Below are 60,948 nucleotides of genomic sequence, written 5' to 3'. Positions count from 1 at the left end.
AATATGACGTCACAAAGCTCTGCCCCCCCCCCAAAACAATATTTACATTTTGAAAATTAAACATGCTTCAAATCGCTTTAAACTATTGTACTCTGATGTTGTAGGAGTGTTGTTATAACAATTAGTGTTGTCATAACAATTCTATATCTATTTAAAGTTGCGCATTTTGATGTGACGTCAAATTTCTCAACCCCCCTCGTCACACATCGTAACAAATGTCTGACCCCCCCCCTCCCAGGTGCGTGACGTCATTTATGGACGGTCCCTAACGAAGCGGCTTATCGCGTGGATATTTCTAGCAAGCCATGTAATCTAAACCCGCAGACCGGCGTGGTGAAGTATGGTTACGTTGCGCGATGACGTCACAATTACTTACGCGATGATCTAATACGTAATGGTGACGTCAAGAACCGCCGAGGAGAATCCGGCGAAAGACGTCACGGCAGCAGCCGCGGGGCACCTCAGACCCAACGCGGTGACGTCACCGCGCGCGACTTTGTTACGTGATTGCGTCACCGCGCACGACGACCGCCGCGCGAAATCCTTACCCCCCCACCACCACCGTGCACGTGCGTCCGACGCACTGCACGCACTCAACGTGATGACGTCGAGAGCCAACGGCGGCGTGCGTCGTGATGTCATCACACCTACCCGCCCCCCCACCCACCTCGATTCTTATCAGAGTGACGCTGGTGAACCGGGCCATCGCGTTCACTGCAGCGCAGGAATGGCGAGTCGAGGGGACTAACTGAGGAGGAGGAGAGGGGGAAACCCTCAGCAGCGAACGACGCAGACAGCCCGCGAGCGACCGCGACAGCCGCACGAGCGAGCGACCGCGGTCATCGCAAGCTCGTCGCGTTCAGGGTGAGTCGCGCGGGTTTGCGGCCTAGCGCGTGCGGTGGGGAGGGGAGTGCGGCCGGTCCTCGGATAGCGGCGCAGGCCGGGGTCGCGGCGTCCCGGCCGGGCGGTGGACCCGGAACCAGGCGGGGGCGGGGTCCGGTGAACTCGTCCAGTAACGCGGTTGTGTGTCTGTGTTGTCGCTTTTACTCCGTCCCGTGTCGTGACTCCCTCGGTTACGCAGCGTCTCGCTCACGCCGGCCTCTCTCCACCCCTCCTCCCTCTCACACCCCCGTGTGTCACTTTCACACGCGGGCTCCATCCTTGCGTCTCCTTCACCACCATGCGCCTCTTATCTTGCCAATCCACCGTCGTTCACCGTCACACTTTCCCACCCCCGCGTCTCCCACCCCGTGTCCCGCGTCTCCCACCCCCGCGTCTCCCACCCAACCTTAAAGCCGTGCAGGTTTAATCCTCTTGGCTTTGCCTCGATAAGCCTTCTTATCCGACATTACGGGGCCTCGAGGCTAAATTTACCCCCTCCCTGCCCTCCATCTCTCCCCCTCTTTGCGCCTTCTCTGCCTCTCTCCATTCCGAGCTCTCTCACCACCTCCACTCTCTCATTCATTCCCTCCGTCGCTCCATCCCCATTACATTTCCCCTTTCGCTCGCTCTCTTCTCTCCCCACATTTCCCACCCTCACTCTGCCCCAGCGGTGTTCACTGCAAGGCCCGCGGCCCCTGACGGTCTTCAGTGCGGTTCTCGACAATACACACAGAGTGAAAACACCCCCACCCCACCGCTCCTCCCCATCGTGTTGTCTAACCCCAATGGTTTCAGATGTATGGCGACACTCACACACCGATGTCTCTTATCGCCGAAAGTGTTCACTGCCCCCACTGAAAATTAGTGAAGAACACTGGTCTATCCCTCTCCTCCATCTCAATCCATCTCGTGCCGTCACCCACTGCCTCCCCCCCCACTCACTGCTCACAGAGGAACTGAAAGCAGAACCCGGGTCGAACTTTTAAAACTACGTCTTTTTTTAACCAGGTAATACCCCAACTGAGCTATGTAGGTTATTTTTCAGAAGCGAATCGGTCACAAATTATAGCTCAACGCAGTGGCTAAGCACGTGGAAATGTATAGCAGCCAAATGCTCTAAGCCCATGCTTTTAAATGTGCAGGGAAAACCGGAGGACCTGGAGAAAATCCACGTGACCACGGAGGGAGAGAGAGCGACACCTCAAATTCTATATAACAGGCGTCAAAGTCGGGATCAAACCCACGACCTCCTGTATACCAGGCGAGGTGGTTAACATCTCCTAGCCACCGTGATGATGATGAGAGAGAGAGACACGCAAACTCCAAATATACAGCAGGCTCCAGCAACCAAGGCTTTGTCTCTAAACCCCCAGTCAACCAGCGCTCAGTGGGAAGTCCCTCACTCTCCTCTGCCGCTGACCCTCTGGTCTGGAAATCCCTTACCCACTGTGGGTGCTATCGACTTTCCTAGTCTACTCTGCCCGTGACTGGCCACTTCGCTCACCTATAGATAAAGATCCCCCGTATAGCCTTGAACAGGCAGTGAGGGCAAGTTGCTGTTAGCGATCAGCACCGACGAAGGCCGGCACGGCACACGAGGGGGTGGGTGGCCAGCACCACGCCCGGTCGCATTTGTCTTTCCAGTGGCGATGTACTCATTTGTATGTATGTATATTGAACTTCTTTCGCATCGTACTTAGCCAACCGTGCTAATCGGAGGTGTGGCTGACTCGACCTTGGGGGAGGCCCAGGACCGGATCAGATAATTATAATCGTCACTGGTGTTTGGCCGTGAGCGGGAATCGAATTCGGGGTCGCAGTGCGCGACACCGCTTGTGTCACGTAGAGACCCACAGACAGGGACGTGCGGTCAGGGGAGGCGGGGGAGGCAGAGCCTCACCTGTCATACTCCAATGAAAATAGCCGTTACGAAAAAAAATAATCAAATAAAATAAATATTAAGATTTTTCCACCGATCGGTGTTATAAATGTCATTTCTGTACGATTCCAGTCATTTTCAGAGTCAAAATCGCCAAATTTGCGGAGCTCCGCTGCAAATACAGGAAGAGACGAGAGGTGAGGCAGCGACAAGCTCAGCCTCCCCTCTGATTGCGCAACCCCTCAGTAACTGGATGGAGCGTAGGCAATAAGCGCGTGCCTGTTACTATCTCAGTGTGTCACCAATGTAATGTTTGTAGACCCCTTCATTTCATGTCCTCGCCGTCCATACTCCAGGTAACTTGTTTCACGTAAGTGTATAAAGATATTTAGGCTCGCTGGTCTCGTCATGAAACTGCAATGAAAAAGCACCAGGGGAGGCGGCTATCACATCTGCCTCACTGAGGGGGCGTGTCTAACACGCCCCCCTCAGTGAGAACACGCCCCCCTCAGCGAGAACACGCCTCGCTTAGTGTGTAAATCTGGCTCTGATACCAGCCAGTGCCTCCCCAGCCATTGACCTCACCGCACGTCACTGGTATATAAAACATGCCAGATAGTTACCAGTTCAGCACGCCGGTTTTGTTGGAGAGTAAACGCACTCCAGGCGACCCCCATACCTCCGACCTAATTGGTTCCTGGACAGACGGTCGCGTTCGATCTTAGTCGAACCCTTATTTCCCATCGGCGCAATGTTAAACTTTGGGGTTCTGTTCCTGGAAACCCATTTACACACCATACAAATACCATAATTGACCACGAAAATAACCCGAACAAACACTGAACGTAACGTTTACAAACATTTGTTAGGTAAAAACAAACGCATTTGAAAATTCTTCAGCACTTTTCTGCACGTGCATCGCATTTCCTCTTCTCAGACGCGGCAGCGATAGGCGAAAACAAATCTACAAGTGAAGCGCTTTGCGCTAGAGAAAGTTGCGTTCGTTCCCGGCAATGCTGCAGCCTGTCGGCCGATGCTGTAACATACGCATACGGCGGAAGATCAAAGCTGAGTGTGCGTGCATGATTACGCGCAGATTACCGTCGCTCACCGACTCGGGGGTCGTAGATACAAGTTTTGGTCGATACTGTGGGAGGTCTTATTTATTTGCTGTAAGAAAGGTCGGAAAAGCGGGGGGGGGGGGTTTCAAGTCGAGCCGTCCTAAGTCACCTGCACAACGTTTACAATTCGAGCACCGTGACATTTGGCCCGGTAACTCCAGCAGCAGCAGCGGCAACAACCGGCATCATCAGGCAACAGCCAGAATTGTGGAGAAATCCTCCCCCTGAGAGGGATGAATGTGACGTCGTCACCTGTGAGCCAATGTGACGTCGTCACCTGTGAGCCAATCAGGTCCGAAGACCAGTGGGCCGTTGGCGTTATTGTAATTCATAGAAATTCTTAAGGGATATCGTTTATTGGTTGGGTTATTGGCCGTTAACAAACATTATGTATGTCCATTCTGCCGTTTTTTGAGTCCAAAAGAACGCACGCAATACCTGTTTTTTTTAAATTTTTGCGTAAAGTTTGTTTTGATTTGAAGCTTTCACGACTGCAGGAATCCACACTCTTTGCTTCTTTCGGTAAAGTCACGTGGGCAAAAAAAATAAAATCACGTTTCGAAATATGTTTCTTCCGCCTGAGGACGACCGGCTTGTGTTGCGATCGAAACGTCGTCATTTATTTTATTTTATACCCACGTGACTTTACCGAAAGGACCAAAGAGTATAAAGTTTGTTTTGCCCCTCCCCCCCTCCGCACCTCCGATTAGCACGGCTGGCTACGTACGGTGCGAAAGAAGTTCAACACATACATACAAAACACGCCTTGTAATGTCGTTCGTACTAGTATTTCCTGTTTAGCCCTGACACGTGTCGCCTGTGCCGTACCCTTTTGAGTGCCGACTCACCAGTACTCGATGTTGGGTCGGGGATTTGCAGGTGCGGTTTGTATTCGCAGACACGTGCTAGTGTACGCACACAATTGGGGAGCGTTGTGTGCGTGTCTGTATATGTTGAACTTCTTTCGCGCCGTACGTAGCCAACCGTGCTGATTGGAGGCGCGTGGGTGGGGGGGGCCGGGAACAACAAACGATAACACAACAAGCTGTTCTCAGGAAAAGGGGTTTGTCAATCGAGATCAGTGGTTCTTATGCACTCGGCCCCTGGAGGTGCGAGATGCCCTTCCTGGGGAGGGGCGAGACACGGCCAGATTGTTTTGGGAGGTCAGTTAAATCGTCACAACACAAATTGAGCACGCGCACGTTGCGCGTTACGGCTTGCTCTGTTTCAACAAACCCTCTGTGTTTATTCACATTACGTACGTGTTAACGATTGATAACCAAAGGGGTGTAAGGCTGCACTAAAGGCTAAGAAGGACCACAGCTGTAGATCATTTAAAAGTTACGCAGCTCCCAGTGGCTTCCCGATATCGGAAGGAAGAACGTTCCAGACGGCCGCCGAATCGCCATCTGAAAGTGCGCGCGATGCAAGTGGCCGCCTTTGTCCGCTTGACACGCGAGGAGTTGTATTGTGGTGTATGATGTGCGGTGTGTGGACGCGTTTGTTGGTATGTGCGCATGCGTGGGGGGGGGCGGGGGTCTGTGCTTCCACGTGTGTTACTACGTGTGTTACTGCGTGTGTGCACGCGTGTAGTCTGTGTAACACGTATTAGTATACGTGTGTGCACTCGCGTAGCATGTGCCCACGCGTATATTTCTACGTGTACGCGCGTATAGTACGTGTACTCGTACGTGGTGTTTGCCCAAATAGCTCATTCACTCGGTGCCCCGGTACCATTTCCCGACTGACCTTCAGCCTCTGCTCAGTCGGTGCTCGCGCGTCTTCCTGAATGGGTGCCAGGGCAATTCTTAACTCGTGACGGAGGGCCGGCCAAAGGGTTCACTTTCCTGCGCGTGACTGCATGAAAAGAGAAAACAAAAATGATAATGATCTATAACTGGTTTCCCGCACAGCTGATAATAATAGTAATTTCAACTTCTATCGTGTCGCCCGCTACACGATATTCGCTCGCTCTGGGGGAGCGAAACGACTTGGCGCCACCAATTGCCCAAGTTCTGCGGTCCTATATATATGTTAAGGTGTGTTATTGGCTTTTGAATGAGTGTTTTGAACCATTTTTTATGAACTGTTTAAATTTCACGGAGCTTTGTGGCTCTTTTTCGGAAGCGACCCCGTGCCACAATTGACAGCTCAACGAGAATTGGCTTGTCGCGTGGACGTTTATAGCCACCACATGCTCTTAAAACGCATGTTGATTCTAAAACGTGGAGAGAGACGTGCAACTCCAAATAGACAACAGGCGTCGGGGTCGGGATCGAACCCACGACCTCCTGTATACCAGGCGAGGTAGTTAACATCTCGCCACCGTGTGCGGAAGGAAACCGGATCACCCTGAGAAAACCCCCTTTGCGTGCGAGGGGGAAACGCTGTATCCCATACAGGCGTAACAGGTGGAGTCTACATTTGTGCACCCGCTGCATTCTCCTGTCGAGTCGGGGCGTGCAGCTGCCACGGTGGTGTACGGACAGTGCTTGACTTACGAACACAATTAGTTCCTGAGACCCGTTCGTAAGTCAAACGGTTTTCTCGGTCGGTACACAGTAATCAAGTGTAAGTTTAAATGGCCACACACACACAAACACTCGCTCACAGCGCGAGGCTGACCCGCGGTTCGGTTTGCGTGTGCGAGTTAGCGTTTTAAGTAGGTGTTAAAAAAAACCACAGTAAATATTTAATGGAAGCTAGTTCTTAAGTGCGGGTGTTCGTAAGACGGGTGTTAGCAAGTCGTTTATTTGTAAGTCGGATGTTCGGAAGTGGGGGTGTTCGGAAGTGGGGGTGTTCGGAAGTGGGGGTGTTCGGAAGTGGGGGTGTTCGGAAGTGGGGGTGTTCGGGAGTGGGGGTGTTCGGAAGTGGGGGTGTTCGGAAGTGGGGGGTGTTAGAAAGTGGGGGGGTGTTAGAAAGTGGGGGGTGTTATAAAGTGGGGGTGTTATAAAGTTGGGGTGTTAGAAAGTGGGGGGGTGTTTGTAAGGCAAGGGCTACCTCTATACAGAGGGGCTTGTGGTTCAGTGGGTGGGGTTGTCTAAGAACGGGGAGGGCACTCATTTCAGGAGGGAGCGGGCTGACTGCAATCTCACGACCACGTGTCCCTCATGGGCCTCCCAGAGATTTGCTAACTCTTATGTGTAAGTGTGCTAAATTCTGCATTCGAATGTTTTTGCACGCGAATGTGGCATTGAGTGTGTGAGGGTGGTGAGCGGAAGTCTGGTGGTTACCGTAGTGCACTGCGCTACGAACCCGGCGACCCGAGTTCGATTCCCGCTCAAGGCCCAACACCAGCGACGATCATCTGAACCGGTTATGGGTCTCCCCGAGGTCGATTCGACCTCAAATGAGTTCCTGGTGCGGTGTGTAAACATCGCCACTAGGGAGACAAAGGCGGTCGGGCGTAGTGCTGGCCACCCATTCTCTCATGTGCCATCCCGGCTTGCATAGGTGCTTGCTAAGAGCACTTGCCCCAAAAGTCTGTTACAGGCTATAATGGGAATCTTTGTCTTTGTGTGTGTACGTGTGAGTGTTCGTGTGTGCCTGTGTGCTCGCTAACAGCATAGTGTAGCGGTTAGCGCTACGCTGCGCTATGAATTCGGCGACCCGGGTTTGATCCCCCGCTCACGGCCAACACCAGTGACGATTATCCGAACCGGTCCTGGGCCTCCCCTAGGTCGACTCGGGCTCAAATGAGTACCTGGTGCGGTGTGCCGTAAACATCGCCACTGGGGAGACAAAGGCGGTCGGGCGTGGTGTTGGCCACCCACCCCCTCGTGTGCCGTGCGGCCTTCATAGCTGCTGCTCGCTAACAGCACTTGCCCCAACAGTCTGTTGTTGAAGGCGAATCTTTGTAATTGAGTGCGCACTTCAGTGTGTGTGTGTATGTTAGCGTGTGTCAATGAGTGTGTGTGTGTGTCTTTGTAGTTGACCGCGTACTCTGGAGTGTACGGTACCTAAGTGGGTACTTGAGAGGGCACGTATCTCTGTTTAAATTGGTTTAAATATTTACATGTCCTGGAAAAGTGCTCTTGTCTTCTTGGTTCTTTCGGTGAAGTCACGTATAAGGGACATAATAAAAGATGAATAAAAACATATAAAACATAAAATAATAAAGCATAATTATTATGTTTTTAAATTTTTATTATTTTATTGTTTCCCTTCTACGTGACTTTGCCGAAAGAACCGAGAAGATGAATCCCTGCAGTCACGAAAGCTTTAAATCGAAATTTAAGTGCCCTTGTGTTTGTCAATTAGGCGAGCCGGGGGTGGGTCATTCATGTGAAATGGGACTAAACTTAAACAATTTTTTTTTATTTTACCAGGTAAGGCTCCACTAAGCTGTGTTGTTATGTAGCTCTTTCTCAGAAGTGACCTGGCCACAAATGATCGCTCAGCGAAGTGGCTTATCATCGTGTGGAAATGTATAGCAGGAGCCAAATACTCTAAGAGCGTGATGTTGACTCTTTACGAATGTGGAGGGGAAAACCAGAGGACCCGGAGTAAAATCCACGCCACCACGGGGAGCGAGAGAGAGAGAGACACACTGCAAACTCCAAATATACAGCAGGCATCAGGGTCGGGATCGAACTCGCGACCCTCCTGCATAGCAGGCGATGCAGATAACATCTCGCGGTGTTAACGCCATCCCCGAGGGAGACAAAGGCGGCCAGGCGTGCGTGCGTGTGTGTGTGGTAAGTGGTAGTGTAGCGGTTAGCGTGCTGCGCTTCGAACCCGGCGACCAGAGTTCGATTCTCGGTGGGGGAGAACACGCAAACTCCAAATACACAGCAGCAGGCGTCTGGGTTGGGATTGAACGCACGATGTAGCGGTTAGCGTGCTGCGCTTCGAACCCGGCGACCTGAGTTCGATTCTCGGTGGGGGAGAACACGCAAACTCCAAATACACAGCAGCAGGCGTCTGGGTTGGGATCGAACGCACGACCTCCTGCATACCAGGCGAGGTAGTTAACATCTCCCAGCCACCGTGGTGATGATGATGATGATGAGAGAGACACGCAAACTCCAAATACACAGCAGCAGGCGTCTGGGTTGGGATCGAACGCACGACCTCCTGCATACCAGGCGAGGTAGTTAACATCTCCTAGCCACCGCGACTCATCCTGGTCTCACTCTCGCGTTCTCTCTCACCTGGTTCAAGCACTCGAGACGAGAGTCCACGTGCAGCATCATTCACTTGTTGTTGTTGTTTACTGAACATCAGCTTTGAGATTCAATTGTCGGGAGAACAGATCAAAGGCAAGTATAGTACACGCGGACCAATGCAAAATCTATACAAAATACTGAACACGTTCTTCAATAATACTTGCCATAAAAAAGAAATATATTAATTATTTATGAACTGGCGACGATTCATGCCATGGGCCTTCATAGCCGAGTTATATATAGGGACCACAGGGTTGTCAAAATCAAATATATTTATTAAATCTATGTAAAAATGGGTGACGTTTTAGGCAATGGGCCTTCTTCATAGCCGAGCTATATATAGGGACCACAGGGTTGTCAAAATCAAATATATTTATTAAATCTATGTTAAAACGGGTGACGTTTTAGGCAATGGGCCTTCTTCATAGCCGAGCTATATATAGGGGATCATGGGGTTCGTGGGTGTTGTTGTTGTTGTTTGTTTGTCCACCACTGCCAGCGCAGCGTCGCCTCCCCTAGGTCGACTCGGCCTCAAACGAATACCTGCTGCGATGTAGTAAACATCGTCGCGAGGCAGACGAAGGCCGGGCCGGGCAACGTGCTGGCCACCCCACCCACACCCTCGTGTTGCTGTGCCGGCCTTCACAGGTGCTGCTCGCTAACAGCACTTGCCCCAGCAGTCTGGAATGCTATCCGGGGGATTTTTGCCTTTGTTGGGCGCGTGTGCGTGTGCAGGCTGCGTGCATGGCGGCCCCGCGCGGCGGTCCCCCGGGGGCCGATGGGCGCCAGCGCTCCATGTCCACGTCCGGCGAGAGCCTCTACCTCATGCTGGGCCTGCGCAAGGGTGCCACGCCTGACGACATCAAGAAGGCGTACAGGTACACGGGGACACGCGGCGGGGGGGGGGGGGCGGCGGCGGGGGGGGCGGCACGCGCCGGGGGGGGGGACACGGGGCACCGGGGGGGACGCATGGGGGAAGACGGAGAGATGGGGACACGTTGGGGGACACGTTTGGGGACACGTTTGGGGACACGTTTGGGGACACGTTTGGGGACACGGGTTACACCGGGACACGTTGGGGGACACGTTTGGGGACACGTTTGGGGACACGTTTGGGGACACGTTTGGGGACACGTTGGGGGACACGTTGGGGGACACGTTTGGAGACACGTTTGGGGACACGTTTGGGGACACGTTTGGGGACACGTTTGGGGACACGTTTGGGGACACGGGTTACACCGGGACACGTTGGGGGACACGTTTGGGGACACGTTTGGGGACACGTTTGGGGACACGTTTGGGGACACGTTGGGGGACACGTTTGGGGACACGTTTGGGGACACGTTTGGGGACACGTTTGGGGACACGTTTGGGGACACGTTTGGGGACACGGGTTACACCGGGACACGTTGGGGGACACGTTTGGGGACACGTTTGGGGACACGTTTGGGGACACGTTTGGGGACACGGGTTACACCGGGACACGTTTGGGGACACGTTTGGGGACACGTTTGGGGACACGTTTGGGGACACGGGTTACACCGGGACACGTTGGGGGACACGTTTGGGGACACGTTTGGGGACACGTTTGGGGACACGTTTGGGGACACGTTTGGGGACACGTTTGGGGACACGTTTGGGGACACGGGTTACACCGGGACACGTTGGGGGACACGTTTGGGGACACGTTTGGGGACACGTTTGGGGACACGTTTGGGGACACGTTTGGGGACACGTTTGGGGACACGTTTGGGGACACGGGTTACACCGGGACACGTTGGGGGACACGTTTGGGGACACGTTTGGGGACACGTTTGGGGACACGTTTGGGGACACGTTTGGGGACACGGGTTACACCGGGACACGTTGGGGGACACGTTTGGGGACACGTTTGGGGACACGTTTGGGGACACGTTTGGGGACACGGGTTACACCGGGACACGTTGGGGGACACGTTTGGGGACACGTTTGGGGACACGTTTGGGGACACGTTTGGGGACGCGTTTGGGGACACGTTTGGGGACACGTTTGGGGACGCGTTTGGGGACACGTTTGGCGACACGTTTGGGGACACGTTTGGGGACACGTTTGGGGACACGTTTGGGGACACGTTTGGGGACACGGGTTACACCGGGACACGTTGGGGGACACGTTTGGGGACACGTTTGGGGACACGTTTGGGGACACGTTTGGGGACACGGGTTACACCGGGACACGTTTGGGGACACGTTTGGGGACACGTTTGGGGACACGTTTGGGGACACGGGTTACACCGGGACACGTTGGGGGACACGTTTGGGGACACGTTTGGGGACACGTTTGGGGACACGTTTGGGGACACGTTTGGGGACACGTTTGGGGACACGTTTGGGGACACGTTGGGGGACACGTTTGGGGACACGTTTGGGGACACGTTTGGGGACACGTTTGGGGACACGTTTGGGGACACGTTTGGGGACACGTTTGGGGACACGGGTTACACCGGGACACGTTGGGGGACACGTTTGGGGACACGTTTGGGGACACGTTTGGGGACACGTTTGGGGACACGGGTTACACCGGGACACGTTGGGGGACACGTTTGGGGACACGTTTGGGGACACGTTTGGGGACACGTTTGGGGACACGGGTTACACCGGGACACGTTGGGGGACACGTTTGGGGACACGTTTGGGGACACGTTTGGGGACACGTTTGGGGACGCGTTTGGGGACACGTTTGGGGACACGTTTGGGGACGCGTTTGGGGACACGTTTGGGGACGCGTTTGGGGACACGTTTGGGGACACGTTTGGGGACGCGTTTGGGGACGCGTTTGGGGACGCGTTTGGGGACGCGTTTGGGGACGCGTTTGGGGACGCGTTTGGGGACACGTTTGGGGACACGTTTGGGGACACGTTTGGGGACACGTTTGGGGACACGTTTGGGGACACGTTTGGGGACACGTTTGGGGACACGTTTGGGGACACGTTTGGGGACGCGTTTGGGGACGCGTTTGGGGACGCGTTTGGGGACGCGTTTGGGGACACGTTTGGGGACACGTTTGGGGACACGTTTGGGGACACGTTTGGGGACGCGTGTATCCCCATGTAGCCCAGCCACAGCTGCAACCATCCACCCTGACCGTGCCCCCCCCCTCCCCGCCCGCCTCCGACCTCCGCTGCCCGACCCCCCCCCCCCCCCGCCCGCCCGCCCGCCCGTTTCCAGGAAGCTGGCGCTGAAGTTCCACCCGGACAAGAACCCGGATGACCCAACCGCGTCGGAGAAGTTTCAGGAGATCAACAGCGCCAACAGCATCCTGTCGGACCCCACGAAGAAGAGCGTCTACGATCAATACGGCTCGATGGGCCTCTACATCGCAGAGCAGTTCGGGGAGGAGAACGTGAACACGTACTTCGTGCTCTCCAGCCCCTGGGTCAAGGTGCGGGCACGGGGAGGGGGGTGGGGGAGGGGCGACAAGGGGTGACGGCCTGCTTGACAGGCCCCAGGGTTGTTCGTCGACCATAGTCGCTGCTCAGTGGGTGGCTGTGGTCGAGGTGGCGTGGCGGTGAGCGCCTGGCTGCGCTGCGTTGCGAACCCCCGCGGACCCGGGTTCGATTCCCACTCGCGGCCAACGCCGGTGGCGATTATCTGAAATGGTCCCGAGGGCCTCCCCTAGGTTGACTCGGCCTCGGATGGGTAAGCTGGTGCGGTGTGTGGTAAACATTGCCACTCGGGAGACAAATGTGGCCGGGCGCGCGGTGCTGGTCACCCACCCCCTCTTTTTTGTTTTGGTGAGCGGTTGTTTAGCGTCTGCGGTTTGGCGAGGTTAGACTCGGTGGTGTAAATGGGCCTGAACGCCCCGGAACTCCGTGTTGGGCGCGAACATTTGAACCCTGTGACTGTGTTCCAGAAGGAATCAAGGATTCAGCTTACTTGATTTCTTTATTGGACTCACAGACAGACCCCTAGATTAACAGAGAAACCCTGAGACACGCGCGCAGAGACTGAAGCTCCTCATTGTTGTGTTGTCCTTCCCCCACACCTCCGATCAGCACGGTGGGCTACGTACGATGGTAATGAAGTTCAACATACACACTGCCCATAGACTAACACTACAAATAGACTCAACACTGCCCATAGACTAACACTACTAATAGATTCAACACTGCCCATAGACTAACACTACAAATAGACTCAACACTGCCCATAGACTAACACTACTAATAGAGTCAACACTGCCCATAGACTAACACTACAAATAGACTCAACACTGCCCATAGACTAACACTACTAATAGACTCAACACTGCCCATAGACTAACACTACAAATAGACTCAACACTGCCCATAGACTAACACTACCCATAGACTCAACACTGCCCATAGACTAACACTACAAATAGACTCAACACTGCCCATAGACTAACACTACAAATAGACTCAACACTGCCCATAGACTAACACTACTAATAGACTCAACACTGCCCATAGACTAACACTACTAATAGACTCAACACTGCCCATAGACTAACACTACTAATAGACTCAACACTGCCCATAGACTAACACTACTAATAGACTCAACACTGCCCATAGACTAACACTACTAATAGATTCAACACTGCCCATAGACTCACACTACTAATAGATTCAACACTGCCCATAGACTCACACTACTAATAGATTCAACACTGCCCATAGACTAACACTACTAATAGATTCAACACTGCCCATAGACTAACACTACAAATAGATTCAACACTGCCCATAGACTAACACTACAAATAGATTCAATACTGCCCATAGACTAACACTAGAAATAGACTCAACACTGCCCATGGACTTAACACTGCCCATAGACTCAACACTGCAACTCCGATTAGCACGGTTGGCTGCGTATGGTGCGAAAGAAGTTCAACACACATACAATGAGGGTTCGTATTGGTCAGGCTGAGGTAGTGTGAGGGTTAGGCGCATGGCTCGTGCTAGGGTAAGGTCAGGAATTGGAATCAGTAATGTCATGGCAGGCATGGGGTGCTGCCTGTAGCCCCTGCAGAACTGTAGGCGCTGGCAAGGACTTTGGGAGGCTTTCATCCAGCAGTGGATTGGTCGTGGTTGATGATGACACTTCCTAGACCTAATCATTTGGAATGCTCTCCCCCCCCCCCCCCACGCGTCTTCTCCGCCGCATCTTATGTTCGGTGCTGTAAATGTCCAAATGTTGGGCCCACTTTGTTGAGATAGCATTTGTGGCCAGGTCACTTCTGAATAAGTTAATACCTGAGTGGGCTTTGCCTGGAACGATGTGGGGGTGGTTTAGTTGTGTTTGTTTTCCTTTCTTTCCAATTGTGTTGTTGTTGTTGTTGTGACGTTCTTATCTCGTGCCCCGCTCCAAACACCCGGCTTACACATCTGAAAAAGAGCTTTATAGCTCGTCGGATTCCTCGAGTAGGAATACATATTGTAATTCTGTGACCGCCTCCGTGTTTCTCACCCCTCTGTCTCTCCCCCCCCCCCCCGTCCCCCCGCATCTCCCCCGCGTCTCCCCAGGCCTGCTTCGTGGTGTGTGGGATCCTCACCGCCTGCTACTGCTGCTGCTGCCTGTGCTGCTGCTGCAACTGCTGCTGCGGGCACTGCAAACCGGACCCTCCCCACGAGTTCACGGACGGTGGTGGCGTCCCACCCAGCGACGACCTCGATTCACACGGTACGCACACGCACGTGTACACACGCACGTGTACACGCACTCACGCGCTGGTACGCATGTGTACACGCGCGTACAAGCACACGGTACGCACACGCGCGTACACACACACACGCGTGTACACACACACACGCGTGTACACACACACGCGTACACACACACGCGTACACACACACGCGTACACACACACACGCGTGTACACACACACGTGTGTACACACACACGCGTACACACACACACGCGTACACACACACGCGTACACACACACGTGTATGCACACACGTGCACAAATGTACGTATGCAGATACATGCACAGCAAGTGCCGTTCGCTACTGAGTGAGTGCTGACATGACCACAGTGATTGTACAAGGCAAGGTGCACCATGAGGACACGTGCAGGTGTGGAAAGCTTACTGACAGGAGGTCATGGGACATGGGTTGACTGACTGAGATGACTGGCATGTCCACCAACTGTGCTCCCTACTGTGCCAACTTGCTGCGTTTTAGCCGCCCGGCGCTCCGCTCGTTGTTGTGAGCGTCGTTCCTCCGCCCTCCGTTGTTGCTGGAGGGCGACTGCCTCCAACTCCCCAGTAGCAGCAGCAGAAGCAGCAGCGTCCTTTACGAGCCTCCTCCACAAAGGCCGATCTTGATCCCGCTGGTACCAGTCATCACCAAGTTCACTCAGCTCCACGTCTTCCTGTACCACATCACTCCATCTCTTCTCTAGCCCGTGCCACGCCCATTTAGCCCCCTCTATCCGACCAAACAAGCTGGCTGGGCATGCAGTGGCTGGGCATGCAGTGGCTGGGCATGCAGTGGCTGGGCATGCAAGGACACGCGTCTTTACACACACGTGCACACTTGCATGCAGGTGGTGCAGTTGCATACACATGTACACGTGCTGTCACATTCACGGACGCGCGGGTAAACATCCTTACACACGTGCAAACAAACAACAACAACCGGCGTTCGCGACGAAGCTGCGTTGGCGTCACCACGGCGCTTGTGCCAGGCTAGGTGCACCGTTAGATCGAGGTACCATGATGGGTTGGCTGACTGAGATGGCTGGCAGATGCACCACCTGTGCCCCCCCCTCCTCCTCCTACACTAAAACTGCGTGTTAGCTGCCCGGCGCTCCGTCATTCGTTTTTTTGCGAGCGTTGCTAACTGACTGACGAACAAAAGCAAAGACCCCCCCCTTATAGCCTTCACTTTTGGGGCAAGTGCTGTTAGCGAGTAGCACCTATGAAGGCCGGCACGGCACACGAGGGGGTGGGTGGCCAGCACCACGCCACACCTGACTGACGCATACACAACGGGCAGGCATGGGCATGCAAGTGGATAGGCGTGCAAACCAACACACGGCAACACGTCCACACATACATGTGTACGCACGCAATGCACCACGTGAGAATATGCATCAGTATGGAGGCAATGCAATGAGCTCTAAAGTTCGTATTCACAGGTGTCCACTTGGGTCACGTGGTCAGAATGTTACAACACAAAACGGTGCGGAAGCACTGATTGGAGTGCAAAGTACAGGGAAGGTATACAAATCGCTTAAGAATTTCTATGCACGCATGCATTCACGCACGCACATGGAAACGCATACATGCACAGCGTCCATATCCAGTCGCTGGTGCGGAGAAATTCCAGCCAGATGAGTCTTGAACGTTGCCTTAATTCCGTCTTCCGCGCAGCAGGCACTCCGAATCCGCCCCCACCTTCTATCCGCCCCGTGTATTCTCTCCCTCATCCTCTCCAGAACTTTCCACGACTCTCCACTGATCCCCCCTCTTCGGTTCCCCCCCCCACCCACCGCTCCGCTCTAACGGCCTCCTCCCCCCCCCCCTCGTCTCCGTTTAGTTTTTCCCGTCGACCAAATCCGTTTTGAACGGCTCTCCACGCTCAAATCCGATTGGGCGCGTCGCCCTACGTCCGCTCCTGCCCCGCCCCCCCCCCACCCCTAGCGTTAGCTCCTCGCACCCAATGAGACTCGAGCGTGCTGTTTGAGCTCTCGAGGAGCCGCTGGCAACCCGGTGAGTGTGGATATTCACGTGTCCGCCTGTTCACTTCCGAGACATCCCTTATTGGACACACGCCGGCGTGAGCAGGGCGCATGGAGTGGCTGGCCCTAGAGCTTCGCTGTTTGAGCGTGCGTCCGTGCGCTTGTGTGTGTGTTCGTGTCCGGCCCTGTGTATGTGTACTGCCGTGTGCGCGTGTCTGTGTGTGTACCTGTGTGGGTGCGTGCATGAGTGTGTGTGTGTACCTGGGCCTGTGTGTATACACGTGTCCTGCCGTGTGCGTGCGTGCATGCGTGCGTACCTGTGCGTGCATGGGCTTGCATGATTGTGTGTGTACTACTGTGTGCGCGCGCATAAGGTGTGTACCTTTGTTGGTGCGTGTGTGAGTGGGGGTGTGTACCTATGCCTATATCCTTAACATGCTTGCCTGTGTAAATACGTGTCCATGTGTGGTGTCCCTGTGTGTACATGTGTATTTGCGTGTGTGTGTGTGTGTGCGCGTCTTGTCGATGAGCCTAGCGAGGAGCGGTGGCGCAGCGGTTAGCACGCCCCGCCAATCCGAGTTCAATTCCCACTCGCTGGGATCGTCAGTGACGAAAATCTGAAACTGGTCCCGGGCCACCTCCCCTAGGTCGGCTCGGCCTCAAATGAGTACCTGGTGCCGTGTGTGTGTGTGTGTGTAAAACACATAAAACATTAGCATTGGGGAGACAAAGGCGGCTGGGACGTTGTGCTGGCCACATCACCCACGCATAGGCGTAGCGCCGTGCCAGCCTTCGTAGGTGCTTCTTGCAACGAGCACTGAACCCAAATGTCAGTAAAAAGGCTGTCTCTGTTGTGTGCGTGTGTCCTCCTCAGGAGAGCGGCCGCCTGTAGTCACGCAGCCCGTGTGTTTACCCCCACCACAGTCATCCGCAGGCTCCTAACCGTAGCCAGCAAGTAAGCAGTGTGTGTGAGACTCAGTGAGCTGTGTGTGTGTGAGACTCGGTGAGCTGTGTGTGTGTGAGACTCGGTGAGCTGTGTGTGTGTGACAGTGAACTGTGTGTGTGTGTGAGTGAGACTCAGTGAACTGTGTGTGAGTGAGACTCGGTGAGCTGTGTGTGTGTGACAGTGAACTGTGTGTGTGAGTGAGACTCGGTGAACTGTGTGTGAGTGAGACTCAGTGAACTGTGTGTGTATGAGACTCGGTGAGCAGGGTGTGTGTGAGACTTGGTGAGCAGGGTGTATGTGTGACAGTGAGCTGTGTGTGTGTGACACAGTGAGCAGTGTGTGTGTGAGACTCAGTGAGCTGTGTGTGTGTGAGACTCAGTGAGCTGTGTGTGTGTGAGACTCAGTGAGCTGTGTGTGTGTGAGACTCAGTGAGCTGTGTGTGTGTGAGACTCAGTGAGCTGTGTGTGTGTGACACAGTGAGCAGGGTGTGTGTGTGACACAGTGAGCTGTATGTGTGTGTGTGTGACACAGTGAGCAAGGTGTGTATGTGTGACACAGTGAACTGTGTGTGTGTGTGTGACTCGGTGAGCAGGGTGTGTGTGTGTGTGTGAGGCTCGGTGAGCAGGGTGTGTGTGTGACACAGTGAACTGTGTGTGTGTGACACAGTGAGCTGTGTGTGTGTGTGTGAGACACAGTGAGCTGTGTGTGTGTGACACAGTGAACTGTGTGTGTGTGTGAGACTCGGTGAGCAGGGTGTGTGTGTGTGTGTGAGACTCGGTGAGCTGTGTGTGTGTGTGACACGGTGTTCAGGGTGTGTGTGAGGCTCAGTGAGCTGTGTGTGTGTGTGACACAGTGAGCTGTGTGTGTGTGTGTGTGAGACTCAGTGAGCTGTGTGTGCGTGACACAGTGAGCAGGGTGTGTGTGTGTGTGTGTGACTCGGTCAGCTGTGTGTGTGAGACTCGGTGGGCTGTGTGTGTGTGTGACACAGTGAGCTGTGTGTGTGTGTGCGTGACACAGTGAGCTGTGTGTGAGACTCAGTGAACTGTGTGTGTGTGACACAGTGAGCAGGGTGTGTGTGTGCGTGACACAGTGAGCTGTGTGTGTGTGTGAGACTCGGTGAGCAGGGTGTGTGTGTGTGTGTGACACAGTGAGCTGTGTGTGTGTGTGTGAGACTCGGTGAGCAGGGTGTGTGTGTGTGTGGCACAGTGAGCTGTGTGTGTGTGTGTGAGACTCGGTGAGCTGTGTGTGTGTGTGTGAGACTCGGTGAGCAGGGTGTGTGTGTGTGTGACACAGTGAGCTGTGTGTGTGTGTGTGTGACATAGTGAACTGTGTGTGTGTGTGACACCGACGAAATCACTTAACGACCGGTGCCGTGCAACCAATTACTACTCTTTGGGTCTTCCGGTGAAGTCACGTGGATAGAAAACAATTATAATAACAAAAAATCTCTACGTTTCGATCGCAACACGAGCAATCGTCTTCAGGTGACAAAATACAGCAGGCGAACTGCTGAGGCAGGAGAAATATAGCTGGATCCCCGCTCACGGCCAACTACACCAGCGACGGTTATCTGAACGGGTTCTGGGCCTCTTCAAATGGGTGCCTGGAGCGGTGTGTCAATTTTGTCACTGGGGAGACAAAGGCGGCCGGGCGTGGTGCTGGCCCCCCCATCCCCCCCGAGTGCCGTGCCGGCCTTCATAGGTGTTCGCTAACAGCACTTGCCCCAACAGTCTGTTAAGGCTACACGGGGGGCCTTTGTCTGATGTATCACGTGCATGTGCGTTTATGTTCGTGTACGTGTGTGTGTGTGTGTCCCCGTGTGTGTGTACATGCACACGTGTATGTTGAACTTCTTACGCACCGCACGTAGCCAACAATGCTAATGGAAGGTGCATGCGTTCCTGTGCGTCTCTACACCCATGTGTGTACCGTGTGCACGCATCCGTGTATGTATATGTGTATTTGCATGTACATCCACGTGCCTGTATACCTAGTACCTGTGTACGTCTGTGCAGAAGGTGATGTCGGCGGTGACGATGACACCCTGTGTGTGTGCGCGCGCGTGTGCAGTAGGTGACGATGGTGACGGTGACGGTGGTGGTGGTGGTGGTGATGACGACACGGTACCGATAATCGTGCAGCAACCTCGCCCAGCCACGGAGAGCTCCCAACTCCACACGGACCCCAGCCCTGGCTACAGCTCCATGGCCTCTCCCACCGATAACTGAGCTCGCTACGGATACGGCGACACACCTGCCACGGATACACACATACACACCTGCCACGGATACAAACACACACACACACACACACCACGGATACACACACACCCACCACGGCTACACATACACACTCGCCACGGATACACGTACGCACCCGCCACGGATTCACACACACATGCCAAGGATACACTATACCACCCAGCACGGATTTACACACACACGCCAAGGATAAATGCCCGCCACGGATACACACACAGATTTTGCCATGGCCAACCGAAACCCGGCATTGCTAATTGATTGTGCCAAGGCCAACTGACCCCACCAATGCTGGTCGACCTCAACACAGCTCGCTGATACCACCACGGCTCACCGAATCCCCTGCCCATGGCTCACTGGACCCCGCCACTGTTCACCAAAACCGCCACGGCACACGAACCCACGCTGCGCCACAACAATCCATGGCAAAGTTAATTCACCCTGCCGTGGCTGACTGACCCTTGCACAGCTCACCGAATGGGGAAAACTCACCAGCCCGCAACACCGCCGTTTACCAGTCCCAAAATTATACATCACTGAATTGCCCGCGGCTCGCCAATTCCACCACTGCTCACCGGACTGGCCACAGCTCGCTGGATTGGCCACGGCTCACCGGACCCGCCACAGCTCACCGATCCCACCATAGCTCACCGGAGCAGCCAGCATAACTCACCGGATCCAGCATGTCTGACCGGGCCCGACCACAGCTCTCGGGATCCAGCATGGCTCGCCAAACTCGCCACGGCTCACCGATCCCACCATAGCTCACCGAACCTGCCGTGGCTCACCAATCCCACCATAGCTCACCGATCCCGCCATGTTCACGATCGCCACTGTGGCTCAAAATGTTCAACAACAACAGCCAGTGGAACTTAGAAACAGCCAACCTGGGCCAGCAGACACGGCCAGAAAGGGCTGCCTGACACTCAACAGTAGATAGCATTAGAAAAAGATAGCTAAACCCAGCTACAGCCATGCTAACAAGCAACTACAGGCAAAACTACAAGCAACTACTGCCAACGTACAAGCCGATACAGCCAAACCACAAAATCTGCTACAGCCAAACTACAATCAACTACAAACAAACTTCAGTAATCTATATCCAAACTGCAGGCTGCTTCAACCAATCTACCAGCCAATACAGCCAAACTACAACCAACTACAAACAAACTCCAACAAAATGCAGCTAAATTCCAACAAACAGCCAAGCTACGACCAACTGCTGCCAAACTCCAGCCAAACTCAACAAAGTATTATAAACTGCAGCCAAACTCCAAGCAACCACAGTCAAACTACAAGCCACTATAACAAACCACAGTCAAACTACAGGCCACTATAACAAACCACACACAGTCAAACTACAATCCACTATAACAAACCACACAGTCAAACTACAGGCCACTATAACAAACAGTCAAACTACAAGCCACTATAACAAACTACACAGTCAAACTACAGGCCACTATAACAAACAGTCAAACTACAGGCCACTATAACAAACAGTCAAACTACAAGCCACTATAACAAACCACAGTCAAACTACAGGCCACTATAACAAACCACACACAGTCAAACTACAGGCCACTATAACAAACGACACAGTCAAACTACAGGCCACTATAACAAACTACAGTCAAACTACAATCCACTATAACAAACCACAGTCAAACTACAGGCCACTATAACAAACCACACAGTCAAACTACAGGCCACTATAACAAACTACAGTCAAACTACAAGCCACTATAACAAACCACAGTCAAACTACAAGCCACTATAACAAACCACACAGTCAAACTACAGGCCACTATAACAAACCCCACACAGTCAAACTACAAGCCACTATAACAAACCACAGTCAAACTACAAGCCACTATAACAAACCACAGTCAAACTACAGGCCACTATAACAAACCACACAGTCAAACTACAAGCCACTATAACAAACCACACAGTCAAACTACAGGCCACTATTACAAACCACAAACAGTCAAACTACAGGCCACTATAACAAACCACACAGTCAAACTACAAGCCACTATAACAAACCACACAGTCAAACTACAGGCCACTATAACAAACCACACAGTCAAACTACAAGCCACTATAACAAACCACACAGTCAAACTACAGGCCACTATAACAAACCACAGTCAAACTACAAGCCACTATAACAAACCACAGTCAAACTACAGGCCACTATAACAAACTACAGTCAAACTACAAGCCACTATAACAAACCACACAGTCAAACTACAGGCCACTATAACAAACCACACAGTCAAACTACAGGCCACTATAACAAACCACAGTCAAACTACAGGCCACTATAACAAACCACACAGTCAAACTACAAGCCACTATAACAAACTACACACAGTCAAACTACAAGCCACTATAACAAACCACACACAGTCAAACTACAGGCCACTATAACAAACCACACAGTCAAACTACAAGCCACTATAACAAACTACAGTCAAACTACAAGCCACTATAACAAACCACACAGTCAAACTACAAGCCACTATAACAAACCACACACAGTCAAACTACAGGCCACTATAACAAACGACACAGTCAAACTACAGGCCACTATAACAAACTACAGTCAAACTACAATCCACTATAACAAACCACAGTCAAACTACAGGCCACTATAACAAACCACACAGTCAAACTACAGGCCACTATAACAAACTACAGTCAAACTACAAGCCACTATAACAAACCACAGTCAAACTACAAGCCACTATAACAAACCACACAGTCAAACTACAGGCCACTATAACAAACCCCACACAGTCAAACTACAAGCCACTATAACAAACCACAGTCAAACTACAAGCCACTATAACAAACCACAGTCAAACTACAGGCCACTATAACAAACCACACAGTCAAACTACAAGCCACTATAACAAACCACACAGTCAAACTACAGGCCACTATTACAAACCACAAACAGTCAAACTACAGGCCACTATAACAAACCACACAGTCAAACTACAAGCCACTATAACAAACCACACAGTCAAACTACAGGCCACTATAACAAACCACACAGTCAAACTACAAGCCACTATAACAAACCACACAGTCAAACTACAGGCCACTATAACAAACCACAGTCAAACTACAAGCCACTATAACAAACCACAGTCAAACTACAGGCCACTATAACAAACTACAGTCAAACTACAAGCCACTATAACAAACCACACAGTCAAACTACAGGCCACTATAACAAACCACACAGTCAAACTACAGGCCACTATAACAAACCACAGTCAAACTACAGGCCACTATAACAAACCACACAGTCAAACTACAAGCCACTATAACAAACTACACACAGTCAAACTACAAGCCACTATAACAAACCACACACAGTCAAACTACAGGCCACTATAACAAACCACACAGTCAAACTACAAGCCACTATAACAAACTACAGTCAAACTACAAGCCACTATAACAAACCACACAGTCAAACTACAAGCCACTATAACAAACTACAGTCAAACTACAAGCCACTATAACAAACTACAGTTAAACTACAAGCCACTATAACAAACCACACAGTCAAACTACAAGCCACTATAACAAACTACAGTCAAACTACAGGCCACTATAACAAACTACAGTCAAACTACAAGCCACTTTAACAAACCACACAGTCAAACTACCGGCCACTATAACAAACTACACACAGTCAAACTACAGGCCACTATAACAAACCACAGTCAAACTACAATCCACTATAACAAACTACACAGTCAAACTACAGGCCACTATAACAAACCACACACAGTCAAACTACAAGCCACTATAACAAACTACAGTCAAACTACAGGCCACTATAACAAACCACAGTCAAACTACAGGCCACTATAACAAACCACACAGTCAAACTACAAGCCACTATAACAAACTACACACAGTCAAACTACAAGCCACTATAACAAACCACACAGTCAAACTACAAGCCACTATAACAAACCACACAGTCAAACTACAAGCCACTATAACAAACCACACAGTCAAACTACAAGCCACTATAACAAACCACACAGTCAAACTACAGGCCACTATAACAAACAGTCAAACTACAAGCCACTATAACAAACCACACAGTCAAACTACAATCCACTATAACAAACCACAGTCAAACTACAGGCCACTTTAACAAACCACAGTCAAACTACAATCCACTATAACAAACCACAGTCAAACTACAGGCCACTTTAACAAACCACAGTCAAACTACAAGCCACTATAACAAACCACACAGTCAAACTACAATCCACTATAACAAACCACAGTCATACTACAGGCCACTATAACAAACCACAGTAAAACTACAATCCACTATAACAAACACACAGTCAAACTACAGGCCACTATAACAAACCACACAGTCAAACTACAGGCCACTATAACAAACCACACACAGTCAAACTACAAGCCACTATAACAAACCACAGTCAAACTACATGCCACTATAACAAACCACACAGTCAAACTACAGGCCACTATAACAAACCACACACAGTCAAACTACATGCCACTATAACAAACCACAGTCAAACTACAGGCCACTATAACAAACTACAGTCAAACTACAAGCCACTATAACAAACCACACAGTCAAACTACATGCCACTATAACAAACTACAGTCAAACTACAGGCCACTATAACAAACCACACACAGTCAAACTACAAGCCACTATAACAAACTACAGTCAAACTACAGGCCACTATAACAAACTACAGTCAAACTACAAGCCACTAAAACAAACCACAGTCAAACTACAAGCCACTATAACAAACCACAGTCAAACTACAGGCCACTATAACAAACCACACACAGTCAAACTACAAGCCACTATAACAAACCACACAGTCAAACTACAGGCCACTATAACAAACTACAGTCAAACTACAAGCCACTATAACAAACCACACAGTCAAACTACAAGCCACTTTAACAAACCACACAGTCAAACTACAGGCCACTATAACAAACCACAGTCAAACTACAGGCCACTATAACAAACCACAGTCAAACTACAGGCCACTATAACAAACCACAGTCAAACTACAGGCCACTATAACAAACCACACAGTCAAACTACAAGCCACTATAACAAACTACACACAGTCAAACTACAAGCCACTATAACAAACTACAGTCAAACTACAGGCCACTATAACAAACCACACAGTCAAACTACAAGCCACTATAACAAACCACACAGTCAAACTACAGGCCACTATAACAAACCACACAGTCAAACTACAAGCATCTACAGGCGAACCATAACAAACTACAACCCAACTATAACCAACTACAGCCGCACTACAACAAATTGCAGCCAAACGATTATCGACAGCCGCGGCGGCAGCGGCCGCGCACGGGAGCTGGTCGGTGACGGTGTCGCTAGGCAAGCGGGTCTACACACCCGCGGGGTGCTGGTAGCAGCCCGCGCAGGCAGCTGCTGTGTTTGGGTGAGCTGTCCCCCCGTGACCCCGTGACCCCTGTGATTCTCCCGTGACCCCCGGTGCGTTGGAGAGAGACTGGGGCGGTGGCGCTGGTGCCAGGCGGGGATGATGATGGTGGTGGTGGTGGTTGTTGTGGCTTGCTACGTAATGGTGCCCACTGGGTACTGGTGCTAGATTTGGTGATGCTGCTAGGCTGGGCGATGGTCTCTGTTGGCGAATGGCCCTCGGCTGGCGATGGTCGCGCGACTCTAGCCCGCTCTCCACGTGAGCGCGCACGTGCAGTGCTGCACCATTGCGGTTGTATCTTGGTATTGCGTCGCCGCTACACGTGGCGTCCGCAGCGCTGTTGCCACCGAGCGATGGGGACGAGGAGGAATTTTACAAGAGTCGTTATCGCAGTGGCGGTGGTTGAGGTGTCATTAATAATGAGGTTTACGGGGTCTCGTCTCCTCTGACGTGACGGTAGTAGTAGTAGTGGCGTTCTTCAGGAACACCGCATTATGAAAACATCGCACTTATGATTAATATGTAATACAGGGGGTAAAGCCCAGTCCGCGATAATGCGCGAGATGCGTAACGCAGGCCAAACAAAGACTGAGGGCGCTTGGGCAGCCATTCCGCCGATCCAGCAGCCATCCCGCCGATCCAACAGCCATCCCACCGATCCAGCAGCCATCCCGCCGATCCAGCAGCCATCCCGCCGATCCGGCAGCCATCCCGCCGATCCAGCAGCCATCCCGCCGATCCAGCAGCCATCCCGCCGATCCAGCAGCATCCCGCCAATCCAGCAGCATCCCACCGTCTTGCGCGATGCTGCGCAGGGGCGGCCGTGCGGTGGCTTACTCCTCTCGCGGAGCGGTCGCGTTCACTTGATCGCGTTGAGTCCAATTGGCGTCCGCGCCATGACAAAAGCTGCGTTCCCGAATAACATTCATCATGGCGTTGTATCCAATTCACGTTAGATGAAAACAACGCGCGGCGTTATCGGAGGTGAACGGACCGAATGTGACGGCGGGGTTGTATGGTTGACGGAGGTGGTGGAGGGGGGGGCAGGCTGAATTGACCCCCCTCCCTCCCTCCACCCACCCAACACGCTCTGAAAGTCCCGCGGCACCGGTGTCGATTTATCTGAACCGGTCCTGGGTACTCGCCTCGGTCGACTCGTCCTCGATTGGGTACCTGGTGCGGTGTCTCAACATCGCCACTCGGGGAGACGAAGGCTGCCGGGCGTGGTGTTGGCCACCCTCCCCCCCCCCCCCCTCGTCTGCCGCGCCGGCCTTCGTAGGTGTGCTGCTCACTTAACAGCATGTGCCCCAACAGTCTGTTTAAGGCTATACGGGGGATCTTATGGGACGCTATGCAAGTCCATAGGTCTCGGTGGGTCTCCATGCGACTCTGTGGGTCTCCACGCAAGTCTCTATGCCAGTCCGTTGGACTCAATGCCAGTCTGTGGGTCTCAGAGTCTCTATGCCAGTCTGTTGGACGCAATGCGAGTCTGTGGGTCTCTGCGCCAGTCCGTGGGTCTCTCTGCGAGTCTGTGAGTCTCTGTGCCAGTCCGGTGGTCTCTCTGCGAGTCTGTGAGTCTCTGTGCCAGTCCGGTGGTCTCTCTGCGAGTCTGTGAGTCTCTGTGCCAGTCCGGTGGTCTCTCTGCGAGTCTGTGAGTCTCTGTGCCAGTCCGGTGGTCTCTCTGCGAGTCTGTGAGTCTCTGTGCCAGGCCGTGGGTCTCTATGCCAGTCCGTGGGTCTCTGCGAGTCTCAGAGTCTATGCCAGTCCGTGGGTCTCTATGCAAGTCTGTACAGTTGCAACAGAGTGCGGATAAAAAAAAGTGCCGACTGAAAGCCACCGCATCTCTCAGACGTTGCACAGCAACAGTGGGCAACATTTATTATGTCGAGAGAACCAGCCAAGTCAGGTCTCCGTGTGAGTGTTGGTTTCTGTGTGAGTTTACGGGTCTCTATGCGAGTCTATTGGTCTCTTAACTCTGTGGGGTCTCCGTGTGAGTGTTGGTTTCTGTGTGAGTTTATGGGTCTCTATGCGAGTCTATTGGTCTCTTAACTCTGTGGGGTCTCCGTGTGAGTGTTGGTTTCTGTGTGAGTTTATGGGTCTCTATGCGAGTCTATTGGTCTCTTAACTCTGTGGGGTCTCCGTGTGAGTGTTGGTTTTTGTGTGAGTTTATGGGTCTCTATGCGAGTCTATTGGTCTCTAACTCTGTGGGGTCTCCGTGTGAGTGTTGGTTTTTGTGTGAGTTTATGGGTCTATGCGAGTCTTTTGGTCTCTGAGGTCTCCATGCCAGTCTATTGGTTTGTGTGCGAGTGTATGGGTATGTGTCTCTGTGGAGTCTCGGAGTCTTTTGGTCTCTATCTCTGTGGGGCTCCGTGTGAGTCTGTGGATCTCTATGCGAGTCTGAGTCTCTGTGAGTCTATTGGTCTCTGTGTCTGTGGAGTCTCTGAGTATGTGGGCCTCTCGGAGAGAGGGAGGCAGTCGGCCAGTCATAGGCAGAGCAGAAGAGGGATTTCTCGAGCCTGGAGTTGGACAGGGAGTCGACAGCATGGATGGCTGGGCCGAAGGGAGTTCCAGGCTGTGGGTGCAGCAGAAGAGAATAAGTGACCTCCCCGTGTGAGTAAAGGTTGACTGTGCAAGCAGACCATGAGCCCGGAGCTGATGCCCAGTTGGTCGGCACCACCATAGGTGGTAGAACTTCACCGGTTGCAGTTTCTCTGTGTAGCCAATACGCAGTGAATATCGTGGTGCCCACGTGAAATGAGTGGGGGTTAAAAATAATTAAAATGTATAATGCGCATTCCATCCTAAGATCCCAATGCGCAATGCATGAAAAGCAGGAAACAAAAAAGAGGGAAGGCCACTTTATAGAGATGGGTTTTCAAAGCAGACTTAAATATATCTACCGACTCCGATTGCCCGATGTCAAGTGGAACGGCGTTCCATAGCTTGTGGGTGCCACGCTAACAAAATGTTAACAGTCCACTCGTATTTGCTCTATAAATAATTCTGTGCGACCAAGTTTATTTTACCACCTTAGGTGCTGCGCACCGATGGTTACTGTTTTGGCATGGACTGAGCGTTTGAAGCGCTCCACTCAACTGGCAACGCAGAACTCGCGGTGGAAATTCCACATTGCCATGTCGGGCTTCGTGACGGACTCTTTACAACGCAACCATTGAGTTCCCTTACTGGCGTTTGCATCTTAGACATCCTGGAGAGGTGATGGGCTGGGTCAACAACCCTCATCATCTAGGACTTTTGAACTATCTCGGACGTGTTCTTACCCCACCGTGCCACGCGAATGTGTCAAATTACTCTGGCTGTCACGCCTGATGGTGTCGGTTGTAATTACCGGCGAAACGTCACACTACTCGAATTGTAAACGTTCTATTGGGTTTACTCGCGCAACACAACCGGTTTGCTGAACTAGTAACTAAATTGACACGTTGTTTACGTGATTAACCCTATTTGCTGTGTCGGGTGGTGGTGAGTTTAACGCCACATTTATATTTACGCGATCTCCCCCCCCCCCCCCCCCAAAAGAAAAAAACCCTCTATCGTGGGCGAATTATTTATGATAATTACTTTACAGCTCTTGGTCTGTCCACTGCTGGATGAGGGCATCCCCACTTTGCGTCATCATTGGGGGGGGGAAGGGACGGGGGCGGTGGCGGGGGGGTGTTTAACCATACTTCACCGTGCGGGTCGGTGAAGAGCCCACCCCCCACTGATGTTGGGACTCAGGTTAACCGGGTTCAGGAGCGGCGGTAGCGCTTCCGCCGCTCCGCGCGTCTCGTTCTTTAATGCGTCGGCGTCGTCGCGAGAAGCGGAAACGGAATCCCTTGTGACGTGCGTGCTCTGTGACGTCACCTAGGTGCGAGGGTGGGTGGGTGGGGGGGGCGCGCGTGGGTGCCGCGTCGAGGACGCGGTCCCACGTGTGTGCGTGCGTCGATGCTGTGCAATAATAACTTAGCCAAACTCTCGTTGAGTAAAAGTGTCAATATTGCTTTTTCTTTTAATTACCTCTGCCAATTAGCACCGCGGTGACGTCACGGCGAGCTCGCGCTGCTGGTGGTGATGACGGTGGTGGCGGTGGTGGAACTTTCCACGTGGGGAGTTCGTTAGGCCCACGAGGTTTGGGACGATTCCTCCTCGCGGCGTCTCGTCTGCACCACCTGCCCTGTACCGGCCCCTTGCGTCCGTGTCTACCGCCTGTCTCGCCTCCCGTCTCTGTCTTAACTTCTCCCTGGTGTTGTCTGTATCTCTTCCCTTCCCGTCTATCCCAGTGGGCTTCATCGCAAGGCCCCCCACGGGCCCACTGGCGGCCCCTGGGCTGGTTCCTTGAGCGCGGCCCTCCCTGACAATCACACCAGCGGTGAAGCCGCCTCCCACCGCCGTCATCGTCGCGCTGCTGTCAAAACCCAACCCCCCCCCCCCCGCCGATTTAGAATGTGGTTGCACTCGCTCACGCGCTGGTGATGTCGTATCGGCGAAAGTGGGTCCCCCATCCCCGTCTCTGAGAATTGGTGAAGAACGCTGTTCGTGTTCACATCTCTTTTTGTCCATCTTTAAAAAGCATTTTCTTACCTTCACAGTGCAAACCCCCCCCCCTGTAATCGGTTTGATCCAGGGCCTAATTTTCTCACTCGATCTTCTCATCGGAACGCTGCTCGGGCCTGTCTGGAATAGCGATTATCGGCGTAAGGCACTACCACTAGACTGCACATTACGCCTATCCATAATCCGACCAATATTGTGTACCCTACGTTCCTATATTCCTATACGAACAAGTTTGAGACAAGGCCGGCGACTAGACCCCGTGGCTACGCATCGCCATGGGCAGGGGAGGGGTGTCATGAATGGAAACGGAGAGGGAGGAACGGGAGAAATGAAGGCAGAAGAATGGGAAATGAAGGGAAAGGGTGGAACGGAGAGGGAGGAAGAGGCTGTATCACGGGGCTCGACGATGCTTCGATCAGGAGGATCGGCATCTTGTTTTCACAGCGGGCGGGAAGAGGGGTGGGGGAAGTCACGTGGTTTATGGGAGGCTTCGGCTGACTCGTGTATAGATGAGAGGGGGTTGGATTCAGAGTGGGGAGAGGGGGGGCGCACCGAAGTCGCGTGGTTTACTGGAGGTTTGAGCTGATATGGAGAGAGAACAAGCGACATGGGACAGATGTGTCGTGCCAAAAAATGATGATTTGGAAACAGCGTTCCGAAAACCGTTGAACGGCTGAAAGAAATCGAGTTTTGGTGATGTAACGGACGCTCGCACGCGCACACACACACGCGCACACAAGTACACACACGCAAACACGCGCACACACGCACACAGACGTACACACGCGCGCACACGCACGTACGTACACACACGCACACGCGCACACACGTACAGACACGCACGTGCACACACACGTACACACGCGCACGCAAACCCGTGCGCGTTTCGCGATCTCCAGAGTTTATTTCACTCCGAGGAGGAGGCAGACGCCGCCGGTACGGCTCAAGGTGACGCGCTGACGACGCCTGCCGAGACCTCCTTCCCCACCTCACCCCACCAACTCGGTGTGAAACGCGAGTCGGCTCGGCCAAGCTACCGCGCCCCCGCGCGCCGCTGTTGGAAGGACGCGTCTCTTGGTTTTTTTTGTGTACAAAAAACCACCGAGAGAGGAGGCACGTGACTGGTATATGTATAAAATATATATTTTATTGGAGTAAATTTCCTCTTCCTATGGTATTGCAGTCGTTAAGTGTTTTAAGGGGTCGATGAATTGTAGCTGTAAATGCGGTGATTAACTTAGGGGGGGGTTCTTATTTGAAAACAGATTGCTTCGCTCGCTCGCTCGCCCCCCACCCCCAACCCCTCCTCCCCCTCCACGTGGTTACAATCCGGCTCCGCGCCCTCGAGCGGTCTCGGCTCGCGCAACCAAAGTCGATCGCGCGCGCGACTCCATCGATCTATCGTCCGCTCGACTCGGCGAGCCGGTTTGCGCGGCGAGAGAGGTCAACCGCTTGGTTGAGAGAGGTCAACCGCTTGGTTGACCTCTCTCGCGGTGGCGATTCGCTTCGCCACGAGTCCCGAGCAGCAGCCGATTGTAGAGACCACCCACCCCCACCTCCCACACGCAACTCGGTTGCTGCAACAGAGTTGCAGATGTCCACGGAGGGATGTTAAGACTCGACCGAGTTTGCGCGGATGGCGTTGACCCGGCTTGCGAGGGGGACCCATGGGCGCATGAATACAGGCAACTCGAGTACCTGGGTGTGTGTGTGTGTGCGCGCGCGGGCGGGTTACATACCGACGGGTTCCGATCAACCGCTGGCGCTTGTGAAAGCAAACTAATAAAAGCTGTCGTACTAATAACAACATGGAAACATCTGTACGGCGTGGGCGGGTGGGCATCGGCCACCCCCACCCCCCCCGGTTGAAACGACCAGCTGGTGTGCTCGTCACTCTAAGAGGTGGTGGGCCCACGCGGTGAACACGGCCAACAGCGATTCTGTTGTTGAGAAGCAATAAATACATGTGAAGCGCGCACGGACACGCGCACGTCCCGTCCTCCTCGCGTCTTCATTGTCCATGATGCGTGGGTGAATGCTTTTTCGGGAATCCGTCCTCTGTTGACGCTGACACACACGCACTCGAAAAAAAAAACTCCGATAAAAAGTAAAAAAAACGTACTCTCCGGTTCTCTCGGTGAAGTCACGTAGATTACAAAAAAAATATCTACGTGACTTTACCGAAAGAACCAGAGAGCATGGATTCCTGCGGTCACGAAAGCTTCAAATCAAGATTAAAAGTAACAACGTTTAATTTTTTACCAGGTATGAACGGGCCCACTTGAGCTACGTCGCTCTCTTTCAGAAGCTGCCCTGGCCAGCGCAGACGATAGCTCAACGAAGTGGCTGACATGTGGACATTTCGAGCAGTAGCCAGGTGCTCTAAACACGCGTGGCGTGCAGACTTGCGCGACCGATATCACGATCCCTGATGATTATCGATTGGTTTCGGTGAAATCTGCGAGTAAAATGAAACAGTTTGTGTGCGTGTTGTACAGGTTGCTCAAAATGCAACCTGCGATGCGAGTGCGAATTCTGTATGAATTCCTGTAAACATTAAAGAAATGTATTTTTCAGGTTTAATTGAGCAATTTTGAGTTTTGTTTTGGGAACAATTCTTGATCGTTTCCACCATCGCGTGGTTTATTGGACGCTACATCGTGCTCACCAAAGTGACGTCACCCAACGCCACGTGACAACTTGTGGGGGAGGGAAGAGGGGGGGGCGACGGAAGTGAAGTGTGACACGCATTACGTCATTTCCCGTGGCGTCACATTTCGGATCTTTCCGAAATGTTGGGTTGAGGCGTAAATTCCGCACCCCCCCCCCCACGTGCCCACGTGCCCCCGTGCCCACGTGCCCCCGTGCCCACGTACCCCCGTGCCCACGTGCCCACGTGCCCCCGTGCCCACGTGCCCCCGTGCCCACGTGCCCACGTGCCCACGTGCGTGTCTGTGCATCAGCCAATCATGTCAGTCGATCCGTGGCACCTGCTGGGTCTGCCCCGTGACCTCCTGTCAGCGGGCCTTCGACACTTCACGTGGCCTCAAGGTGCACATAGCCTGGCACAAGCATCGTGGTGACGTCACCGCCACTTAGTGACGATTCGCCGTTGTTCTTGTTGTGGTGGTGTAGTGGTTAACGCGCTGCGCTACGAACTCGGAAAGCCGAGTTCGATTCCTGCTCTCGACCAACACCTGTGACGATTACCCGAATCTGTTCAGTGCCTCCCCTAGGTCGACTCAACCTTCAATGAGTACCTGGTGTGGTGTGTAAACATCAGCACTGGGGAGACAAAGGCGGCCGGGCGTGGTGCTGGCCACCCACCGTCTCGTGTGCCACCGTGCCGGCCTTCAATCGGTGCTGCTCGCTGGCAGCACTTGCCCCCAACAATCGAGTCAAGGCTCAACGGGGGATCTTTGTTGCGTCGGTGGGTTTCTGTCAAGAAGCAGAATACAAAATACGCAAGTTCACTTCTCTCCGTGTTTATTCAATAGAAGCCCAGTGACATGAAGACAAAGGGTCCTCCGTGTGAGCCCTATGGCGCCCTGTGTCACCGTAGTCACCGTCACCCCCCCATCCAAGCACACATCCAGGCGCAAGCCCTGCTTAGATTTCGATATCTGACGAGATCGGGCACGGTCCACACAATAATAATTCGTGTTTACATAGCGCCATTCATGCAGGTTATATCTGGAAAGACTTTACATTCGCGCCTACACAAACACCTTACGGTCCCAGAAAATGAACTTCATTTAAAAGATAAATAGGACTGCTAAAACCCCTTCCTTCCGAACCCATCCTACTGCTACTCCCTGCGCCCTACCCCCCAGCTACTTCCAGACTTGCCCCTATCACTACCACGACTCATATCACTACCCCTACCACCATTATCACTACCACTATCACAATCACGACTCATATCACTACCACTATTATCACTTCCCTTATCACAATCACGACTCATATCACTACCCCTAGCACTATTATCACTACCACTATCACTACCACGACTCCTATCACTACCCCTACCACCATTATCACTACCACTATCACTACCACGACTCCTATCACTACCACTATTATCACTACCCCTATCACTACCACGACTCATATCACTACCACTATCACTATTATCACTACCCCTATCACTACTTCTATCACTATTACTACCCCATCACTACCACGACTCATATCACTACCCCTATCACTACCACTATTATCACTACCACTATCACTACTCCTATCACTATCACTACCCCTACCACTATCACTACCCCGATCACTACCCACAACCCCTATCACAACCTCAACCCCTATAACTACCCCTATAACTACCCCAACTCCTCCTAATCTCTCCTGCCTGTCCTGTCACCATAGCTACACCACCACTTTCAACAACAACAACAACACCATATAGAAATAGGTTTTACCCTTTTAACTGGCAGAAAAACTGACACCTTTATTCAAGGCATCATGTTTGCAATGACCACAACACAAGCAGTCAAAATGCAAACAAAAAAGACAACTCTGATAATAATATGCACTGTCCTTGAATTTGATTGGTCTCCACCCGAGACAGCTTTTCTTAGAGCCTAGTCTCCATTGGTGTTGGACCAGAAGACGCCAAAAGGCGTACGATATCTGACAACAACAACCTTTATCTCAACCGCGATCCTCCTGTGTACACTCGTGGATTTGTTGTGAAGAGTCTTGGGGAATCAAAGGACGCTGCTGTAATGAATCGACGGAAAGAGCAGGGGGGCCGTCCATAAATGACGTCACGCACCTGGGTGGGGGGGGGGGGCAGACATTTGTGACGATGTGTGACGAGGGGGGGGGGATGTTTGAGAAATGTGACGTCACATCAAAATGCGCAACTTTAAATAAATAAAGACAACACGTTCTACTTAATTAAATAGACTTTTTAAATAAATGTTGTCTCCTACAACATCAGAGTGCAGCGCCACATTAAACACGCGCTCCAATGACAATAGTTTAAAGCGATTTAAAGCATGTTTTATATATCTTTTTTTGGGGGGGGGGGGGGCGGGTCTGACTTTTTGTGACGCCGTGTGACGAGGGGGAGGGGCTAAAAAAAACGTCCAAAATCGCGTGACGTCATTTACGGACGGCCCCACGGAGAGTGAACAACGAGCGCCCCGGACCTGGCGAGCCGAGTGCGCTCGGCACGCCGTGGCCACGCGGGGGCGGTAGTAGGTACCCGGTCAATGACGCGTGACATACGTCACGGGTGACGACATCACGTGGATCCACAGCCCGCGCATTTAAAAAGGAAAAGAAAATTAGCGGGAGGACTTCTCCGCAGCTCTGGCTGTCGCCTGATGACGCCGGCTGTTGTTGTTGTTGTTGTAATCACCGGCGAAACGTTACGGTGCCCGGATTGTGAGTGTCCTGGGTTTACTCTCCCAACACACAACCGGTTCGTGCTGTACGAGTAGCGAATTGGCCGCGTTTTGTTTTACGTGGCAGACCTGAACTAAATTGGCTGTGTCGGTTGGTGGCGGGTTTAACGACACATTTGTATTTACGCGATGTAACCCCCCCCCAAAACAACTTCTATTATGGAGAATGTTGGTCGCGAAAACCTCCTACTGGGTGTTACACCGATGTACGTGCATGTTGAACTTCTTTCGCACCCTACGTAGCCAACCGTGCTCATCAGAGGTGATGATAGCAGCAGCAGCAGCAGCAGTGTTGGTGGTGGTGGTTCAGGATATCGATGCCAATGTCGAGATGTTGCTGCTGCTGCTGCTGCTACCACGACGAGAGACAGAGGGGGGGGGGGGGGGGGCTTCAGCGTTGAAGGAGCGCAGGCTACAGTGGGGTTAGCATAAGGTATCTCTTTGGGTCTCTATGTATGTCTATGTGTCTCTTTGTATCTCTATGTGTCTCTATGTATCTATGTATCTCTTTGGGTCTCTATGTATGTCTATGTGTCTCTTTGTATCTCTATGTGTCTCTATGTATCTCTATGTATCTCTTTGGGTCTCTATGTATGTCTATGTGTCTCTTTGTATCTCTATGTGTCTCTATGTATCTCTGTGTCTCTATGTCTATGTATCTCTGTGTGTCTGTGTCTCTATGTATCTCTATGTGTCTCTATGTATCTATATGTGTCTCTATGTATCTCTATGTGTCTCTTTGTATCTATGTATCTCTATGTGTCTCTATGTATCTCTGTGTCTCTATGTCTATGTATCTCCATGTGTCTTTATGTATCTCTGTGTCTCTATGTATCTCTATGTGTCTCTATGTATCTCTATGTGTCTCTATGTCTATGTATCTCTATGTGTCTCTATGTATCTCTATGTGTCTCTATGTCTATGTATCTCTATGTGCCTCTATGTATCTCTGCGTCTCTATGTCTATGTATCTCTGTGTGTCTATGTATGTCCATGTGTCTTTATGTATCTCTATGTGTCTCTATGTATATCTGTGTCTCTATGTCTATGTATCTCTGTGTGTCTATGTATGTCCATGTGTCTTTATGTATCTCTATGTGTCTCTATGTATCTCTGCGTCTCTATGTCTATGTATCTCTGTGTGTCTATGTATTTCCATGTGTCTTTATGTATCTCTATGTGTCTCTATGTATATCTGTGTCTCTATGTCGATGTATCTCTGTGTGTCTATGTATCTCCATGCGTATTTATGTATCTCTATGTGTCTCTATGTATCTCTATGTGTCTCTATGCGCCTCTGTATCTCTATAGGTATCTCTCAGTGTCTATGCATATCTTGTGTGTCTCTATGAGTGTCTTTGCATCTCTGAGTGTCTCTATGGGTCTCTGTGTATCTCTATGGGTTGGCTACATGGTCCATATGTTTGTGTTGCGTGGCCACAATCGTGCCGCTGTAAATTTCCCATTCATGAATTGAACGTCCCATTCATTCATGGCATTTCCCATTCATTAATTTAATTTCCCATTCATAAATTTAATGCCCCACTCATGAATTAAATTCGTCGACGTCCCGTGTGACGTCTATGCCGTGCCACTGACAGCTTCGCCAAAGCGAAGGTTGGAACCCGGTAAAGGCTCCTGCCAAGTTGCCACAGTAGGGGGCGATGTTGTTGCTGCTGCTGTAACAGAATCAGAGTCAGAATATTTAATGCTGGAAGAAACCCGATGAGCTGTAAAGATGGCCAGGTAGGGGCATGGGGTCGCAGCGATACAAGCAACTCTGGTTGCCAGCTGATGGCGGGGGAGCCGGTCAACGAAACCCGCTCACCCGAGTTCGATCCCCGCACACGGGCAGAACCAGTGACGATTATCTGAAGCGGTGCCCGGTGTGTGGAGTGTACAGATCACCACTGGGGAGACAAAGGCGGACCGAGCGTGGTGGCTGGCCACCCACCCCCCCCCCCCCGTTGTGTGCCGTGCACACGGCCTTCATGGATGCAACTCGCTAGCAGCACTTGCCCCAACAGTCTGCTCCAGGCTTTACGGGAGTTATTTGTCTTTGGTGGTGACGGTGGTGATGATGGTGGGTGGATCATATTCCATTGTGCCCAGGGCCTCTGTGAAACAATGCGATCGGCTGAGTCGTCATCACCAGCTTACACGCGCGCGCGCACACACGCACACGCACACAGCACAAAATACAAAGATACCTCATTAGACCTCCTTTGCCAGTACCAAAATGTAATAATAGGGTTTTTCCACTTTTTTCTGGTCGAGCACCAATTGGGTCGAGGCTCAAAAGAAAGCCGTCCCTTGGTGTGGACCAATCAGTTTCAAGGACCATGCATCATATTACCGTAGTATGTTTTTTGTTTGAATTTTGACTGCAGGTATTGTGGTTGATGCAGTAACATGAATCCTTGTAAAAAAAGGTTTCAGTTTTGTTGCCAGAAAAAAAGGTGAAAAACCTTATATTACAAAGATACCTCGAATAAGCACGCAATGGCGTGTGTGGTTACACTCACTCATACACACACTTCAGCAGACACATATTCCCAACACAGTGACTCAAACTGACACTGATACAACAACAACAACCGCCATTCGCCACTAAGTAGCGGTGACGTCATCACGACGCTTGTGCCAGGCCATGTGCACCTTGAGGCCACGTGAAGTGTCGAACGCCCGCTGGCAGGTCACGGGGCAGACCCAGCAGGTGCCACGGGTCGACTGACTGAGATGACTGGCTGATGCACCACCTGTGCCCCCTACTGTGCCAACCTGCTGTGCTTTAGCCACCCGGCGCTCTGCTCGTTGTTGTGAGCGTCGCTCCTCCGCCCTCCGTTGTTGTTGGAGGGCGACTACCTCCAACTGCCCAGTAGCGTCCTTCACGAGCCTCCTCCACAGAGGCCGATCTTGACACCGCTGGTTCCACTCAAATTCAAGAGCCGAATGGCTCACAGGGCTATACCAAATAAATGCAACTGAAATGAGCTCCACATCCTCCTGTACCACATCACTCCATCTCTTCTCTAGCCCGTGCCGCGCCCGTTTAGCCCCCTGGATCCGGCCGAACAAAAGCTGTTTGGGCATGGACACACGGACACACACGGACACACACATTTGAGGCTGAGTCGACCTAGGGGGAGGCCTAGGACCGGTTCAAATACTCGTCACCGGTGTCGACCGTGAGTGAGGATCTGAACCCTGATCGCCGGGTTCGTAGCGCGGTGCGCTAACCGCTCCGCCACCGCTCCCCCATCAGCAGCAGCGGCGGCGCAGCGGCTGTTGCTGAGTGGACGCGAGTTTTCTCGTGGTGGTGGCGATTTCACCACGTGGTCTCACACACACAAAGACAAAGTTCCCCCGTGTAGCCCTAACAGACTGTAGGGGCAAGTGCTGTTAGCGAGCACCTATGAAGGCCGGCACGGCACACGAGGGGGTGGGTGGCCAGCACCACGCCCGACCGCCTTTGTCTCCCCAGTGGCAATGTTTACACACCGCACCGGGTACTCATTTGAGGCTGAGTCGACCTAGGGGAGGCCCAGGACCGGTTCAGATAATCGTCACTGGTGTTTTGCCGTGAGCGGGAATCGAACCCGGGTCGCCAGGTTTGTAGCGCAGCGTAGCGCTTACTACCGCTCCCCACACACACACACAGACACACAGACACACACACAGACAGACACACACAGACACACACACAGACAGACACACAGACACACACACAGACACACACACAGACAGACACACACAGACACACACACAGACACACACGCGGCACGTACTGAACAGGCATCAGCAGCAGCTACCAGCATCGTGCAGCGGCGGTGAACACTTCCTGTCCACTGCTGGATGGGATGAATGCGTGGAGAGTTGGGTGAGCGAGTGAGCGAACGCTTTTGGGAAAATACGCAGAAATGAACGCGTCTCGTGAATTGGGCGAGGTTATGTTCGATTAAATTATTATGATGAAGAACTTGAGATGTTGGGTGGAGGTGGGGGTGGGTGAAAAGACGATGATGACGATGATGACGATGAGTATGACTGACGATGATGACGATGAGTATGACGATGATGACGACGATGATGATGACGACGATGATGACGATGAGTTTGACGATGATGACGACGTTGACGATGATGACGGTAGGGGGAGTTCAGATGGCCTGGTGGAGAGTCAGGAGCCTGAGTCTGAGATTGAACTGTGGACACGTCCCCTTTGCACAGGGGCCGCTAGCTGGGGCATCATCCACTCGACGAAGGGCGCGTGCCAAATCGCAGACGAGGTGGGGGGGGGGGGGATGTAATAGACGACGTTTCGGGACATGGCCCATCTTTATCATTCGGGAGTACATCATTGTGCGCTCTGAAGAAGAATGGTCACAGAAATGTGCTCAGCTATGGGCTGCTACGAAATAGGGCAATTGCCCGAAACGTCGCTTGCTATTTATCTAAAATTCTAGATTATTTATCTACACTCAGAACGTGAAGGCCACGGTGTTAGTGACGAATGGGTCAACGCAGCAGCAGCGTCAACAACTCATTCACCTCCCCGCTCCCCACTCCACCTCCCCGCTCCACGTCCCCGCTCTCCCAGACGTTGGCTCAGTTGGGGTGGAGCTCTCATCGCCCGCGTCTCCTCTGTCTCTCGTCCTGCCTCCACTTTCCGATATTTTCCATTCATCCCGATGCCTTCCTCCCAGGAGGATGTTCCGCACTCACTCATACACACATACACACACATACACACTCATACACACACATACACACACATACACACACATACACACATACACACTCACATACACACACTCACACTCACTCATACATACACACTCACTCATACACACACATACACACACACTCATACACACACACACACTCATATACATACACACACTCACTCATACATACACACACTCACTCATACACACACACTCATACATACATACACGCATACACACACACATACACACACACACTCATACATACACACACACTCATACATACACACACACACTCATACACACACACTCACATACACACACTCACATACACACTCATACACACACACTCATACACACACACACATACACACACACTCACACTCATACACACACACTCATACATACAGACACTCATACACACACACATACACACACACATACACACACATACACACACACATGCACACACTCATACACACACTCATACACAAACACACACTCATACATACAGACACTCATACACATACACACACACATACACACACACATACACACACTCATACACACACTCATACACAAACACACACTCATACACACACACATACACACACTCATACACACTCATACAACAACAACAACCGCCATTCGCCACTAAGTGGCGGTGACGTCACCACGACGCTTGTGCCAGGCTATGTGCACCCTGAGGCCACGTGAAGTGTCGAACGCCCGCTGGCAGGAGGTCACGGGGCAGACCCAGGTGCCACGGGTCGACTGACTGAGATGACTGGCTGATGCGCCACCTGTGCCCCCTACTGTGCTAACCTGCTGTGCTTTAGCCACCCGGCGCTCCGCTCGCTGTTGTGAGCGTCGCTCCTCCGCCCTCCGTTGTTGTTGGAGGGCGACTGCCTCCAACTGCCCAGTGGCATCATTCACGAGCCTCCTCCACAGAGGCCGATCTTGACACCGCTGGTACCAGTCATCGGCAAGTCCACTCAGCTCCACGTCCTCTTGTACCACATCACTCCATCTCTTCTCTAGCCCGTGCCGCGCCCGCTTAGCCCCCTCAATCCGGCCAAACAAAAGCTGTTTCGGCATGCGGTGGCTGGGCATGCGGGCTACATGACCCAGCCATCGCAGCCTTGCCTGCCGGAGGAGCTCACCGATGGGACCCTGCCCAGATCTTTCAAGGATTTGTGAGCTCCTCACACAATCCAGTCAGGTTAAACCCAGGATGGATCGTAGGCAGGCCAGCCTAAATGTTTCTAACCGGCGAAGATGTTCCATTAGGGGGGTCCACGTTTCGCAAGCGTAGAGAAGGGAGGGAATGACCGTGGCCGAGAAGACCTGAAGCTTAGTGCGGAGCGACAGACCAGGTAGCTTCCACACAGCGTTACGCAACCGATGAAAAGATATTGCCGCTCGACTGATTCGGAGTGAGACCTCTGCTGTTAAACTGGAGCCAGTCATAAGCACACTGCCCAGGTATGGGAAACTCTCCACTCTCTCCACAACTGCCCCATCACCGATTGGGAGTTGTGGGGGTGGAGTGTCCGATGGTACAAAATACCCAGGCAGGTGCTTAGTTTTGGTGGGGCTGATGGTAAGGCCCCACCTCTTAGTGGCACGCTCCAGTCTCAGCAGCAGCGTCTCCAACTCCTCCTCTGACTGAGCAGCTATTACCAAATCATCAGCATACATAACGTGGTTGAGCAATAGGGAGCCATCCCTTGACCGCACCCGGGCATCGATTAGCCTCCCATTATATCTGTACCATATGGAGATTCCCCCGGTACAGCTATTGAAGGCTTCACGAACTACGTGGTCAAAATAGATGTTAAATAATGTGGGAGCCAGAGGACATCCCTGTCGCACCCCAAGGTGTACAGGGAATGGCTCTGACTCCCGGCCACGTAGTTTTACCCGGGCCCGCTCACCATCATGAAGGTCCTTAATGATCGTGAGCAGAGGGTCAGGTACTCCAAAAGCACGAAGAACGACCCAGAGCCCAGGCCTACTGATGGTATCATAGGCCTTGACCAGGTCAATAAAGCAGAGATGTAGGTCTTGTTGGAATTCCCTACACCTCTGCTGTAGCAGACGGACAGAAAATATGGCATCTGTGCAGGACCGCCCTTTCCTGAAACCGCATTGGGGCTCCGCAAGCCTCTCCTCAGCGTGCCTGGCAAGGCGATGCTGAATAATCCTTGCCAGGACCTTTCCCGGCACACTGAGGAGTGAGATGCCCCTGTAGTTGTTACAGTCTGTGCGGTCCCCCTTCTTAAAAAGGGGGACCACCAGGGCATCCTTCCAATCCTGCGGAACCCGTCCAGTGGTCCAGACTGTTGTTATGATGTCATATAGGGCAGTCTGTGCACAAACGCCACCCTCCCTCAGCATTTCGCTTGGGAGATCATCTCTGCCCGCTGCCTTTCCTGGTCTCAGACTCCGGATCGCCTTCAATACTTCCTCAGCAGATGGCACCTCAGCCAGCCACTCACAGGGGGTGACTTCATCCAATATTTGAGGCACCGCAGCCTCAGCAGGGTCATCCTCACTTTGTGCCACGATGTTTTCCTGGCTGAGGGATTTTCCCTCCCCCAGGACCTCACAGAAATGCTCAGCAAATCTGCGAACCTGTTCCTGGGGGTCGGAAATTGGATCACCGTTTTTTCCCCTAATGATGGTAATAGGTGTGGTGCTGCAGGTTACTTTTTTGATGGAGTTAAATAGAGATTTGTGATCACGGGCCACTGAGGCAGACTCCATCTCCTCAGCAACCCGCGACCACCACCCATCCTTGCAGCGCCTCACGGCTCTCCGAACCTCCGAGCGAAGGCTGCGGTAAGCCTCCTCATTCTCTGACGTGGGATTCTGTAGCCGATGACAGTGGGCCTGTCGCTTTTTCTCAACCATCCTGAACAACTCCTCTGTCAGCCAGGGTGTCTGGGGAGGTCTGGACCGCGTACCCAAAGCAGCCATTGCAGCTGCATGAGTCACAGTCCTAAACCTCGCCCATTTACCCTCGACATCAGGAGGAGCCCGGGACGATGCCAATCCCAGCCGCAAGCGATGATGAAATTCTCGCTTGCAACTTTCATCAGATAACTGAGACCAGGCCACTTTAGGTTGGAATGGGGTCCTGGGTGTACACCCACCACCGGAGTGGAAGAATGGTAGGCGCATCTTACAGATGACTAGTCGATGGTCAGAGGGCAGATCAGCTCCACGGTAGGTCCTGGTGTCAAGGACATAGGCTTGCATTCGCTGGTCCGGCACTATGTAGTCCAGCAGATGTTCTTGCTTGGACCCGGCATGCATCCATGATGTTGTGTGGATGCGCCGATGCCGGAACAGCGTGTTGGTAATTACAAGCCCATGGGCTGCACAAAAATCTAGCAGCCTCCTACCGTTGTTATTGAGCTGATCTGGCCCATGCCCTCCAATCACTCCAGACCAGGTGCCAGCATCATGACCAACTCGGGCATTGAAGTCACCCAACATGATGACTCTATCCCGAGGGGCCACTTTAGCCAGCACCTGTGACAGGAGGTCATAGAAGGCATCTGACTCATCGGCTTTGCCTGCATCCCTCCACGGATGTTCATCTTCGGTGGGGGCATAAGTAACCACGACCACCATTCCTCGCCTCCGGTTGATGGGAAGGCGAGCCCAAAGTAGCCTGGGGCTTACAGCTTCCCACACCTCACCGCCACGCTCCCACGCCCCCTTCATTCTTTTGTTCAAAAGAAGACCCACACCCTGTTGTTTGGCAGTCTGCTGCCCCGAGTAGAGGACTGTCCACCCCTCATGGTGGCAGGAGCCAGAGCCGGTCCACCGGACCTCCTGAATGCCGCATAGATCCAGCGGTACCGGTCCAGCTCCCGACAGAGGAGTGGCAGCCTCTCCTCTGCAGTGAGCGTTCGAACATTCCACGTGGCCACCCGTAGTGGCTTTTCGTTGTTTCTGGAGTAGCCCCGAGGGTAGGTATTCAATCTCCTGGCTCCGCCAATTGGGGTTTGGCCAGGAGACGTCATAGACGCCTGGCCCCCCGGGGCCTCCGGCACAAGCTTAGTTGTTACATATTTCAGTTTAATTCGTGGTTTCGTGGTAATTAATTGAAGGTGAAGGGGTTACCAGCCCCTCGCACCCGTCCAGAGCTCCCGTTTAGCCCCTGTGGTGGACACATATGGCATGAAGGGAGGAGCCAATAAAAATTGGATCTCCCCCCACAGCGCTGTCCACGACAGAGTTGCCCGTCCGGCACCGCGAGGAGGTAGGGGGTTGTTTTGCCGGACACTCATACACACATACACTCACACACACATACACACACTCATACACACACTCATACACAAACACACACTCATACACACACATACACACACACACATACACACTCACACACACATACATACACACAAATACACTCACACTCATAAATACACACAACAACAACCGCCATTCGCCACTAAGTGGCGGTGACGTCACCACGACGCTTGTGCCAGGCTATGTGCACCCTGAGGCCACGTGAAGTGTCGAACGCCCGCTGGCAGGAGGTCACGGGGCAGACCCAGGTGCCACGGGTCGACTGAGATGACTGGCTGATGCACCACCTGTGCCCCCTACTGTGCCAACCTGCTGTGCTTTATCCACCCGACGCTCCGCTCGTTGTTGTGAGCGTCGCTCCTCCGCCCTCCGTTGTTGTTGGAGGGCGACTACCTCCAACTGCCCAGTAGCAACCTTCACGAGCCTCCTCCACAGAGGTCGATCTTGACACCGCTGGTACCAGTCATCGGCAAGTCCACTCAGCTCCACGTCCTCCTGTACAACATCACTCCATCTCTTCTCTAGCCCGTGCCGCGCCCGCTTAGCCCCCTCAATCCGGCCGAATAAAAGCTGTTTCGGCATGCGTTGGCTGGGCATGCGGGCTACATGACCCAGCCAACGCAGCCTTGCCTGCCGGAGGAGCTCACCGATGGGACCTTGCCCAGGTCTTTCAAGGATTTGTGAGCTCCTCACACAATCCAGCCTGGTTATACCCAGGATGGATCGTAGGCAGGCCAGCCTAAATGTTTCTAACTGGCGAAGATGTTCCATTAGAGGGGTCCACGTTTCGCAAGCGTAGCGAAGGGACGAATTGACCGTGGCCGAGAAAACCTGAAGCTTCGTGCGGAGCGACAGACCAGGTAATACCGCTCTACTGATTCGGAGTGAGACCTCTGCTGTTAAACTGGAGCCGGTCATAAGCACACTGCCCAGGTATGGGAAACTCGCCACTCTCTCCACAACTACCCCATCACCAATTGGGAGTTGTGGGGGTGGAGTGTCCGATGGTACAAAATACCCAGGCAGGTGCTTAGTTTTGGTGGCGCTGATGGTAAGGCCTCATCTCTTTAGTGGCACGCTCCAGTCTCTGCAGCAGCGTCTCCAACTCCTCCTCTGAGTGAGCAGCTATTACCAAATCATCGGCATACATAACGTGGTTGAGCAATAGGGAGCCATCCCTTGACCGCGCCTGGGCATCGATCAGCCTCCCATTATATCTGTACCAGACGGACTCACACACACACACAGACGGACTGACAGACACACAGACGGACTCACACACAGACGGACTCACACACACACAGACGGACTGACACACATCAGTATTGACCCCCCCCCACCCAGCCCCCAGCTCCCCGCCCCCCTCTGGGTGAAAGAGATCCAAAAATCGTTGGTGGCGATCGCGCATCCCGCCGGGATGGCTCGAGGTGAAGTTCTCCGATCAGAGATCATCGATCAGAGAGCGCCGTCCTCTCCTCCACACTCTCCTCTCTCTCTCTCCTCCAACTCTCTCTCCTCTCTCCTCCACACTCTCCCTCCCTCTCTCCTCCACACTCTCTCTCTCTCTCTCCTCCACACTCTCTCTCCCTCTCTCCTCCACACTCTCCCTCCCTCTCTCCTCCACACTCCTCTCTCTCCTCCACACTCTCTCTCTCCCTCTCTCCTCCACACTCTCTCTCCTCCACACTCTCTCTCTCCCTCTCTCCTCCACACTCTCTCTCTCTTCCACACTCTCTCTCCTCCACACTCTCTCTCTCCCTCTCTCCTCCCCACTCTCTCTCTCCTCCACACTCTCTCCTCCACTCTCTCTCCTCCAACCTCTCCTCCACACTCTCTCCTCCACACTCCTCCACACCTCTCTCCTCACTCTCTCCTCCACACTCTCTCTCTCTCCTCACACTCTCTCTCCCTCTCCTCCACTCTCTCCTCCCTCTCTCCTCCACACTCCCTCTCTCCCTCCACACCCTCTCCCCTCCTCCACACTCTCTCTCCTCTCCTCCTCCACACTCTCTCTCTCCTCCACACTCTCTCCCTCTCTCCTCACTCTCTCTCTCCCTCTCTCCTCCACACTCTCTCTCTCCTCCACACTCTCTCTCACTTCCCTCCACACTTCTCTCCTCCACACTCTCTCCCACACTCTCTCCTCCACACCCTCTCTCCTCACTCTCTCCTCCCACTCTCTCTCTCCTCCACACTCCCTCCCCCACACTCTCTCCTCCACACTCCTCCTCCACACTCTCTCCTCCACTCTCTCTCCTCCCACTCTCCCTCCACACTCTCTCTCTCCACACACTCTCTCCTCTCTCTCTCCTCCACACTCTCTCCCCTCCTCCTCTCCCTCCACACTCTCTCCCACCACTCTCTCCCTCCACACCTCCTCTCCTCCACACTCTCTCTCTCCTCCACACTCTCTCTCTCCTCCACACTCTCTCCTCCACACTCTCTCCACCACACTCTCTCCCCACTCTCTCTCCTCCACACTCTCTCCTCCACACTCTCTCCTCCACACTCTCTCTTCCTCCACACTCTCTCTCCTCCACACTCTCTCTCTCCTCCACACTCTCTCTCTCCCCTCTCTCCTCACACTCTCTCTCTCCTCCACACTCTCTCTCTCCTCCACACTCTCTCCTCCACACTCTCTCTCCCCTCTCCTCCTCCACACTCTCTCTCCTCCCCACCCTCCTCTCTCCTCCACACTCTCTCCTCCACACTCCTCTCTCTCTCTCTCTCCTCCACACTCTCTCTCTCCTCCACACTCTCTCTCCCTCTCTCCTCCACACTCTCTCTCCCTCTCTCCTCCACACACTCTGTTTCCTCCACACTCTCTCTCCCTCTCTCCTCCACACTCTCTCTCCCTCTCTCCTCCACACTCTCTCTCCTCCACACTCTCTCTCCCTCTCTCCTCCACACTCTCTCTCTCCCTCTCTCCTCCACACTCTCTCCCTCTCTCCTCCACACTCTCTCTCTCTCCTCCACACTCTCTCTCTCCCTCTCTCCTCCACACTCTCTCTCCTCCACACTCTCTCTCTCCTCCACACTCTCTCCACACTCTCTCTCCCTCTCTCCTCCACACTCTCTCTCTCCTCCACACTCTCTCTCCCTCTCTCTCTCTCTCCTCCACACTCTCTCTCCCTCTCTCCTCCACACACTCTCTCTCCTCCACACTCTCTCTCCTCTCTCTCTCCCACACTCTCTCTCTCTCTCCCTCTCTCCTCCACACTCTCTCTTTTTTTTCGATCAGAGGGAACAAGAAGATGCTCGGTGTAGTCGGCACTTTGCTCCGTTCATCATTTCGTTTTTTTGTTTTTATGCTTTGCTTTTTATGTAACCCCCTATGTAACCCCCCCCCCCCCCCTTTTAAATGAAAACCCCAACAACAAAAGATTTATTTTCTTTTATTTTCTGCTCTCCTTACCCCTTCCCTCTCTCTCTACCCCCCTCTCTGCCCCCCCTCTCTCTCTATCCCCCTCTCTGCCCCCCCTCTCTCTCTACCCCCCTCTCTGCCCCCCCTCTCTCTCTACCCCCCTCTCTGCCCCCCCTCTCTCTCTGCCCCCTCTCTTCCTACACCATTTCGCTCTCTCTCGCCAATTATCCAATTATTATACAGCATATCATTGTTGCCCCTTCAAGGCCTACAAAGACAACGATCCTCCGCACAGCCTTTAACAGACTGCCGTAGGCAAGTGCTGTTGGCGAGCACGTGCCCCAACGTGGCGGCACGCACGCACACGTGGAGGGAGCGTGGTATTGACGGGCGTGTTGAGTTTGTTGTGAACGAGAGGGGATCGGCGGATAGGAGGAAGCTGCGCCCGCGTCTCGCGTATCGCCCGTGAGATGCTCTTGGCCATCGCTGCTTTTCCGCGCGCGGGATATCAGATCTCGCTACCCCTCCCCTCCCGCATGCGAGGATGACAAATCATTTTAGCGCGCATCGATTTCCTGCCCAGGTACCCATCCAGCCAGTCATCCAGCCATGCACCCAGTCACTCAGCCACCCAGTCACTCACCCAGCCACCCAGTCACTCACTCAGCCAGCCACTCACTCACTCACTCAGCCAGCCACTCACTCACCCAGCCAGCCAGCCAGCCATTCACCCAGCCACTCACCCACCCAGTCACTCACCTACCCAGAAACCCAGTCACTCACTCAGCCAGCCACTCACTCACTCACTCACCCAGCCATGCACCCAGTCACTCACCCAACCAGCCACCGAGTCACTCACTCAGCCATTCACTCACCCAACCATCCACTCACCCAGCCAACCAGCGACCCAACCAGGCATCCACCCAGCCACTCACCCACCTAGCCACTCACTCACCCAGCCATCCACTCGCCCAGCCAATCAGCGACCCAACTAGCCATCTACCCAGCCACTCACCCACCTAGCCACTTACTCACCCAGCCATCCACTCGCTCAACGACCCACCCTCCCATTCACCCAACCACCGACTCAACCAGCCACCCAGCCACTCATCCACCTACCCACCCAACCAGCTAACCAACCACCCAACCACCCAACCAGCCATCTACCCAGCTGCATGGGCCACAGTCCTAAACCTCGCCCGTTTCACCTCGGCATCAGGAGGAGTAGGGGACGATGTCAACCCTGGCTCCAAGCGATGATGAAATTCGCGCTTGCAACTTTTATCAGCCAGCTGAGACCAGGCCAGTGCGGGTTTCAATGGGGCCCTGGGTGTAACACCCACCACCGGAGTGGAAGAATGGCAGGCGCATCTTACAGATGACAGGCCGATGGCCAGTGGGCCAGATCAGCTCCACGATAGATCCTCGTGTCAAGGACATGGGCCAACATTCGCTGTTCCGTCCACTGTGTAGTCCAGCAGATGTTCTTGCTTGGACCCGGCGTGCATCCATGATGTTGTGTGGATGCGCCGATGCCGGAACACACATCCACACACACACACAAAGATAAAGACAACCCTAACCCTCCCCTCCCTTACAGAGCCTCAACATACTTTTTTGGGGCAAGTGCTGCTAGCGAGCACACGTGAAGGCCGCAACAGCGCACACGAGGAAAGGGGCGGGTGGCGACGCTTAAACATCGAGGGCCGGGCGACCCACAGCCGGTTCAGATCACCGCCATCCACTGGTTACACTTCCACGCGGGTGCCGTGGAGGGACAACCCCTGTCCACCGAGGAGCGTGCATGCATTTGCAACGCGTGTCGCAGGGCATGTGTGGCACGTGACTTCACCACCACGATTTCATCACGAATGCATGTCGGGTGGAGGAGGGCTGTCAACGGCACACACAATTTACTTACGCCGTCCGATCCCAACGTCGATCACCCACCGACAACCAAAATAAATGAATTTTTTTAAAAAAAACCCCACCCCCATTTCTACTGAATGCCAGTGACACCCCAGTGCTGTCCGTGGGCCCCCTGCGAACATTTGAGGTGCGATCAGAGCCGCAGAGCAACTCCACGGCCCTCGCTCATCGGAGACGGAAGCAGTCGATGCCTCGAAATCGACGGCAAAGCTGCGCACAGCGCCCCTCGCAGTGGACGACTCAGAGAGAGAGAGAGGACGACTTAGAGAGAGAGAGAGGACGACTTAGAGAGAGAGGACGACTTAGAGAGAGAGGACGACTCAGAGAGAGAGGACGACTCAGAGAGAGAGAGAGAGGACGACTCAGAGAGAGAGAGGACGACTCAGAGAGAGAGGACGACTCAGAGAGAGAGAGAGGACGACTCAGAGAGAGAGAGGACGACTGAGAGAGAGGACGACTCAGAGAGAGAGAGGACGACTCAGAGAGAGGACGACTCAGAGAGAGAGGACGACTCAGAGAGAGAGGACGACTCAGAGAGAGAGGACGACTCAGAGAGAGAGAGAGGACGACTCAGAGAGAGAGAGAGGACGACTCAGAGAGAGAGAGGACGACTCAAAGAGAGAGAGGACGACTCAGAGAGAGAGAGGACGACTCAGAGAGAGAGGACGACTAAGAGAGAGAGGACGACTCAGAGAGAGAGGACGACTAAAAGAGAGAGAGGACGACTCAGAGAGAGAGGACGACTCAGAGAGAGAGGACGACTCAGAGAGAGAGAGGACGACTCAGAGAGAGAGAGGACGACTCAGAGAGAGAGGACGACTCAGAGAGAGAGGACGACTCAGAGAGAGAGAGGACGACTCAGAGAGAGAGGACGACTGAGAGAGAGAGAGGACGACTCAGAGAGAGAGGACGACTCAGAGAGAGAGGACGACTCAGAGAGAGAGAGGACGACTCAGAGAGAGAGGACGACTCAGAGAGAGAGGACGACTCAGAGAGAGAGAGGACGACTCAGAGAGAGAGGACGACTCAGAGAGAGAGAGGACGACTCAGAGAGAGAGGACGACTCAGAGAGAGAGGACGAATCAGAGAGAGAGGACGACTCAGAGAGAGAGAGGACGACTCAGAGAGAGAGAGAGAGAGAGGACGACTCAGAGAGAGAGAGGACGACTCAGAGAGAGAGAGAGGACGACTCAGAGAGAGAGAGGACGACTCAGAGAGAGAGAGGACGACTCAGAGAGAGAGAAGACGACTCAGAGAGAGAGAGGACGACTCAGAGAGAGAGAGGACGACTCAGAGAGAGAGAGAGAGGACGACTCAGAGAGAGAGAGGACGACTCAGAGAGAGAGGACGACTCAGAGAGAGAGGACGACTCAGAGAGAGAGGACGACTCAGAGAGAGAGGACGACTCAGAGAGAGAGGACGACTCAGAGAGAGAGAGAGAGAGAGAGAACGACTCAGAGAGAGAGAGGACGACTAAGAGAGAGAGAGAGGACGACTCAGAGAGAGAGGACGACTTAGAGAGAGAGAGGACGACTCAGAGAGAGAGAGGACGACTAAGAGAGAGAGAGGACGACTCAGAGAGAGAGAGGACGACTCAGAGAGAGAGAGGACGACTCAGAGAGAGAGAGGACGACTCAGAGAGAGAGAGGACGACTCAGAGAGAGAGGACGACTCAGAGAGAGAGGACGACTCAGAGAGAGAGGATGACTCGGAAAGAGAGAGAGGACGACTCAGAGAGAGAGAGAGGACGACTCAGAGAGAGAGAGAGGACGACTCAGAGAGAGAGGACGACTCAGAGAGAGAGGACGACTCAGAGAGAGAGAGGACGACTCAGAGAGAGGGGACGACTCAGAGAGAGAGAGAGGACGACTCAGAGAGAGAGAGAGAGAGGACGACTCAGAGAGAGAGGACGACTCAGAGAGAGAGAACGACTCAGAGAGAGAGAGAGGACGACTCAGAGAGAGAAGACGACTCAGAGAGAGAGGACGACTCAGAGAGAGAGAGGACGACTCAGAGAGAGAGGACGACTCAGAGAGAGAGAGAGGACGACTCAGAGAGAGAGAGAGGACGACTCAGAGAGAGAGGACGACTCAGAGAGAGAGGACGACTCAGAGAGAGAGAGGACGACTCAGAGAGAGGGGACGACTCAGAGAGAGAGAGAGGACGACTCAGAGAGAGAGAGAGGACGACTCAGAGAGAGAGGACGACTCAGAGAGAGAGAACGACTCAGAGAGAGAGAGAGGACGACTCAGAGAGAGAAGACGACTCAGAGAGAGAGGACGACTCAGAGAGAGAGAGGACGACTCAGAGAGAGAGGACGACTCTGAGGCGCCAGTAGGAGGAACCACAGATGTGGAGTGGAAGGGCGGCACCAGCGCCATCGACAATTGCCCACGTTCTGCGGTCCTCTATATATGAAGGCGTTATTGGCCCAATAAATGACAGGCGTTTGTGCACGTGGGGTGGGGTGTGGGGGGGGGGATCCAGAGTGCACGTGGAGTCAAACCACACGTGTGCACGTGGATACTCTCTCTTTCTCTCTCGCTCCCATACAGACGGAACAGATCGAGTTCAACAGGAGGGGTACAATTGGCTGGTAATTGTGTATATATTTAATATCATCATCATCATCATCTCTTAAAGCAGCATTAAAAACACCATCACGTGAACTCGGCTGGTCATCGTCGCAGCAGCCGCGTTCGGCTCGCCATCGGACTGAGAAGGTGGTCCCGGCTGCATCGTGCGGCGCTTTCAAGGTTCGCTTCTGCGGCCGTCTGGAACGTTCTTTCCATGTTAGGAAGCCTCTGGGAGCCATGGCGCTTTGAAATAATAATCATCATCATCATCTAGATTGACAAACTCGTGTCTTTAGAGCTGCTCGGTGTTGTTGTGTTTTAGTGTTGTTGTTGTTGTTGTGTTTTAGTGTTGTTGTTGTGTTTTAGTGTTGTTGTTGTGTTTTAGTGTTGTTGTTGTGTTTTAGTGTTGTTGTGTTTTAGTGTTGTGTTTTAGTGTTGTTGTGTTTTAGTGTTGTTGTGTTTTAGTGTGGTTGTGTTTTAGTGTTGTTGTTGTGTTTTAGTGTTGTGTTTTAGTGTTGTTGTTGTTGTGTTTTAGTGTTGTTGTGTTTTAGTGTTGTTGTTGTGTTTTAGTGTTGTTGTGTTTTAGTGTTGTTGTTGTGTTTTAGTGTCGTTGTGTTTTAGTGTTGTTGATGTTTTAGTGTTGTTGTGTTTTAGAGTTGTGTTTTAGTGTTGTTGTTGTGTTTTAGTGTTGTTGTGTTTTAGTGTTGTTGTGTTTTAGTGTTGTTGTTGTGTTTTAGTTTTGTTGTGTTTTAGTGTTGTTGTTGTGTTTTAGTGTTGTTGTTGTGTTTTAGTGTTGTTGTGTTTTAGTGTTGTTGTGTATTAGTGTTGTTGTGTTTTAGTGTTGTTGTTGTGTTTTAGTGTTGTTGTGTATTAGTGTTGTTGTGTTTTAGTGTTGTTGTGTTTTAGTGTTGTTGTGTTTTAGTGTTGTTGTGTATTAGTGTTGTTTTAGTGTTGTTTTAGTGTTGTTGTTGTGTTTTAGTGTTGTTGTTGTGTTCTAGTGTTGTTGTGTTTTAGTGTTGTTGTGTTTTAGTGTTGTTGTGTTTTAGTGTTGTTGTGTTTTAGTGTTGTTGTTGTGTTTTAGTTTTGTTGTGTTTTAGTGTTGTTGTGTATTAGTGTTGTTTTAGTGTTGTTTTAGTGTTGTTGTGTTTTAGTGTTGTTGTTGTGTTTTAGTTTTGTTGTGTTTTAGTGTTGTTGTGTTTTAGTGTTGTTGTGTTTTAGTGTTGTTGTGTTTTAGTGTTGTTGTGTTTTAGTGTTGTGTTTTAGTTTTGTTGTGTTTTAGTGTTGTTGTTGTTGTGGTTTAGTGTTGTTGTTGTGTTTTAGTGTTGTGTTTTAGTGTTGTTGTGTTTTAGTGTTGTTGTTGTGTTTTAGTGTTGTTTGTTGTTGTTGTGTTTTAGTGTTGTTGTGTTTTAGTGTTGTTGTTGTGTTTTAGTGTTGTTGTTGTGTTTTAGTGTTGTTTGTTGTTGTTGTTGTGTTTTAGTGTTGTTGTGTTTTAGTGTTGTTTGTTGTTGTTGTGTTTTAGTTTTGTTGTTTTAGTGTTGTAGTGTTTTAGTGTTGTTGTTGTGTTTTAGTGTTGTTGTGTTTTAGTGTTGTTGTTGTGTTTTAGTGTTGTTTTGTATTAGTGTTGTTTTTGTGTTGTTTTAGTGGTGTTGTTGTGTTTTAGTGTTGTTGTGTTTTAGTTTTGTTGTGTTTTAGTGTTGTTGTGTTTTAGTGTTGTGTTTTAGTGTTGTTGTGTTTTAGTGTTGTTGTGTTTTAGTGTTGTTGTGATTAAGTTTTGTTGTGTTTTAGTGTTGTTGTGTTTTAGTGTTGTTGTGTATTAGTGTTGTTTTAGTGTTGTTGTTGTTGTGTTTTAGTGTTGTTGTTGTGTTTTAGTGTTGTTGTGTTCTAGTGTTGTTGTGTTTTAGTGTTGTTGTGTTTTAGTGTTGCTGTGTTCTAGTGTTGTTGTGTTTTAGTGTTGTTGTTATGTTTTAGTGTTGTTGTGTTCTAGTGTTGTTGTGTTGTAGTGTTGTTGTTGTGTTTTAGTGTTGTTGTGTTTTAGTGTTGTTGTTGTGTTTTAGTTTTGTTGTGTTTTAGTGTTGTTGTGTTTTAGTGTTGTTGTTGTGTTTTAGTGTTGTTTTAGTGTTGTTGTTGTGTTTTAGTGTTGTTGTGTTTTAGTGTTGTTGTGTTTTAGTGTTGTTGTGTTTTAGTGTTGTTGTGTTTTAGTGTTGTTGTGTTTTAGTGTTGTTGTTGTGTTTTAGTGTTGTTGTGTTTTAGTGTTGTTGTTGTTGTTGTGTTTTAGTGTTTTAGTGTTTTAGTGTTGTTGTGTTTTAGTGTTGTTGTGTTTTAGTTTTGTTGTGTTTTAGTGTTGTTGTTGTGTTTAGTGTTGTTGTTGTGTTTTAGTGTTGTTGTTGTGTTTTAGTGTTGTTGTGTATTAGTGTTGTTGTGTTTTAGTGTTGTTGTTGTGTTTTAGTGTTGTTGTGTATTAGTGTTGTTGTGTTTTAGTGTTGTTGTTGTGTTTTAGTGTTGTTGTTGTGTTTTAGTGTTGTTGTGTATTAGTGTTGTTTTAGTGTTGTTTTAGTGTTGTTGTGTTTTAGTGTTGTTGTTGTGTTCTAGTGTTGTTGTGTTTTAGTGTTGTTGTTGTGTTTTAGTGTTGTTGTGTTTTAGTGTTGTTGTGTTGTTGTGTTTTAGTGTTGTTGTTGTGTTTTAGTTTTGTTGTGTTTTAGTGTTGTTGTGTTTTAGTGTTGTTGTGTATTAGTGTTGTTTTAGTGTTGTTGTGTTTTAGTGTTGTTGTTGTGTTTTAGTTTTGTTGTGTTTTAGTGTTGTTGTTGTTTTAGTGTTGTTGTGTTTTAGTGTTGTTGTGTTTTAGTGTTGTTGTGTTTTAGTGTTGTTGTGTTTTAGAGTTCTGTTTTAGTGTTGTTGTGTTTTAGTTTTGTTGTGTTTTAGTGTTGTTGTTGTGGTTTAGTGTTGTTGTTGTGTTTTAGTGTTGTGTTTTAGTGTTGTTGTGTTTTAGTGTTGTCGTTGTTGTGTTTTAGTGTTGTTTGTTGTTGTTGTTGTGTTTTAGTGTTGTTGTGTTTTAGTGTTGTTGTGTTTTAGTGTTGTTGTTGTTGTGTTTTAGTGTTGTTTGTTGTTGTTGTGTTTTGGTGTTGTTGTGTTTTAGTGTTGTTTGTTGTTGTTGTGTTTTAGTTTTGTTGTTTTAGTGTTGTAGTGTTTTAGTGTTGTTGTTGTGTTTTAGTGTTGTTGTGTTTTAGTGTTGTTGTGTTTTAGTGTTGTTGTGTTTTAGTGTTGTTGTGTTTTAGTGTTGTTTTGTATTAGTGTTGTTTTTGTGTTGTTTTAGTGTTGTTGTTGTGTTTTATTGTTGTTGTGTTTTAGTTTTGTTGTGTTTTAGTGTTGTTGTGTTTTAGTGTTGTGTTTTAGTGTTGTTGTGTTTTAGTGTTGTTGTGTTTTAGTGTTGTTGTGTTTTAGTTTTGTTGTGTTTTAGTGTTGTTGTGTTTTAGTGTTGTTGTGTATTAGTGTTGTTTTAGTGTTGTTGTTGTGTTGTTGTGTTTTAGTGTTGTTGTTGTGTTTTAGTGTTGTTGTGTTTTAGTGTTGTTGTGTTCTAGTGTTGTTGTGTTTTAGTGTTGTTGTGTTTTAGTGTTGTTGTGTTTTAGTGTTGTTGTGTTCTAGTGTTGTTGTGTTTTAGTGTTGTTGTTGTGTTTTAGTGTTGTTGTGTTCTAGTGTTGTTGTGTTGTAGTGATGTTGTTGTGTTTTAGTGTTGTTGTGTTTTAGTGTTGTTGTTGTGTTTTAGTTTTGTTGTGTTTTAGTGTTGTTGTGTTTTAGTGTTGTTGTGTTTTAGTGTTGTTTTAGTGTTGTTGTTGTGTTTTAGTGTTGTTGCGTTTTAGTGTTGTTGTGTTTTAGTGTTGTTGTGTTTTAGTGTTGTTGTGTTTTAGTGTTGTTGTTGTGTTCTAGTGTTGTTGTGTTTTAGTGTTGTTGTGTTGTAGTGTTGTTGTGTTCTAGTGTTGTTGTGTTTTAGTGTTGTTGTTGTGTTCTAGTGTTGTTGTGTTTTAGTGTTGTTGTTGTGTTGTAGTGTTGTTGTGTTTTAGTGTTGTTGTGTTTAGTGTTGTGTTTTAGTGTTGTTGTTGTGTTTTAGTGTTGTTGTGTTTTAGTGTTGTGTTTTAGTGTTGTTGTTGTGTTTTAGTGTTGTTGTGTTTTAGTGTTGTTGTTGTGTTGTAGTGTTGTTGTTGTGTTTTAGTGTTGTTGTGTTTTAGTGTTGTGTTTTAGTGTTGTTGTTGTGTTTTAGTGTTGTTGTGTTTTAGTGTTGTTGCTGTGTTTTAGTGTTGTTGTTGTGTTTTAGTGTTGTTGTTGTGTTTTAGTGTTGTTGTGTTCTAGTGTTGTTGTGTTTTAGTGTTGTTGTTGTGTTCTAGTGTTGTTGTGTTTTAGTGTTGTTGTTGTGTTGTAGTGTTGTTGTGTTTAGTGTTGTTGTGTTTTAGTGTTGTGTTTTAGTGTAGTTGTTGTGTTTTAGTGTTGTTGTGTTTTAGTGTTGTTGCTGTGTTTTAGTGTTGTTGTTGTGTTTTAGTGTTGTTGTGTTTTAGTGTTGTTGTTGTGTTTTAGTGTTGTTGTGTTTTAGTGTTGTTGTTTTAGTGTTGTTTTAGTGTTGTTGTGTTTTAGTGTTGTTTTAGTGTTGTTGTTGTGTTTTAGTGTAGCTGCGTTTTAGTGTTGTTGTGTTTTAGTGTTGTTGTTGTGTTTTAGTGTTGTTGTGTTTTAGTGTTGTTGTTGTGTTTTAGTGTTGTTGTGTTTTAGTGTTGTTGTGTTCTAGTGTTGTTGTGTTGTTTTAGTGTTGTTGTGTTTTAGTGTTGTTGTTGTGTTGTTGTGTTTTAGTGTTGTTGTGTTTTAGTGTTGTGTTTTAGTGTTGTTGTTGTGTTTTTGTGTTGTTGTGTTTTAGTGTTGTTGCTGTGTTTTAGTGTTGTTGTTGTGTTTTAGTGTTGTTGTGTTTTAGTGTTGTTGTTGTGTTTTAGTGTTGTTGTTTTAGTATTGTTGTGTTTTAGTGTTGTTGTGTTTTAGTGTTGTTGTTGTGTTTTAGTGTTGTTGTGTTTTAGTGTTGTTGTTTTAGTGTTGTTTTAGTGTTGTTTTAGTGTTGTTGTTTTAGTATTGTTGTGTTTTAGTGTTGTTGTGTTTTAGTGTTGTTGTTGTGTTTTAGTGTTGTTGTGTTTTAGTGTTGTTGTTTTAGTGTTGTTTTAGTGTTGTTGTTTTAGTATTGTTGTGTTTTAGTGTTGTTGTGTTTTAGTGTTGTTTTAGTGTTGTTGTGTTTTAGTGTTGTTGTGTTTTAGTGTTGTTGTGTTTTAGTGTTGTTGTTGTGTTTTAGTGTTGTTGTGTTTTAGTGTTGTTGATGTGTATTAGTGTTGTTGTGTTTTAGTGTTGTTGTTGTGTTGTTGTGTTTTAGTGTTGTTGTGTTTTAGTGTTGTTGTTGTGTTTTAGTGTTGTTGTGTTTTAGTGTTGTTGTTTTAGTGTTGTTTTAGTGTTGTTGTTGTGTTTTAGTGTTGTTGTGTTTTAGTGTTGTTGTGTTTTAGTGTTGTTGTTGTGTTTTAGTGTTGTTGTGCTTTAGTGTTGTTATTTTAGTGGTGTTTTAGTGTTGTTGTGTTTTAGTGTTGTTGTTTTAGTATTGTTGTGTTTTAGTGTTGTTGTGTTTTAGTGTTGTTGTTGTGTTTTAGTGTTGTTTTGTTTTAGTGTTGTTGTTTTAGTGTTGTTTTAGTGTTGTTGTTTTAGTGTTGTTGTTTTAGTATTGTTGTGTTTTAGTGTTGTTGTGTTTTAGTGTTGTTTTAGTGTTGTTGTGTTTTAGTGTTGTTGTGTTTTAGTGTTGTTGTGTTTTAGTGTTGTTGTTGTGTTGTAGTGTTGTTGTTGTGTTTTAGTGTTGTTGTGTTTTAGTGTTGTTGATGTGTATTAGTGTTGTTGTGTTTTAGAGTTGTGTTTTAGTGTTGTTGTGTTTTAGTGTTGTTGTGTTTTAGTGTCCGAGTATTATGATCGTGTTTAAAAATCACACCGGACGAAGGGGCCTTTCATGGTACGGTCGTGACTTTTGGCAAATTCATTATTCCCCCCCCCTGCCCCCCCCCGCCCCCCACAAAATTGTCAGACACAAGAAAACAAATGCGCTCAACTTTTTAATCGCCGCTGAACTCTCCACGGATCGAGAACCGCTGCAGCAGCAGCACCAGCAGCACCACCATCAACGTGTTTGTTGGAACGAAGCCCTCATTTTCCTGCCTCAAACGCCGTCAAAAAGTTCCGTCAAGCAACGCAGCACATCCCGAACCGGAGCGACGCAGTGCTCGATGCAAGCGGTCGAACTCGCTCACGTGCCTGTGTCACCTTGACCATTCACCCGCCGTGTGGTTAGTGGGTGCAGGGAGAGAAGGGGACAGCCTTGGAGGGAGGGAGCTGTGGGTGGGGAGAGGGAGGGAGCTTTGTAATGACCGTCATCATCATCAGCAGCAGCAACATCAACTACATCATTATAATAATAGGGTTTTTCTCCTTTTTTCTGGTTACAAAACCGAAACCTTTTTTTTGTTACGAGGATTCATGTTACTGCATTAACCGCAATACCTGCAGTCGAAATGCAAGCAAAAAACATACTATGATCATATATGCATGGTCCTTGAAACGTATTGGTCCACACCAAGGGACGGCTTTCAGTTTCAAAGACAATGCATATATTATCATAGTATGTTTTTTGTTTGCATTTTGACAGCAGGTATTGTGGTTAATGCAGTAACATGAATCCTTGTAAAAAAAGGTTTCAGTTTTGTTGCCAGAAACAAGGGGAAAACCCCTATTATTATATTTTGGTACTGGCAAAGGAGGTCTAATGAGATACATCATTATCATCATTAATTCCCAGGTGTCCTCCTCTGTATGTAAATGTATGTACGTTGAACTTCAGCCGCACCGTACGTAGCCAACCTCTACCCCCACCCTCTGGCCCCGTGGTGACCATCACGTATAGTCAGCGACATCGTCATCATCATCGTCATCGACGACAACAGCGACATCGTCATCATCATCATCAACGACATCGTCATCATCGTCATCATCAACAACAGCGACATCGTTATCATCATCATCAACGGCAACAGCGACATCGTCATCATCAACGACATCATCTTCATCATCATCAACGACAACAGCGACATCGTCATCATCATCATCAACGGCAACAGCGACATCGTCATCATCATCAACGGCAACAGCGACATCGTCATCATTATCATCATCAACGACATCATCATCATCGTCATCGACGACAACAGCGACATCGTCATCATCATCAACAACAGCGACATCGTCATCATCATCAACATCGTCATCATCATCATCAACAACAGCGACATCGTCATCATCATCATCAACAACAGCGACATCGTCATCATCATCGTCATCGACGACAACAGCGACATCGTCATCATCATCAACGACAACAGCGACATCGTCATCATCATCAACGACATCATGTTTGCAATAACCACAACACAAGCAGTCAAAATGCAAACAAAAAAGAAAAGACAACTCTGATAATAATATTGGCCCTGTCCTTGAATTTGATTGGTCCACACCCGAGACGGCTTTTCTTAGAGCCTAGTCTCCATTGGTGTTAGACCAGAAGACGCCAAAAAGCGTACAACTCAAAAACAGCGCACTATCAGAGTATTGAGGGCATTTACATTATGAAACCTCCTTTGCCAGAAACAAGATATAGGAATAGGTTTTACCCTTTTAACTGGCAACAGCGACATCGTCATCATCGTCATCATCAACGACAACAGCGACATCGTCATCATCATCAACGACATCGTCATCATCAACGACATCGTCATCATCATCATCATCAACAACAGCGACATCGTCATCATCATCAACGGCAACAGCGACATCATCATCATCATCAACGACATCGTCATCATCATCATCATCAACGACAACATCGTCATCATCATCATCAACGACAACAGCGACATCGTCATCATCATCAACGACATCGTCATCATCATTCCCCTCGTGTCCTCGTTTCTCGGTCACCGCCACCCATGAGGCAGCGGCCTCTCCCGGGCCTCCTCCTCCTCCTCGTCTGCAGTGGTACACGCGGAGTACATAATGCTTATCTAGAGCTGGTTGAAGGGGACCAAAGCCGTTGAAATGTTGATTTGGTTCCATTTTACCAGCGCCAGCAAGGCATTCCAGTTCCATCTCCTCCATGCTCCTCCGGCCTCGTCTTCGCCACGTGGACTCAAAACGCACCCCCCCACCCCCCCCCACTCCACAGCTCCCTGACCCCCCCCCCACCTCCACCCTCCCTCCCCCTCCTCAAATGAACACCGAAAGAATAAATCGACGCTAATCGCCCCGTTGAACAGCCCCCACCCCCCACCGCCCCCCGTGGTGGACACTTCCACGCGTCCTTTACGGCAGGCGGCGAGCAACTACATCGAATTTCGACGCAACTTGGTACATATTTTATCCACCCCCGCCCGGGAGGGACGACGATGATGATGAAACAAAGAGGTGGGAGTTACCCACATTTTACCCCACCGCACGTGAATGTTTCCCTCGTCGTCTTAAACCCATGTGCGGACTGC

General features: G+C 50.7%; 1 protein-coding gene across 9 annotated transcripts; it reads left to right on the top strand.

Moving 5' to 3' along the window:
* The first annotated feature begins 658 nt into the window (after nucleotides 1-658).
* Nucleotides 659-32,014, top strand: LOC116951390 (dnaJ homolog subfamily C member 5-like). Of its 9 annotated transcripts, none has more exons than XM_076073833.1 (7): nucleotides 659-864; nucleotides 9,786-9,928; nucleotides 12,257-12,470; nucleotides 14,581-14,737; nucleotides 19,758-21,525; nucleotides 21,654-22,435; nucleotides 22,632-32,014. In XM_076073833.1, the coding sequence occupies exons 2-5, from the start codon at nucleotides 9,795-9,797 to the stop codon at nucleotides 19,913-19,915; spliced, it is 663 nt and encodes a 220-aa protein (XP_075929948.1). In that variant the 5' UTR covers nucleotides 659-864; nucleotides 9,786-9,794; the 3' UTR covers nucleotides 19,916-21,525; nucleotides 21,654-22,435; nucleotides 22,632-32,014. The 9 variants fall into 9 exon arrangements, with proteins under 9 accessions (XP_075929948.1, XP_075929946.1, XP_075929950.1 ...); XM_076073831.1 differs by having other exon boundaries at nucleotides 22,537-32,014; XM_076073835.1 differs by having other exon boundaries at nucleotides 21,654-22,468; nucleotides 22,824-32,014.
* Nucleotides 32,015-60,948: the final 28,934 nt, after the last annotated feature.

Source organism: Petromyzon marinus, chromosome 43, assembly GCF_048934315.1.
Source record: "Petromyzon marinus isolate PM22_M1 ecotype Great Lakes invasive population chromosome 43, UKy_Petmar_22M1.pri1.0, whole genome shotgun sequence".
Classification (NCBI taxonomy): Eukaryota; Metazoa; Chordata; class Hyperoartia; order Petromyzontiformes; family Petromyzontidae; genus Petromyzon; species Petromyzon marinus.
This window is presented reverse-complemented; position numbering and strand designations above follow the sequence as displayed.

What these genes read in the sequence shown, in the direction of transcription:
- LOC116951390 (XM_076073833.1), top strand. Translation starts at nt 9,795, where the DNA reads ATGGCGGCCCCGCGCGGCGGTCCCCCGGGGGCCGATGGGCGCCAGCGC. An exon ending in GACATCAAGAAGGCGTACAG is followed by an intron (nt 9,929 to 12,256) that starts GTACACGGGGAC and finishes GCCCGTTTCCAG; the next exon opens with GAAGCTGGCGCTGAAGTTCC. An exon ending in TCTCCAGCCCCTGGGTCAAG is followed by an intron (nt 12,471 to 14,580) that starts GTGCGGGCACGG and finishes GCGTCTCCCCAG; the next exon opens with GCCTGCTTCGTGGTGTGTGG.